We start from the raw sequence: 60238 nt of genomic DNA on the forward strand, positions 1-60238 counted from the left end.
AAACATGGGTTCCTCCTATGCAGAAAGTAAAGTCAAATCAGGCAAATGTGATTAAGGCCCTGTTTTAATACTGGAAAAATGTATCCTTGTTAAATGATAGGCAAATGCAACAAATATAAACCACCTGTCCAATAATGTGATTGCAAGGATAATCATAGTGTTTGAGCACTTTCAAATACTGACTTGGAGTTCAAAGCAGGTCGCTGAGGTATTTGAAATATTAGTGGTTGTCAATAAGTTACTCGTGTCAAGTGTATTAAGAGTATGAGAACACTACACACCCTACACTTCATTTTAATTACAGAATAATTCCACGACAATTATTTTCCGTTATATAAATGTATTGTCCAGTCAGTACAGATAGTGCTTCCAGTTATGTGGGGAAGAAAAGTGCATCTTTGGTACTGCATTTTGTATCGTTACTCCAGTTGGATGATCACATTTTCTGTCAACAGTCTTCTCCAGAAGGTTGTAGATAGGCTAGGAAAACAACCATGTTGATATGACCATGTCCCCCCCCCCCAAAAAAAAATATAGGCATCAAGAAGTACACAGAGCAGGTTGCACTTCCTGATTTATCTTCACATAAATTCTTGGATGACAGTCACACTTTTAGGTAGGAACAGCAGAGACCACGTTTACATGCATACCAATATCCTGTTATTTTTCGGGATACTCAAGTATTCTGTTTTTGAGTTGACGCATATTTAAAACTTATCCCGTTTACAATAACCCGAAAAATCTTGTATCCTGGTTTTGAGAAACCTGTTTTTTTTTTAAAACATTTAACTAGGCAAGTCAGTTAAGAACAAATTCTTATTTACAATGACGGCCTACAACGACCAAATCCTAACCCAGACGACGCTGGGCCAATTGTGCGCCGCCCTATGGGACTCCCAATCACGGCCGGTTGTGACACCGCTTAGAATCAAACCAGGGTCTGTAGTGACACCTCTAGCATGGAGATGCTGCACCACTCGGGAGCCTGGGATATGCTGATCTTAGAAAAGATACTGTGGCATGTAAACATCTTATCCCGTTTAGGCCTACTGTTGTTTTTCGAGGTCTGCGCAGACTCAGTTTCGCATATCATGAGTGTTGTGATGTTTTCCTCTTGATTCTCAAACAAATCACTTCAAAAAGTTGGCTACATGCGCAGTTCCATCCACATAATAATGAGTTTTTCTGATACTCTGTAGGCTACTGGACTGTATAGCCTACTGGCTTAGGATACTATCACCCCTAATTTAGATATGTTTCTGCTTATAATTTCCAACATTTGGAAGACCATTTGTTTGTCAACTATAGTTCGATACAGTGCATTCGGAAAGTATTCAGACCTCTTCCCCTTTGTTACATTACGGCCTTATTCTAAAACGGATTCAATTATTTTTCTCCCCTCAATCTACACACACACAATACCCCATAATGACAAAGTGAAAACATGTTTTTAGATATTTTAGCAAATTTATACAAAAAGAAAAACTGAAATACCTTATTTACATAAGTATTCAGACCCTTTGCTATGAAACTGAAATTGAGCTCAGGTGCATCCTGTTTCCATTGATCATCCTTGAAATGTTTCTACAACTTGATTGGAGTCCACCTGGGGAAGGCTACTAAGAAATGTCTGCAGCATTGAAAGTCCCCAAGAACACCGTAACCTCCATCTTTCTTAAATGGAAGAAGTTTGGAACCACCAAGACCCTTAGAGCTGGCCACTCAGCCAAACTGAGCAATCAGGGGAGAAAGAGAAATCAGTGATGTGACCAAGAACCCAATTGCCACTGACAGAGCTACTCTCTGGAGGTGGGAGAGCCTTCCAGAAGGACAACCATTTCTGCAGCACTCCACCAATCAGACCTTTATGGTAGAGTGGCCAGACAGAAGCCACTGCTCAGTAAAAAGGCACCTAAAGGACTCTCAGACCATGAGAAACAATATTCTCTGGTTTGATGAACTTGGACTGGGAGACTAGTCAGGATAGAGTGAAAGATGAACGAAGCAAAGTACAGAGAGAGCCTTGATGAAAACCTGCAATAGAGTGCTCAGGACCTCAGACTGGGGCGAAGGTTCACCTTCCAACAGGACAACCACCCTACGCACACAGCCAAGACAGCGTAAGAGTGGCTTCGGGACAAGTCTCAATGTCCTTGAGTGGCCCGGACTTGAACCCAATCTAACATCACTGGAGAACCTGAAAATAGCTGTGCAGCGACGCTCCCCATCTGACCTGACAGAGCTTGAGAGGGTCTGCAGAGCAGAATGGGAGAAACTCCCCAAATACAGGTGTGCCACGCTTGTAGCGTCATATCCAAGAAGACTCGATGCTGTAGTCAATACAAAAGGTGCTTCAGCAAAGTACTGAGTACAGGGTCTGAATACTGTACAATGTGATAGCCGTTTTTTATTTTTATTTGTAATCAATTTTCCCCTCAAAAAATGTTTTTGCTTTGTCATTATGGGGTATTGTGTGTAGAATAATGAGGGGATAAAAATATTTTTGTTCAATTTGTGAATAATGTTACAAAATGTGGAAAAAGTCAAGGGGTCTGAATACTTTCCGAATGCACTGTACATGCAGCTTCTCTTTTGTCATAACTTGATGCCCTAGAAGACTAAATAAAGTAATGCTTACCAGATGAATGCATTAGTAATCTAGTTACTAGTAAAGTTGTCTGTTTTGTTTTGGGACCTGGGAGAAAACACAATAACTTCAAATCAGTGGAAAAATTGATCCTGTGGAAAATGTCCAAATGTCATCAATTTCACTGGTTAAGGTTAAATGAAAAGCTGAGAAAACCATGGAAAACACTTCTGCTGAGACTTCAGTTCGTCTCAGGTGCATATTTTGTGTGGTTGAACGACTGTCTGTTGCATAACAGTGTCAAATATAACATGTTACACGCGTATTCACATTTTCTCAAGAGATGCTGAAAGAAAAAAAATCCTATTTCTCCACTCCTGTTCCCGAGACAAAATTAACATTTGTTGTATCATTTTAGTCAGAAATGCATTATTCTGCAGGAGTTAATATTATATTATTCTACATGTGAGAGGTTATAGGCCGACAGTCAGTGTCCACATTTCAGTTACTATTCCATTTAACCCATATGAATTTAAATTAGGAATATTCTATTTAGTCACATGGATACTTGTGAGCGGGATGTCAAAGGTGCATGTAAACAGCTTATCCCGAATAAGACCTTAAGCAGGATATGAGCTACTATCCCAAATGCATGTAAATGTGGTCATTGTTCAACAGAATTGCAGTTTGTCTACATGAACAAGGTGAGATTACATTACCTACAGAGTACTTGTCAAAAAACTGTATTGCTAATTCAACACTGATTTAACCTTATTTGTACCTATATAATACCAAGAAAAAAATGCCTCAATGCCTAGGTCAGAAGAGAATCTCGATGGTGTGCATCAGTGAAAGTAGAGATACCAGGCTAGCTTTGCATTGAATCAAGTACAGTACATCTTTACTAATAACACTACTTGTGCTTTTAAATCTATTTGTAAAAGGTTGCACATTGGGTAATGCGCATAACTCACATTACTGTACTTGGCAAGGTTCTTCACTGAGCTCATTAAGTTTTGTCATTGAGTACCCTTGGTGATAAACCCTCCGCAGCAACATTTCTGTAGGATTACCAAATAATTATGTAAACTGTTAATGTAATACAATACATAAAACAACAGAAGTAAATCTATTATTAATTGTTAATACTGACAAACGAAAACAATAATTTGGCAACTACATTTAAGTACAAGCCCAGATTCAATTCAACTACTTTTTAAAAGTTCAAGATAACCTCTATAATAGGTTGACTGAATCATAACCCAACAAAACATTTAGATAAATGGTGTAAACGTCGACTCAACAATTCTCACAGCGACGAAGAAAACAAAATGAGACTGCTCCTATCCACCACCTTGATAATAACAATTTACCGCTGCAACAGGTAGATCCATGGTTCTACTCTTAACCGCTGTAATAATGTGCTTGAGCAAACATTGTTCCAAAAGAGCTAGCTTCCTTTTCCGTCCTTGTCCCGTCGCCCTCTACAATCCTGTCATGGCGTTGCGCTATTTGTCGATGAGCTTGGCCAAGCTCTGTCGCAGGTCATTCAGGTCGTAGATCTTGACATCCAGGACGTCAATGACCCTCTGAACCTCACTCTCTGCCCTATCCCGCTCCTCCAGAGAGGAAGCCAGAGTCTGCTCGGCTCTCTCCACCCGTTGCTCAAGTTCTGCATTCCGTGTCTCCAGATCCTAAAAGGTCCACAAGGTGACAGAGGACTTCGGATCAATTCACGTTAAAGATCTCAATTGCATACTCCTCGCATACTCTCTACTCGTCTCCTTATCAACACTCATTGGATGAGAATGCCAGAGGTCCCTCCACTCTGACCATCTCCAATGGATTTTGAGGAGGCCGCCAGTAGAGAGGATGCGAGGAGTATGTAATTGAGATTCTCCCACTGTCATATCTTTAGATTTTCCCCCTGCATTTTTTCAGACCCTTTGAAAACTCTCAGAGACCCCCAAGCGGTGCCCGACCCCCTGGCTGAGAATCACTAGTCTTCAGTATAGTTTGGAAAAGCCAAAAATGCATGTTCTGCCCCAATTCCTAAAACTCACCTGAAGTCTCTGAACCGCCTCTTCCCTCTCTTTCTCTAAATCATGAATATCTGAATTCTTGCTCTGTAGATTGTGGATTTCCTAAAAAAGACAAAGTATATTGAAAGCAGGTGCTTCCACACGTGTGGTTCTTGAGCAATTCCCAAGCAATTAACATCCCTTCATGTATAAAAATGCTGAGTAGGCCCAGTTGAACATTATTTTGGCTACCACAGGACTACAATGCCTCCACCCACAGGGCACGAATGGTTTTATGAGCATGAAAACAATGTAAACCATATGACATGGCAGTCTCAGTCACCATATCTCAACCCAATTGAACACTTATGGGAGAGTTTGGAGCGGCGCCTGAGACAGTTTTCCACCACCATCAACAAAATTATGGAATTTCTTGTAAAAGAATGGTGTCACATCCCTCCAATAGTTCCAGTCAAAAGTTTGGACACACATACTCATTCAAGGGTTTCTTTATTTTTACTATTTTCTATAGTATAGACATCAAAATTATGAAATAACACATTTGGAATCATGTATTCAAAAAAGTGTTAAACAAATCAAAATATATTTTATATTCTTCAAAGTAGCCACCGTTTGCCCTGATGACAGCTTTGCATTCTCTCAACCAGCTTCACCTGGAATGCTTTTCCAACAGGCTTGAAGGAGTTCCCATATATGCTGAACACTTGTTGGCTGCTTTTTCTTCACTCTGCGGTCCAACTCATCCCAAACCATCTAATTTGGGTTGTGGTCGGGTGATTGTGGAGGCCAGGTCATCTGATGCAGCAATCCATCACTCTCCTTCTCTATCAAATAGCCCTACATAGCCTGGAGGTGTGTTGGGTCATTCATCCTGTTGAAAAACAGATGATAGTCCCACTAAGCCCAAACCAGTTGGGATGGCGTATCGCTGCAGAATGCTGGGGTTAGCCATGCTGGTTAAGTGTGCCTTGAATTCTAAATAAAATCACAGACAGTGTCACCAGCAAAGCACCATCACACCTCCTCCATGCTTCACGGTGGGAACCATACATATGGATATCATCCGTTCACCTACTCTGCATCTCACAAGGACACGGAGGTTGGAACCAAAAATCTCAAATTTGAACTTCAGACCAAAAGGACAGATTTTCACCAGTCTAAATGTCCATTGCTCATGTTTCTTGGCCCAAGCAAGTATCTTCTTTAGTAGTGGTTTCTTTGCAGAAATTCGACCATGAAGGCCTGATACACGCCGTCTCCTCTGAACAGTTGATGTTGAGATGTGTCTGTTACTTGAACTTTGTGAAGCATTTATTTGAGCTGCAATCTGAGGTGCAGTTAACTCTAATTAACTTATCCTCTGCAGCAGAGGTAACTCTGGGTCTTCCTTTCCTGTGGCGGTCCTCATGAGAGCCAGTTTCATCATAGCGTTTGGTGGTTTTTGCGACGGCACTTGAAGAAACTTTCAGTCCTTGACATTTTCTGGATTGACTGACCTTCATGTCTTAAAGTAATGATGGACTGTCATTTCTCTTTGCTTATTTGAGCTGTTCTTGTTATAATATGGACTTGGTCTTTTACCAAATAGGGATATCTTTTGTATACCACCCCTACCTTGTCACAACACAACTGATTGTCTCAAATGCATTAAGGAATGAAATTCCGCAAATTAACTTAAGGCACACCTGTTATTTGAAATGCATTCCAGGTGACTACCTCATGAAGCTGGTTAAGAGAATGCCAAGAGTGTGCAAGCTGTCATCAAGGCAAAGGGTGGCTACTTTGAAGAACCTCAAATAAGATATTTTGATTTGTTTAACACTTTTTTGGTTACTACATAATTCCATATGTGTTATTTCATAGTTTTGATGTCTTCACTATTATTCTACAATGTAGAAAATAGTAAAAATAAATAAAAACCCTTGAATGAGTAGGTGTCCCCAAACATTTGACTGGTACTGTACATAAAGCAACACATCTACCAAGGAAAATTCCACTTCCACATGGGAAGTGCTCGAAAAATCAGTTTTCTGAGATTCTCAAGTGAAAACCTCAGCTTGTACCTCACTAGTTTCTTTCAACGGTGCTATCTAGACAGCCTAGAAGACTGGCATCTTGAGGCTAGAAGTACCTGGCTGCCTGGAAAGTTTGTCTGAGCCCCGGGTCTTACCTCGTCTTTAGCTTTGAGCAAGGCTTCCAACTCCTCTAACGTCTGGGTCAGCTCATCCCTAGTCTCAGATTCACTGGGACCAGGCCGCCCGCTCTGAGCCTCCAGCTCTGCCACCTGCCAACACACAACACCGGAGAGAATAACAAGTAAGGTCTTTTTAAATCCTAGTGTACATGCTATTACAGGATTAGTTTTTTCCATGTATATTTTTATGTTGGCACGTGGAGGGCACAGATTCGCATCACTTCGTTAGTCAGTATGTGTTACACCTGTGTTGGTTTGTCATCTCGTTTCTGGGAAGGTGTTTCACCTGGGCTGGCCTAGGTAATATTTAAGAGTGGCTTGCCCAGTGCTCCAGTTGTCTTGAGAGATGTGGAAGGTTAACACCTTTAGTTGGCTCTCATTTGATTTCTAAAAGAACAATCCTTTATCTGATCTTAACGTTTTTTGTTTTGCTCCACTTTTTGGTTTGCATTCTGTCTTTAATTTTGTTTGCCTGTTCTTGGGCAAATTTAGTGAAAGCTCATGGTGGGTGTCTTTAGGTCCCAGTTGTTGTTGCTAGTCAACTTTCAGTAAACACCCCCATGAGAGTCTTTCAGAACCCCTCCGAAAACCCCACCTGTTTCGTTTTGGTTGTTGTCAGTGACTCTTTGTCAGTTCCCATATCTGTTTGAGCGACAATTTTTTTTCTTGCTGGGGAATGTAACAAAATGGGGGCTTGTCTGGGATCTTGTTTCCCATGTGTATGGTAGTCGCTCTAATCACCTACTCAGAAGCTCTGCTGTGCCCAGATATTTGAATGTTCAAAATACACTTTTGTCATAGTTTGTCACTGACATCCACTTTGAGACTGTTGGAATCATTTTGAAAGTTGCATAAACACACAGGCTTATAAAATTTTAAAAAACTGGGACTTTAAGCATTCGTGGAAAACCCTACATGGGAGATGCTAGATAAATGTAAAAAGGTGAATCTGCTCGTCATTGCAAAGCATTATGACATCAAAGTTGCACATGAAGATTCGAAAGTGGTAGTCAAAGGGTTAGTCTACAGTATATTGATTTGATGGGAGGAGGAAATTCTTCGGGATAGGGAGGATGATGAAAAGGGTCCTACGGGTGGTAGAGTACACCCCATAGACATGCAACTGCACTGCGAGAGGTAGAACTAAAGGCAAAATGAAAACAACAGAAATGAGAGTTTGAGCACAAGGAAAGACAAGATGGGTGTGCAGCCAAACAACAAGAACATAAACATGCAGCCAAAGAACATGAACATGCCATTCAACCGAGATATGTAGATCTGGAAACACTCGATCCAGTCAGGCCATCCAGGCACCCTCAACAGAGTTTGGTCTTGGTCAGAACAGCCTGCTTGTACACATCACTGACAATCTGAAATGGTCCACCAACACACACAGGGTGGTGAAAAAGGCAACCTCAGGAGGCTGAAGAAATTAGTCTTGGCCCCTAAGACCCTCACAAACTTTTACAGATGCACAATTGAGAGCATCCTGTCGGGCTGTATCACCGCCTGGTACGGCAACTGCACCGCTCGTAACCGCAGGGCTCTCCAGAGGGTGGTGGCCCAACATCACCGGGGGCACACTGCCTGCCCTCCCCAACACATACAGCACCAGATGTCACAGGAAGGCCAAAAAGATCATCAAGGACATCAACCCCGCGAGCCACGGCCTGTTCACCCCGCTACCATCCAGAAGGTAAGGTCAGTACAGGTGCAGCAAAGCTGGGACCAAGAGACTTAAAAACAGCTTCTATCTCAAAGCCATCAGACAGTTAAATAGCCATCACTAGCCGGCTACCACCAGGTTACACAACCCTGCAACTTAGAGGCTGCTGCCCTATGTACATAGATATTTGGTCACTGCTCCTCCAAAGTGTTCTTGTGGGAAAAGCCCAGAAAGAGTACACTGCTTTATCTCTTGATCGGAGTTCAGATTATTACACTGTTAAAGCTGCTGTCCTTCGGGTTTATGAGTTGGTCCCAGAGGCATACAGACAACAGTTCTGTAAATTACGAAACATTTACATTACATTTTAGTCATTTAGCAGACGCTAAATAATACCCAATAATCCTCAGCAAGCAAACAATTGCCGCATTGGAACTGAGTGATCCAGATTGTCCCGGAACAAAGCGTAGTAGATACAGCTCCTACAGCGCTGGAACCATTCATTTACTTCTCCAGACAAAGAGGGCTCCATTGGGAAAACTCTGGGACTAACTTCGTTAGCTTAATGGCTAACGTTAGCAGCTTAGCGGCTCTTTCAAGTAGACTTTAACCTGTCATTTAAGCGGGAATCCCGGAACAAGAAATAGCGGTCCTAGCTGTTAAAAGCTAACTGCGTCACGAAATCCATGCAAAAACAAGTTTGGTATTTATGTTTAACAAAGATTGGTTATGTTTTACAAACTGAGTGTTTCCAGCCTATTTGTGTTGGTCCTTTGCCCAAAGCAAAGAGTGATAATCAGTTTCTCTTGACCATCATGTGCGCTGCTATTTGTTTCCTTGAGGCTATTCCACTGAGGGAAATCATGAGAGAAAAGTTACAACGGATATTACAGGAATTTCCCCTTGAAATCAGACATCTCTGTGGTAAGGACAACTTGGTTGCTGATTATCTTCCAAGGGTGGGCAGTCAATTTATTATGACTGCAAGTTTTTCCATATTGGAGATGAGTTTTGTTTTGGTTGTGCTCCTTTCAAGGGGATGAGAGTTACAGAAATGTATGTCTTGTCCTTTCCTGTTTCTTAAAACGTGAGAGTTTTAGGCAACTATAGAAAGAAAAAGAAAATATATAAAAAAAGATTGTAAAATAATATCTCGATACACAGTTGAAGTCGGAAGATTACATACACTCAGATTGGAGTCATTAAAACCTGTTTTTCAACCGCTCCACAAATGTCTTGTTAACAAACAATAGTTTTGGCAAGTCAGTTAGGACATCTACTTTGTGCATGACACAAGTCATTTTTCCAACAATTGTTTACAGACAGATCATTTCACTTATAATTCACTGTATCACAATTCCAGTGGGTCAGAAGTTTACATACACTAAATTGACTGTGCCTTTAAACAGATTGGAAAATTCCAGAAAATGATGTCATGGCTTTAGAAGCTTTTGATAGGCTAATTGACATAATTTGATGTGTACCTGTGGATGTTTTTCTAGAAATGCCTTCAAACTCAGTGCCTCTTTGCTTGACATCATGGGAAAATCAAAAGAAATTAGCCAAGACCTCAGAAAAAAAATTGGTTCATCCTTGGGAGCAATTTCCAAACGCCTGAAGGTACCACGTTCATCTGTACAAACAACAGTATGCAAGTACAAACACCATGGGACCACGCAGCCGTCATACTGCTCAGGAAGGAGACGTGTTCTGTCTCCTAAAGATGAACGTACTTTGGTGCGGAAAGTGCAAATCAATCCCAGAATAACAGCAAAGGACCTTGTGAAGATACTGGAGTAAACAGATACAGAAGTATCAATATCCACAGTAAAACGAGTCCTATATCGACATAACCTGAAAGACCGCTCAGAAACGAAAAAGCAACTGCTCCAAAACCGCCATAAAAAAGTCAGACTACGGTTTGTAACTGCACATGGGGACAAAGATCATACTTTTTGGAGAAATGTCCTCTGTTCTGATGAAAGAACAATAGAACTGTTTGGCCATAATGACCATCGTTATGTTTGGAGGAAAAAGGAGGAGGCTTGCAAGCCGAAGAACACCATCCCAACCGTGAAGCCCAGGGGTAGCAGCATCATGTTGTGGGGGTGCTTTGCTGCAGGAGGGACTGGTGCACTTCCCAAAATAGATGGCATCATGAGGAGGGAAAATTATGTGGATATATTGAAGCAACATCTCAAGACACTTGCTGGGCCAAGGCTTTTCCATGTACAGTATATTTCGAGGTTGGACGTTAGCACGTGGGGCGCACAGATTGGCGTCACCTCGTTAGTCAATATGTTTTACACCCGTGCTAGTTTGTCATCTCGTTTGTTCGAAGGTATTTCACCTGGGCTGGCCAGTAGTGGCCACTCGCCTCCCGAGTGGCGCAGCGGTCTAAGGCACTGCATTACATTGCTAGAGGCATCACTACAGACCCTGGTTCGATCTCGGGTTGTATCACAACCGGCTGTGATCGGGCGGCGCACAATTGGCCCAGCGTCATCCGGGTTAGGGGAGGGTTTGGCCGGGGGCTTTACTTGGCTCATTGCGCTCTAGCGACTCCTTGTGGCGGGCCGGGTGCCTGCAGGCTGACATCAGTTGTCAGTTTAATGGTGTTTCCGCTAACACATGTGCGGCTGGCTTCCGGGTTAAGCGAGTGGGTGTTAAGAAGCGCAGGACTAAAAACAAACAAAATATAACTATTGTAAAATAGATTGTGTCCATAAAATATATATAGTATGTATAATCTGGAAGTAGAAGCCTAAGTGTTATTGTTTATTAGTTAACTCCAATTAGGGGAGGGGTGGTAGGGTTTGTGGAAAATAATAAAGGAAAATATATATACAAAATGTATTAAATAAAAACACCTGTTTTGGTTGTTGTCAGTGACCCTTCTTGGTTTTCTTGGTGGGGAACATAATGCAATGACAGTGGATGGTTGAATATCAGCTCATCTCGGCGGTCAGCTATGAAGTGTTAAAGAACCACAATAACGCAGAATACATCACTATGGAGACCAGGTAGCCTAGTGGTTAGAGCGTTGAGCCAGTAACCGAAAGGATGCTGGATCAAATCCCCGAGCTGACAAGGTATAAAGCTGTCGTTCTGCCCCTGAGCTAACCCACTGTTCCCTGGGCGCGGAAGACGTGGATGTCGATTAAGGCAGCCCCCTGCACCTCTATGATTCAGAGGGGATGGGTTAAATGCAGAAGACATTTCAGTTGTACAACTGACTAGGTATCCCCCTTTCCTTTCCTTTTATTAATTGCCGGAGGGATTTAGACGGATTTATTTTACCTACTTTTACAAATAAATTGTGACTCAAAGGTTTGAATTCCACATATGCTCATGTGGGGAGTGACAGTGATTAAAAGAGAGAAACTATTTACCCCTTGAAATCAAAAAGTTTTTTACTTTTCGCCAATTATCTTCACTTTAACACCAGACAGGAACATGGTTAGAATTGTATAACAAAACAGACTTGTTTATTGAAAACTGAAGTTTGCATGGGTTTGTGCGCAGCCTTCGCAATTACCATCTCTCCCTTTACATCTCCTCCGCATCTTCAGAGTGAATTTCAAAGTGGCCCTTTAAGATTCCATGTCATGCCATCCAGCGGAGCTTGAGAAAGCTGTTCTAAGGGTATCTAGCATTCCGATAGGACCCAACCCCATCCTGTCAAATCCATGTGACAGCAAGTCCCCGGGGGAATGATTGCTCACAACTTCCCTTTCACACCACCGCTGACAACATGGACAACAGTATTACTGATGAGACCTGAAGCCAATCTAACCCCAACATACAAATACAGGAAAATAGTCCTTTCTGAAATTCTCATTTCATCTCTAAAACAGTTATCAAATTGCCTTGCAGGAAAATGAATAGGAGCCCAAGTCGAATACAATATGGTGAAATTAGCTGAAAAGAGCTTGTATGAACAATGTTAGCATTTTGAGAGAACCAACAAATGGGATTTTAAAACAGTGTGTGGTCTACTATCCCTTGGTATAGTTTGTCTTTAAAAAGGACTTCCTCGCTTCGCTCCTACCGCATCTCAGCTACTGTCTACAGAAGTGGAAGGCAAGACATGAGAGAGTAGGCTGGGGGACCAGAGCATCTCTGCAGTGTCAGAGATACCCCCGAAAATAAACCGACCCCTTAAGTAAAGCGTGTCTACCGCTTGGAGAGCCTGGAGAGGAAAGGGCTTACTTTGAATGGTGGCTTGGTAGAAAATCCTAGCCAATGTCTTGCCTGCTCTCCCTCTGGGTGATTTGTCATTTCCTCCCTAACTAGGGCAGGGGGAAATAGGGTGTCCTGTCCTCAAACTGCTTTACCGCCTCGCCAAGCCCTGGAGACATGGTCTACTTCCAACCACCTGGTTGACTTTGTTGCAGAAGTGGATAACCTTAGCTTTTTTTTGGACTGAGATGGATGTTGTTCCCCTCAGTGCCTGGAGCTAAAATAGGACTGTTGACAGTCAATTTCTTCCAGAAGATGTTACTGTGGTACTTTAATCTGCCACATGAAAGAACCTCATTAAACTTGACCAAGGACACATCTCTTTTTCCAATTAAGTTTAAGTTCTGCAAAACACATTTCTCCCTCTGATTATCGAGGCACGTCAACAATGATGCAGAAAATTTTTTATCAAACCGGTGGTACCTGCAGCACGGAATGTGCTGCATTTACCAAATGTCAGCACGGCCTTTGACATAACCCAGGTTTAACTACCATGTGACCACTGATCTTCAGTAGATCTTCATATGCTGTTGCTTTGAGAATGGTCTCTCATGGGCACGATCCCACTTTGACCACCAAAGTGGCAAAGTCTAAGGGTTACTCCCTCTTTAAACCTAATAATCTACCATTATGGATCCAGACCAGTTAGCTGGGATGCAGACAACCGGAATAGCAGTGGTCTGTCACCATAGCTCTTACCTGATCTCGGAGCCTGACAGTCTCCTCCTGATACTCAGCCAGCTGTTTCTTCCACTCCTCCACGCCAGTGTTAGCCTCGTGAAGCGCCGCCACTAGCTTAGCGTTGCTATCCTGCAGGGTGAACAGCTCTGCCTCCAGGTTAATCTCACATATGGACCTGGAGGGAAAAACAAACATCTGAAGATAAGTGCACCATGATTAGACAAACCAGAGGTCATAGTCAGGTGCAAAGTGCTGCTCCCCAAGTGATATACATTACAGCTATTAAGGGGTTATAGAATCCCTTTCATGCCAGAATGTGGGACCATTAGAGTCATTATATTGAATGGACAAGAGCTTTCAAATAATTTGAGGGAGATGGGAAAATTACACCAGTCTTCTAAGACCAGCATCTTCTAAAGTACTGAGGCCTCAGGCAAAAAAAACACCCTCCATGCCGCTTCTAACTGTCTGCCAACTACCAACCAACTCACCATAGCAACAGGCACTAAAGAAAACATACGACCCTCATTACATGCAAGAAAAGAACAAGGAGGGGTTGTCAGAGAACATGGGTTTTAAAAATGTATTTTGTGCGCTTGGGTGGGATGGAAGGCAGACTGTTGTCTGAATGGCTCTGTTGTAGAGCCTCATTCATGACCATGTTTTAACTACACGTGACTCAGCCTCATACAGGTCAGTGGCCACCTGTCATTGGGTTCAACCTCCCACTCACAACAACCTCCACAATAGGAGAAACCACACCGCCTAGAGCCATGGCTTGATTTTGCTAGTACATTTCCTCAGCTAAAACACGTCCCATACACTCTATATAGGAGTTATTATCTAATGCTTTGCTTTAAGGACTTATCTGCTTTCCTCTCGCCATGCATGTTCCTCCCTAACGTAATGGTGAGTTAAATCGTGTGCGACAGTCTCCGGGTCCCATCATCCTATTAAGTGAGCTCAGCGTCCGTGTGGCGTTCCATGTTCTAAAAAGGCTTCACCTCTGCCATTGTGATCACATTTATGCTTTCGCACCACAAGCCCACTGAACCTCTATCATCATTTGGCACGTTAGCGCAAACTCTGCCCCAGAAATCAGATGACGGGGAACACACACTATGCCTGGCGACACGCGATAGCTTCTCAGTGACTCACTAGGTAACCCAACAGTTGCATGACAACACCAGATAGTGGGAGACAATAGGCTACATTTACATTTTACATCTAAAATGTCACACTATGCTACCACAATTAAAATAAAATGTCACAATCTGGTGGCAGCTAATTTGAAAGGTTATTTGAAGACACCAATGTGACTTCACACCGATGGGGTGGCACATTATTACCATTTGGAGAAAAATAGTGTGCACTGTATGCTTTACATTTTATACATGGTCTACAGTATTTTAATTTAACCTTCATTTAACCAGGAAGTCACACTGAGGTCAGAATACCTCTTTCCCAAGGGAGACCTAGCCACTGTAAACAATGACCATGGTGGCACAATGGAAGACTTTTTTGGATCTCATTGTGTAACTACAAGGTGTGTGTTTGGCGAACTGCAGTGTGTGTGTGTGTGTGTGGGGGGGCTGTTCCTTAACATTACCCTTCAGACAGCATCTTCTTAATGCGCTCCTTTTCCGACGTCATCTGCTCCATGTCGGCGCTCTTGCTGCGGAACAGCTTGTCCTCGGGTCCGTTGACAGTCAGCAGCGGCGGCGAGTGGCGGTCCTCTGATAAGTCCTGGGGGACCACAGGGACATGATTAGTGATGGGACGGATATCATGGAAATGAGTTACCCGGACACCTCCAATCCTACTGTATGTCCAACTCTTCCTCGTTGTCGGAGCTCAATGAAGCTGACCACAACTACTCTACATTATGAAGGGAAGGGGTGGCCAACCAGCCTCCTGCAGAGCTACTGGGTATGCAGATTTTTGCTCAAGCCCTACTCTAACACACCTGATTCTACTAATTAGCTGCTCAGTAAGACTTTGATACGCTTAATTAGGTGTGTTACAACATGAGGTGTTCCAAAAGCCTGCATACCCCAGTGGCTCTCCAGGAGGTGAGTTGGCCAAACCTGACATAACTCTAGGACGGCCTAACAGGCCTAAGGATTGGTTTAGACAAACCAGGGCTCACTTCAATATGTTTTTAATACAAATGTGAGCTCTTGGTTAAAATCGTGGATGAATAAGTGATGTGTCTTTCTGAACTAACAGACCACACATAGGGATCTCTCTGATATCTCTGTCTGTATCTGAATTTGGTGTGCTTGTTACGGGAAGTAAAGGGATACTTCGGGATTTTGGCAATGAGGCCTTTTATCAACTTCCCTGGTCAGATGAACTCGTGGATACCATTTTTATGTCTGTGTGCAGTTTGAAAGAAGTTGCTATCTAGCGCAATTGCTAACTAACATTAGTGCAATGACTGGAAGTCTATGGGTATATATGTTAGCATGGTAGCAGATACCCATAGACTTCGTCATTGCGCTAATGCTAGTTTGCATTGGCTCGCGAAACTACCTCTAACTTCCTTCATACTTGACACAGAGACATACAAATGGTATCCACGAGTTCATCCGACTCAAGCGAAGTAGATAAAACACGAAATATCCCTTTAAGAAAACATGAACGCTTAAAATAAAGACTGAGCATATCCTACAGTGTTCCCATTAAATTAGAATAATTTGTTTTGATCTGAAAAGGGAGCGGAATGACTATTCATTTCACACTGCATATTTCTATTTGTCATAGCTATTCCCCTGCCAGTTAGAGCATTGACATTCAGGGGCTGTACAATGAGACAGAAACAGGGCAGCTCAGCATTAGTGATGTGAATAGATATTTATTGTTCGAGGCACATTCAAACAGATTTTTTAAATTCTGTATTAGTATTGTACCGTTTCTGTTACCTGACAAAGATAAATGGTTGAAACATTAGCCCTCGTTAGTACAATAAAATGACAGGAAGAAGATGACAAGCTGTTGCTATACATTCAGACACCTCATCCAAAACAACAGGTTGCCAAAAGTAATTAGGTCATTTATTAACCACCATACTGATGTAGGATCTTAATTTGAGCCACTTTGCTAAATAATCCTACAGCAACAGGAAATGTGAATTATTATGGGGCTTATAATTACTGGACATTTTTGTAGGTGTTGATACGTTTCCATAAGGGAAAATCAAGTCTGACATTTCAAAGTGAAAATTACAAACTTCAGAAGCCTTGCAGGAAATTCTCCTGCAACAGGGTGATCAAATTAAGATCCTACATCTGTATCCGCAACACAGGTTCAAAGTTGAACAAGCAACCATGTGGAGCCACACAGCTGCTAAACGCATTACTTTGTAGAGCATGAAGCAGCATATGGCTCTTTCCTTTTAAAATGATTTAAATTCGAAGGAACATTGCCCGAGTTGCAATGCTTCCTTTCATTTGTATGCCAGTGGATACTGAAAGACAATTCTTTGTATTGTACAGTGCGTTCGGAAAGTATTCAGACCCATTGACTTTTAGCACATTTTGTTAAGTTACAGCCTTATTATAAAACGGATTAGATAAATGTGTTCCCTCAATCTACACACAATACCCTATAATGACAAAGTGAAAACCGGGTTTTATAAATTTTTGAAAATGTATTTAAAATAAAAAACAGAAATGCCTTATTTACATAAGTATTCAGACCCTTTGCTATGAGACTCGAAATTGAGTTCAGGCACATCCTTTTTCCATTGATCATCCTTGAGATGTTTCTACAACTTGATTGTCCACTTGTGGTAAATTCAATTGATTGGACATTATTTGGAAAGGCACACACCTGTCTATTTAAGGTCCCACAGTTGACAGTGTATGTCAGAGCAAAATCCAAGCCATGAGGTCGAAGGGATTGTCCGTAGAGCTCCGAGACAGGATTGTGTCGAGGCACAGATCTGTGGAAGGGTACCAAATAATGTCTGCAGCATTGAAGGTCCCCAAAAACACAGTGGCCTCCATTTTTCATAAATGGAAGAAGTTTGGAACCACCAAGATTCTCCCTAGAGCTGGCCGCTCGGCCAAACTGAGCAATCGGGGGAGAAAGGCCGGATGGTCACTGACAGCGTTCCAGAGTTCCTCTGTGGAGATCGGAGAACCTTCCAGGAGCACTCCACCAATCAGGACTTTATGGTAGATTGGCCAGAAGGAAGCCACTCCTCAGTAAAATGCACAACAGCCCGCTTAGAGTTCGCCAAAAGTTACCTAAAGGACACAGACCATGAGAAACAAGATTCTCTAGTCTAATGAAACCAAGATTGAACTCTTTGGCCTGAATGCCAAGTGTCACGTTTGGAGGAAACCTGGCACCATCCCTACGGTGAAGCATGGTGTTAGCAGCATCATGCTGTTGGAATGTTTTTCAGCTGCAGGGACTGGAAGACTCGTCAGGATCAAGGGAAAGATGAACAGAGCAAAGTACAGAGAGATCCTTGATGAAAACCTACTCCAGAGTGCTTAGGACCTCAGACTGGTGTGAAGATTCACCTTCCACAGGACAGTGACCCTATGCACAGAGCCAAGACAATACAGGAGTGGCTTTGGGACAAGTCTCTGAATGTCCTCGAGTGGCCAAGCCAGAGCCCGGACTTGAACCCGATCGAACGTCTGAAAATCGCTGTGCAGCGACGCTCCCCATCCAACCTGACAGATCTTGAGAGGATCTGCAGGGAAGAATGGGAGAAACTCCCCAAATACAGGTGTGCCAGGCTCGAGGTGTCATACCCAAGAAGACTTGAGGCTATAATCACTGCCAAAGGTGCTTCAACAAAGTACTGAGTAAAGGGTCTGAATACTTATGTAATTGTGATATTTTTATTTTATTTTTTATAAATTAGCAAAAAATTCTAAAAACCAGTTTTTGCTTTGTCATTATGGGGTATTGTGTGTAGATTGTGGGGGGAAAGCAATTTAAGCAATTTTAGAATAATGTAACAAAATGTGGAGGCTTGTTAGCCTTTTTTAATTTCGGTCACGTAAGCCATTTTACTTATTTGCTATAGCCAGGCCAAATAATTTGAGGAATAACTGTTTGTGATTAGGAAACTTATGAGAACCATACAAACTTCAGCAAACAACATCCAGGGGGTGAGCATGCTCTACCACTTCAGGGCAGTTTCGTTGACGCAAAGTAAGACATTCTCGTGTTCCAATTGTTTGTTTTAGTAGCGTGAATCGTTCCTGTTCAATTTACATTACAAATTTACATTACATTTAGCAGACGCTCTTATCCAGAGCGACTTACAGTAGTGAATGCATACATTTCATACATTTTTTTTCTCCGTACTGGTCCCCCGTGGGAATCGAACCCACAACCCTGGCATTGCAAACACCATGCTCTACCAACTGAGCCACACGGGACCGGGTTGAAGTGCGGAATAATTGAAGGAATGAATTCGAGCCTCACGCTTATCGCCTGTGGAAGGCGGGGCTTCCAGTGAGGAAAGGATTTCATTGGCCTTGTCAGGAGTGATTGTAGATCCTTCAACCGAAGTCGTGAGAGTTTGACACCCCATAGTATGTTGTACCAAAGTTGACTGACTGAAAGGGAACTAAACTTGAGCTCGACAAGCGCCGAGTGCATCCGTGATGCATTACACCCCTGCACTCAAATCTTTTATTATTAATTAGTCTCAGAGTCAGCCTGTGTGTATTCCCCCAAGGAAGTTGTTTCTACGACCTAGCTACTCCCTCACTATACTTAAAAAACGTGGATAAAAAATGCACAGGGCCAGCATTCAAAACAGAGCTAGCGCTAGCTAGGTCCAAAAGTGGAGAGCAAGAAATCAAAGCTAAAACAACTCCACACACCAAAGTCAATGACTTGGGAGTACAGTTCTCTAAATTATTCATAATGTGGATCATGTTTAAGTAATAATGGATTACAAATTTCCAACAGTTTTCCCTCATCGTTGACTAGTGCATTCCAATTGGAGCAAGTGCAAACATACGACAGTGCTAAATCCTAATGAGCGGAGTAGCTCATTAGGGTTGTAGTTCAAATGATGATCTCAAGTGGAATCTTTTCCCTAAAAATGTACAGACAGATTGGTTTTTGATCACGGGATGATATGCTTTTTTCCCCCTGTTTCCCGCTCTCCAAAATCGACCCTCATCATACTGTAACTGCATTATTGAGAACAATGCCTCATGGAAACACTAAGGGGTCTTCTAGGAACTCCCAAGTCCCATTGAAAATGCATCATGAAGTAGGCCATCTGGGATGTGATGGGGAGAATGCCTTTGGAATAACGTGCAGGGAGTGTGCTCTCCGTGCCAGTCGGCAGCAGAGGGAAAAGAGGTGTAATAGACATGACACTAACCTGAGAGAGCTGTGAAATGAGCAAGCAGATGGTGCATCAGTGGCAGCGAGGCAGAGGGCACCCACGTGGGGGGAAAAGAGAATGGGTGAGAAGAGAAAGAAGAGAGAGAAGTGCACTTTCATGAACAAAGCTTAAAAAAAAAGCAATAATCAGCAATATTTCAGTGTCATACTGTCTGCTCCAGTGCACACCATTGTATGCAAAACAAGTAAAACAAAGATAGTCGCTGGTTATGCATTATTTCAGTCAGCTATTCCCTTGATATTTTGTAATTACATTGTTTAATGATAATTACATGCTAATTTCCCTTTGGATTCTGTGAGACTCATTGAAATTTGGTTCTAGCTAATTGTGTAGAATTAAGTACCCATTGTTACAACAATTTCTCTAGGAAAATATCATATGTAGTAGAACACAGCGCTACTGAGTTTCACGACCATAAAAGGAAGAGGATGAGATCATTAAAAACTATACATTTTCATTTCAAACAGCTATAAAATATTAAACCAAAGTTATAACCCTGTGCCACTGCAAACCAAGTACATCACCACTGTTTACTTATTTATCGGAGTCTTTGTCAAACCTATTTTCCTTGCTTTATACCTTTCCTTTCCACTTGGTTTCCTTGAGACCCTGAACCAGCTTTATTAATTAATAAGCCCTTGCATCAGAGGCATATTTCGGTACATGCCGGCTCTCTTTGTGGGTTCTTAACGTTGAGGTCATATTAAATATAGACAACCCTCGTACTCGAGCACAACCATCTGCCCTTTTCCTATGGCTGCCATCATGTGTAGCCCCGGTTCACAGGGAAGTTCCGAGCTCCTGTCATGAATGACCATGAAGCGCCTACAGCATGACATGACCGACGCCTCGGATGCAGACTTCACATCTCAGTAGGCTAACGTGGCTTCCTCTCTCCTTATCTCCTTTCCGTCATCTGCTCTGACAAAAAAATGGGAAAGAAGTGGATAGGTGAAAGCTAATTCCCAATAGACATCAAGCATATTGCTTTCACCTATCAGATACGAAGCTGAGGATGAAAGTAATATACTTTAGACTGTCGAGATGCACCCTGACCACAGCTCTGCATCAGTGGGAGTGTACTGTTGCCTTGGAGGCTGTGAAAGAAGTGGGTGTACCCGTGCTAGTTGTCAGTGACCAGGGCGTACAAGGTTAGGAGTGTAGTGAATTAATACAATGGGAGAGGAGAGGTACCAAAAGCTGGAGCGTTCAACGCTTCTTTTGTAGCCGTCCCTCCAGCTGCAAAATAAAATGTTGGTTGATGTTTTGTTCTCTTTTCAACAACCATGCCATCGCAGTTGTTATTATTTAAGTCACTACTAAGCTTTTCAAAACTAAAATGCAGGACCTCCAGACAAAGCTTTTACAGTTATATCATAAGAGGTGGCAACACATCCGCCATCACCATAATGACTTAAGTCAATGACAATAATTCTTTCATGAAGCGGTTTCATATTAGGACCATGGTGTGTATGCTAAACGTCAGCATATATTTCTTACATGAAACTGGACCCCTTGTGTTTAATTCATCGAACACAAATCGATACGTTTGACTTCTCTTATCTACAAGGCAAACAGAAAGCCAAAGCCAGACTGTGTGTGTGTGTGTGTGTGTGTGTGTGTCTGTGTGTGTGTGTGTGTCTGTGTGTGTGTGTGTGGCTGAAAGTACAGGGATGAGTGCACTCTAGATGGAGGAGAGGATGGAGTCAGTGAACTGTACAAAGAAATGCGCTGTGCTCCAGCCAGTTTCCTAGGTGACCCCATTGCAATTACATTATACATTCCCACAGTAGCCAAAGGAATGTTTCCGCCTGGTGTCAACGGACGCGGGGGCATAGTTTGTGGAACTAATGTGATAAAACGGAGTGAAATCAGATCACATCAAAAATAAGCCCAGCTGTAAGATGTGCCTTGTAAAACATGACTCGAGAATATCACAAACCGGGAAAGCTATGAAGAAGAATGTACCGTTGTTTCTGCTGTATTGTTGGAGTTATGTCACATTTATGAATACCCAAACAATGACTTCCCGGGGTATCTACTCTATGCTGCCCATTGTTCATAGTCGTGCATAATAGGAATTCATGCCAGTAGAATGCCGCCTAACGCCTGTTTATCTAAATATGCTAAACAGCGGGGCTATTGTACAGTTACACAAAGGCTCTGGTTGGCTGTAGACAGTATGGAGAACTGCTTCCCCCGTGACTGGCGCTGTTCTGAAAAAAAACATGTTTGCCTTATACTGTTGGCAGCTACTCATGTTCAACGGCTTCTTGTTAGTGGTTTGCAGCGCACACAGCTCTCATTCAATGCATGTTGGTACAAAAAACAAATAACCAAAATGGCCCTAGCACTTATCAAACAATGGAGTCCAATTACTTTGCTGAAATAGCCATTGAAATGAATTGGACGAGCCATCGATTCAGGTTGGCTCTGTAACAACGAGCTGTATAACAATGTGATTTCCAAACGCAATTAGTTTGTATTTACATAGTTTGTGCGGTGTATAAATCGTCTCCCCCGCCCACATTGGCTCAAGCTGTCATTATTTATACAGAAAATCCTTCAAACGTAACCCAGTGATTATATATCCCATATGAATTCCCAAGAAACAAACAACCATAATGCCTTTCAGCACACAACATGGTACAAGAGAATCTTTGGAGGAATAGCCATGGGAAGAAGTTTGGAGTGGGGGTGTTGCGTTTTTTTAGCAGACAGGAGGGATGCAGAAAAAAATGATTGCCCGCACTGAAGACGTCTATATCAGTCCACTAATACAGGACTAGTAAAGGCCCAGTGCGCCACTTTTGTGAAAATGTTTTTACAAAAATGTATTTGAGTGTTTACCAGCTTTTCTAACTGATAATTATCTGTACAAAAAAGTTAATCTGATAATACTTATGGAATATAAAATACTTGCTTGATATAGCTTATGTTTTCTAGGTTCTTAAAATACTTATTTCTATGTGAAAACTGAAATGGTCTATTCATTCCTTTTCCATTTTAGTAGGCGCTCTTATTCAGAGCAACTGAGTGCATAAATTCAAATACTTTTCGTACTGGTCCCCCGTGGGAATCGGAATCAAACCCACAACCCTAGCATTGCAATCCCATCTGGTTTGCGGTTAGTGGGACTACCACTTGTTTTTCAACAGGAGAATGACCCAAAACACACCTCCAGGCTGGACTGCAGAATGAAGGAAAAGCAGCCAACAAGTGCTCAGCACATGTAGGAACTCCTTCAAGATTGTTGGAAAAGCATTCCTCATGAAGTTGGTTGACAGAATGCTTTTTTGGTTACTACATGATTCCATATGTGTTATTTCATAGTTTTGATGTCTTCACTATTATTTATCAATGCACAAAATAGTAAAAAAATATAATAATAATAAATATATATACATACACACGGTCCTGAAGGTAGCACTGCTAAGCCATGTGCATATCTGTCATACACACACACACACACACACAGTCCTGAGGGTAGCACTGCTAAGCCATGTGCTTATTGGTCATGCCTCAGCAGTTAACTTATGGGGCTAATCGAACAGCTGCAATTCCAGGCCTCACCTGTGGGGCGGCGATATTCAGCGCGGGGTTGGTCAGTTCAAATTTCTCCTGTGATTTCTCCCTTGCAAGACGTGCTGCTTCTTTCACTTCCTTGAACTGGTCTGAAAACTATGGAAGAAAAAGTGAAAATGTAAGTATCAGAGTAATTAGTCAACCAGTGTGCATTAGAAATGTGTTTCTTCTGAAGTTGAGACAGTCTATAACACCAGTGGTGACTAACCTGCTGAAGCTGTTGCTCGGTGGCAAAGCCCAGGCCATACACGGTGTTTGCGCGGCTGTCAGCCCACTGGCCAAACTTCTGGGAGGTTTTGGTGAAGGTCATGTTGGGGGTGATGGTGCTGTTGATGATGGCCTGTGATGGATGGCAGAGGCCGTGGCATAAATCAACCGCTTATTTCTAATCAACAAAGCAACAAAGGAAAACTTCACACATCACTGCTTGATTCTGCCACCTTGCCTGGGGCCTACTGATAATAAATTCACAGAGAAAAACAACATTACCAACACATCAGACAAAGGCATTATTGTACAGAATGTACTAAATTGCAGACGTGTCTAAAGTTCACCATTTCCCTTTTAAACCATCAACCCATTCAGTGAGCGAGAGCATTAACATTCTCATTGACTAAGGACATCCACTCACTCTAGTACTGACAAAAACCTAAGCAAAATAATACTATCTGTGCTGACTACCTTTGAAGCACCCTTTGTAGGACAAGTATAGGGAGGCAGGACTAGAAAATGTTACATGCTCATTAGTCAAGAGCAGGCCAGCTCCCCTATAATGTGTGTGTGTTGGGAAGCAGCCAAGGGTACAGCTAACTACTCTCTACCAGACATGACACAGCAGGACCTTACTAATGGTGTTACTCAAAGGGGACTCTGCTGTTCAATCATACTGCATCAAAGGCAATCTGGACAATGAGGACCATGTTGGTAAGAGAGAGCCAGCGGGGTTCACACCTCACCTTGGTGCCCCCCACACTGATGATGCGGTACACACTCCGATTGGCATCGTAGAAGAAGGAGACGGTGACGGCATGCTTGCTGGCAGGAAGCCAGTTCCTCTTGGTGGCCGGGTCTATCTGGAAGACGTGCGCTCTGGCACTGAAGATGGGTTGTTCCCTTCAGGGGAGAAACACACAATGTGATTTAACAACGCAGCCCTGTCACTCACTGCCATTCGCTTCTAAGACAAGGGAGGTGAAATGGAGGACGTATGCATGTTACATTTACATGATTCCATTGCTGCCACTCAAGCTGTGGGAGGGGAGCCCCTTTTTGAGATTCACACTCGGATTCATTTTGAGCCCTGGAAATGTCTCTCTTTCAAATGAGCTACCACAACGCATTAACAACTTAAAGGCCAAACAAACAAAATAGTTCTAAAAAGAAAATGTTCTGCAGAGGCACATATTGCTCAGACATTCATCTTTTAAATGGATGGTATTTCCTTATTTTTATAGCCTGTGGGTATTGTTGTGGGTTTAGGTTAGGAGTGAACTAATGTATCAGGCATAAAATAAATGCCTGAAGCTAGATCTTCTACCTACTGGTAAATAACTACCGGGGGTAGGTTCTCTACTGCACTGTTCAACCAATCCAGTAAATGTGGAGGAGGAGTTAAGATCCAAAAGCGTACGTCAAGCCGCAGGCTCACTTTCCTTTTCCTCTGAAAACCGGGAACATCTGGTTGTTGGGTACTCGACAGAGGCTAGGTTAGAAGGAAAGGCCAGGGTTTTTTCTGCCATTTAAATCCTTGTGTCGTGCCGCCTAAGCATTTAAAAAAAAAGTCCAAACAGTGAAGAAAAAACAGTGGGAGAATATGTAAGGATTGAAAAGCGCTTTCAGTGTAAACTTAAACGTCTAAAACCAGATATAGGAGTATGTAGAAAAGATAATGGACGTACACACTCAGTGGCCAGTTTTTTTTTTCTCCAACAGACAGTGAGTCGCAGGCAAACAGGCATTCAGTTACTGTTTGATTGAATTTTAGAATGGGCAAAACGAGTGACCTAAGTGACTGAGCATGGTTTGATCGTCCGTGCCAGGCGCGCCGGTTCCAGTATCTCAGAATCATCCAGCCTCCTGAGCTTTTCGCGTATGACAGTGTCTAGGGTTTACTGAGAACAGTGCGCAAAACAAAAAAACTTCCAGTCAGTGTAGGTGAAAACAGCTCGTTGAAGTAGAATGGCACAACAGTGGTGTGCAGAACGGCATTTCAGAACGCACAACCTGTTGATAATTATCACGGATCGGCTATTGAAGCAGATGACCACACCGGATTCCACTCCGATCAGCTAAAAACAAGAAGAAGCGGCTGCAGTGGGCATGTGATCACCAACACTGGACAACTGAGTGGAAAAACATTGCCTGGTCCGACGAATACCGGTTCCTGTTGTGTTATGCGTACGTAGCATGAATCCATGGCCCCATCCTGCCTGGTGTCAACGGTACAGGCTCGTGGCGGTGGTGTTGGGATTGTTTTCCTGGCATTGCTAGGTCCTTTGATACCAATTGATCAACGTTTCCATACCCCGAAGAATTCAAGCTGTTAGGGGGCGGTCTGAGCCGGTACTAGATGGGTGTACCTAATATTACTTTTTTAATCATATCATCTTTGAGAACTAACAAATAACCAAAATAAAAGCTAAACAGGGAGAATTAAAAATTCCCAAAACAATGAATTTAGAAGTATAGATTTTGTTATTATGTTTGGTCAAAATAACACAGCATTAGCCATGGCAAAATGCATACAATTGCAGGAAATTTGCTTTAAAACTGAAAACAACTCTTAGCTCCATTGTAGAATTGCAGGAAATTGGCTTAAAAATGCAAACATTTCTCTACACCAAACAAGATGGAGGCAGACCGTGCCACCCTGCCACGCCCACCACCTAAGCCACTTTTGGATCCAGAAAAAACCCTGGAGGCTATCTGTTAAATAAACCTATATCAATGGATAATGATTTGATATTTCCAGAAGCCAACCCATCCTCTAATTCAGGGTTTCTCAAACTCAGTCTTGGGGCCCCCCCTGAGTGCACAATTTGGTTTTTGCCTCAGTGCTACACAGCTGATTAGCACTACACACACACACTACACAGCTCATCAAGCTTTCATTATTTGAATCAGCTGTGTAGTGCTAGGGCAAAGACCAAAATGTGCACCCGGGGGTGGGGGGCCCAGGACCAAGTTTGGGAAACCTTGCTGTAATTGATGTTCGCTAAGCCCTGCCCCAGAATTTTGGCCAACCAATCTGTGCTCCAATGCATAGCAACACATAAAAGCCAGTGAGTAAATAAATATATAGTTTAAATAATTGACCAGTGCACCAGTGATACTGAAGCTCATTCATTTCCAATGGAATGCTGCATTTGCCTTGCAGCATTGCCTTGCAGAGGCAGTTTCAGGGCGTTCTGTGTGTTGCATATGTTGGATTTATCGAAAGTATGCGGAATGCCTCGATTATACCTTCAGCATAATTGCGCAAAATGGTACACAGCAGCATCTACATGTGTGCAACAAAAGTTCAACATTCACCTTTTGCTACCATTTCTGTCAAGCCGTCTACGCATAGTTTGACGCATATGTTCCATGTTTGATAAATCCAAAGTATTCACCACACAGAACGCACTGCAACTGCCTCTGCAACACAACGCTGCAAGGCAAACGCAGCGTTCCATTGGAAATGAACGTACTTCTGGTGTACCAAAATGCAATGACACTGTCGGTGTGATCGAGGCGTAAAGGACATGCTGGTGGCCCTGTCACTTACGACTTATCGAAATCTCCTAAGGAATGTTTGGATGATGCCCGCGGTTTCTTCCCGTCACAATTGTGTGGCCTGTACAGGTTTTACAAAGTCCAACACCTTCAGATCGTTCATTACAAATAAAGAACACACCATCAATATATTAATTGCCTGTGGGTCTAACAATGTAGTGTATCTACTGTCTTGTCCATGCGGCTTGCAATACACTGGTATTCATTTTGCTCCTCCCTTCCTGTAGGCAGAAACTCAAAAAGGATGTACCCATGCTAAGGACTATTCAACGCTGGTCTGACCAATCTGAATCCACGCTTCAAGATTGTTTTGATCACGCGGACTGGGATATGTTCCGGGTAGCTTCCGAGAATAATATTGACAAATATACTGATACGGTGACTGAGTTTATCAGGAAGTGTATAGGAGATGTTGTACCAACTGTGACTATTAAAACCTTCCTAACCAGAAACCGTGGATAGATGGCAGCATTCGCGCAAAACTGAAAGTGCGAACCACTGCATTTAACCATGGCAAGGTGACTGGGAATATAGCAGAATACAAACAGTGTAGTTATTCCTGCCGCAAGGCAATCCAACAGGCAAAACATCAATATAGAGACAAAGTGGAGTCGCAATTCAACGGCTCAGACATGAACGTATGTGGCAGGGTCTACAGACAATCACGGACTACAAAAGGAAAACCAGCTACGTCGCGGACACCGACATCTTGCTTCCGGACAAGCTAAACACCTTCACCCGCTTTGAGGATAACACAGTGCCACCGACGCGGCCCGCTACGAAGGACTCTGGGCTCTCCTTCTCCGATGTGAGTAAGACATTTAAGCGTGTCAACCCTCGCAAGGCTGCCGGCCTAGACTGCATCCCTAGCCGCGTCCTCAGAGTATGCACAGACCAGCTGGCTGGTGTGTTTACGGACATATTCAAACTCTCCCTATCCCAGTCAGCTGTCCCCACATGCTTCAAGATGGCCACCATTGTTCCCGTACCCAAGAAAGCTAAGGTAACTGAACTAAATGACTATCGCCCCCATAACACTCCCTTCTGTCATCATGAAGTGCTTTGAGAGACGAGTCAAGGATCATATCACCTCTACCTTACCTGTCACCCCAGACCCACTTCAATTTGCTTACCGCCCCAATAGATCCACAGACGGTGCAATCGCCATCGCACTGCACACTGTCCTACCCCATCTGGACAAGAGGAATACCTATGTAAGAATGCTGTTCATTGACTATAGCTCAGCATTCAACACCATAGTACCCTTCAAGCTCAGCATTAAGCTCGAGGCCCTGGGTCTGAACCCCGCCCTGTGCAACTGGGTCCTGGACTTCCTTACCGGCTGTCCACAGGTGGTGAAGGTAGGAAACAACACCTCCACTTCACTCATCCTCAACACTGGGGCCCCACAAGGGGGTGTGCTAGGCCCTCTCCTGTACTCCCTGTTCACCACCCATGATTGTGTGGCCAAGCAGGCCTCCAACTCAATCATCAACTTTGCAGACATCACAACAGTAGTAGGCTTGATTACCGACAATGACGAGACAGCCTACAGGGAGGAGGTGAGGGCTCAGAGTGTGATGCCAAGAAAATAACCTCTCACTCAATGTCAATAAAACAAAGGAGATGATCGTGGACTGCAGTGGAGAAGGTGGAAAGCTTAAAGTTCCTCGGCGTACACATAACTGACAAACTGAAATGGTCCACCCACACAGACAGTGTGGTGAAGAAGGCGCAACAGCGCCTAAAAAGCCCTAAACATTTACAGATGCACAATTGAGAGCATCCTGTCGGGCTGTATCACCGCCTGGTACGGCAACTGCACCGCCCGCAACCGCAGGGCTCTCCAGAGGGTGGTGCAGTCTGCCCAACATATCACCAGGGGCACACTTCCTGCCCTCCAGGACACCTACAGCACCCGGTGTCACAGGAAGGCCAAAAAGATCATCAAGGACAACAACCACCCAAGCCACTGCCTGTTCAACCTGCTATCATCCAGAAGGTGAGGTCAGTACAGGTGCATCAAAGCTGGGACCGAGAGACTGAAAAATAGCTTCTCTCTCCAGGCCATCAGACTGTTAAATAGACATCACTAGCACAGAGGCTGCTGTCTATATACATAGACTTTAAATCACTGGCCACTTTAATAAGTGGAACACTAGTCACTTTAACAATGTTTGCATATCTTGCATTACTCATCTCATATGTATATGCTGTATTCTATTCTACTGTATCTTAGTCTATGCCACTCTGACATTGCCCGTCCATATATTTATATATTTTTAATTCCATTCCTTTACTTAGATTTGTGTGTATTAGGTATATGTTGTGAAATTGTTAGATATTACTGCACTGTCGGAGCTAGAAACGCAAGCATTTCGCTACACCTGCAATAACATCTGCTAAACACGTGTATGTGACCAATAACATTTTATTTATTTGGATTTATTACACGTAGGCAACTACGGTTACGCAATAATAAGCATCGCAGTGCCTTCTGAAGAAATGACCTAAAATCACCAGTGGCCAGACATTTTTATGAGGCTAATCATGCTGTGAATGATCTTACGTTCTGTGCCATTGACTGTGTTCTCTCAAACTGCAGATGCAATATAGGATGAGCGCCTTCTCCAGTGCTAAGCCCGATGGAACTTGTACTTAAAATCTCTACACAGTTGAATTATCGATTTGTGATACTCTTCTATATATTCCTTGTTAATATGCATTGACTCCCGATTGGCCAGTCTCTAATGAACTATCTGTTTGCTCCTGTTGCGCTTGTTACACACAGCAGGTCTTAAGTACGTTTCTTCTTAATTTGTTTGTACAGCACTAATAAAAGCATAAAGCCGAAACGTATGTCCAGTACATTTTTTTATTAGCACCTTTCACTTTTTGTATTATATTATTTTTGCATCTCAGCCTGGGTTTTGAGTGCAAGTACTTTTTGAACTCTACAGATATTCTCTCTCCCACGCACCGGCCGCCGTTCATTCTAGCCTGAGCGCTGACCCTCATATTGGCTTTCTAGCTAGCCGTGTTATGAACACAACTCCCATCTGCTGTCGACATCAGGATACAATGAAAGCACTAGCTAGTTAGCTTAAAGTGGTTAATAGCTTTGACTGCATGCTGACAGTGAATTCAGAGACATGCAGTGGCTATCCACACTACAAACAATTTTACCAGGTTTCCGTGAAGCAATTGTAATTACAGTCCACCACAACATACCCCAGAATTTCCTGATTAGCAAGGGATAGTGTGTTTAATTTCATTGAGTATTAAAAACAAAGTTTGAGATCATTGTGAGGGGATTTTGACAGCGGTTCTTTTGAGCAAATGTTGTCCGAGGTTACAACAGTAAAGGGTCAATTGTATCTCTCTTAGAAGAAAATAAAAGCAGAAAGTCAAGGACATCCATTACCAGATGTTGTAGGGAGATTCAAACACATTACAAGATAATGCAACATTACACAACTAGCTGAGTTTATACAATGTTCATCTATGCAATGTAGGGGAGAACCAGGACGAAAGTAACATGCCCCATTTTCTCAGATAACAAAGAAGCTAGAATGATGTAATGAAGTCGGCACGTTATCAATTCGGAGGACAACCTCCCTGCAAAATAACAGCCCAGTCTGACTATGTTTCGCCAAGTTACCAACAAAACTTGGTAACTTGGCGACTAAATGCCAGCATAAGTATCAAGTACCATGCTAGCTAATCTTGGGTGTTAGCCTGGAAGAAGTTACAGGAAAGACAGGTGGGACGGAAGTAACAATGCAATCTGATGATCTGGAATAAAAGAAAATAAACGTTTAAAACAGAGGCCATTGTCTTCTCTAGTTCATAATGCTTTTATAAATGTTTGCAAAATAGCAACATGTGACAATGTTTGAAACTTATATATGACATTAGAATTAAGCCTTAATCAATTGACTTGATGGATCTGCTCCAGGACAGCTGGAGCGCGCCTGATTGGTAGGGCTAACCTGATTGGTAGGGCTAACCTGATTGGTAGGGCTAACCTGATTGGTAGGGCTAACCATGAATAGTCACTGAAAATGGTGAAAAACATCTACTACGTTTCCATTAAAGTGAGATGAGAAAAGTAGGGTTAATATAGCGATTATGTGATCCAATTGAGTTTGATTCATATTGTAAGACAAAATATTGTGGTTGAACAACATTGCAATGTTGACACATGGTTCATTTTCATAAACTTAGAACCTATAATATAAATTATTTCAAATCGACACACGTGAAATCATGGCTGATATTACATTTGTTGAAAGTAACAAGCATTACATACCAAAAACATGGAGATAAGACAGATATTGTGCACTTCTTGCCAGCTGTTACTTCCCTCCCAAGGCTGTGTTACTTTTATAACTGCCGGCAAGAGCGGGAGTAACATTGTGGTAGTTCTGTTCTCTGTCCATTTAATTTAAACTAATTTACCCTACAAATGAAATTACAGTTGCTAATGGTAGAGGACAGGTGTGCCAAGATGGATGGATGTCCTTTGGGTGGTGGACTATTCTTGAAACACACAGAAAACTGTTGAGCGTGAAAAACCCAGCAGCGTTACAGTTCTTGACATAATTCGGTGCACCTGGCACCTACTACCATACCCTGTTCAAAGGCACTACAAACCTTTGTCTTGCCCATTCACCCTCCGAATGGCACACATACCCAATCCATGTCTCAATCGTCTCAAGGCTTAAAAATGATTCTTTAACCAGTCTCCTCCACTTCATCTACACTGATTGAAATGGATTTGTGACATCACTAAGGGATCATAGTGAATCCAGGAGAAAGCTATGTCAAGGAAAGAGCAGGTGTTCTTAATGTTTTGTGGATTCGGAAAGTATTTAGACACTTTCCCTTTTCCACATTTTGTTACTTTACAGCCTTATTCTAAAATTGATTAAATAAAAAAAGTCCTCAATCTACACACAATACCCCATAACGACAAAGTCAAAACATGTTTTTAGAAATGTTTGCTAATTTATTAAAAATAAAAAACAGAAATACTTTATTTATATACACAATTAGTCAAAACTTTTAGAACACCTACTCATTCAAGGGTTTTTATTTTGACTATTTTCTACATTGTAGAATAATAGTGAAGACATCAAAACTATGAAATAACACATATGGAATCATGTAGTAAACAAAAAAAGTGATCAACAAATCAAAATATATTTTAGATTCTTCAGATAGCCACCCTTTGCCTCGATGACAGCTTTGCCCACTCTCGACATTCTCTCAACCAGCTTCATGAGGTAGTCACCTGGAATGCATTTCAATTAACAGGTGTGCCTTCTTAAAAGTTAATTTGTGAAATGTCTTTCCTTCTTAATGCGTTTGAGCCAATCAGTTGTGTTTTGACAAGGGAGGGGTGGTATACAGAATATAGCCATTATTATTATTATGGCAAGAACAGCTCAAATAAGCAAAGAGAAACGACAGTCCATCATTACTTTAAGACATGAATGTCAGTCAACACGGACCATTTCAAGAACTTTGAAAGTTTCTTCAAATGCAGTCGCAAAAACCATCGCTATGATGAAATTGGCTCTCATGAGGACCGCCACAGGAATGGAAGACCAAGAGTTACCTCTGCTGAAGAGGATACGTTCATTAGAGTTACCAGTCTCAGAATGCAGCCCAAATAAATGCTTCACAGAGTTCAAGTAACAGACACATCTGTGTGAATCAGGCCATCATCACCGAATTGCTGCAAAGAAACTACTACTGAAGTACACCAATAAGAAGAAGAGACTTGCTTGGGCCAAGAAAAACAAGCAATGGACATTAGACGGGTGGTAATCTGTCCTTTGGTCTGATGAGTCAAAATTTTTGGGTCCAACCCCATGTCTTTGTGAGACATGGTGTGGGTGAACGGATGATCGCCACATGTGTATTTCCCACCATAAAGCATGGAGGAGGAGGTATTATGGTGTGGTGGTGCTTTGCTGGTGACACTGTCTGATTTATTTAGAATTCTAGGCACACTTAACCAACATGGCTACCACAGCACTCAGCAGCGATACGCCATCCCATCTGGTTTGGGCTTAGTGGGACTACCATTTGTTTTTCAACAAGACAGTGACCCAACACACCTCCAGGCTGTGTAGGGCTATTTTACCAAGAAGTAGAGTGATGGAGTGCTGCATCAGATGACCTGACCTCCACAATCATCCGACCTCAACCAAATTGAGATGGTTTGGGATGAGTTGGTCCGCAGAGTGAAGGAAAAGCAGCCAACAAGTGCTCAGCATCTGTGGGAACTCCTTCAAGACTGTTGGAAAAGCATTCCAGGTGAAGCTGGTTGAGAAAATGCCAAGAGTGTGCAAAGCTGTCATCAAGGGAAAGAAAGGGTGGCTATATAAAATATATTTAGATTTCTTTAACACTTTTTTGGTTACTACATGATTCCATATGTGTTATTTCAGAGATTTGATGTCTTCACTATTATTCTACAATGTAGAAAATAGTAAAAATAACAAAAAAACACTTAAGTAGGTGTTCTAAAACCTTTGACCGGTAGTGGTAGTATACAGACCCTTTGCTATGAGACTCGAAATTGAGCTCAGGCGCATCCTGTTTCCATTGATCATCCTTGAAATGTTTCTACAACTTCATTGGAGTCCACTTGTGGTAAATTCAATTGATTGTAAAAGATTTGGAAAGGCACACACCTGTCTATATAAAGGTCCCACATTTGACAGTGCATGTCAGAGCAAAAACCAAGCCATGAGGTCGAAGGAAATGTCCGTAGAGCTCTAAGACAGGATTCTGTCGAGGCACCGATCTGGGGAAGGGTACCAGAAATGTCTGCAGCATTGAAGGTCCCCAAGAACACAGTGGCCTCCATCATTCTGAAATGGAAGAAGTTTGGAACCACCAAGAGTTCCTAGAGCTGGCTGCCTGGCCTAATTGAGCAATCAGGGGAGAAAGGCCTTGGTCAGGGAGGTGACCAAGAACCCGATGGTCACTCTGACAGAGATGGGAGAACCTTCCAGAAGGACAACAATCTCAGAGCACTTCACCAAATCAGGCCTGTATGGTAGAGTGGCCAGACAGAATCCACTCAGTAAAAAGGCACATGACAGCCCATTTGGAGTTTGCCAAACGGCACCTAAAGGACTCTCAGACCATGAGAAACAAGATTATCTGGTCTGACGAAACCAAGAGTGAACTCTTTGGCCTGAATGCCAAGCGTCACATCTGGAGGAAACCTGGCACCAACCCTACGTAGGGCTGGGCGGTATACTGTATTTTACTATATACCGGTATTGATGCACGGATCGGTTTGGGGTTTTACGCTTTACCTTCTATAATGGCATTTGAATGTTTGGTTTGTTAAATGTGATACTCCGTGTGTAACGTCCATATTTATAGCTTACTCCGCTACTTGAGTCATCCCTCTCCGCTCTCTCTCTCCAAGCCACTTTCCACAGACCTAGTCCCACCCCGTCACTCAAAGAGCTCATTTGTTGTTGCTTGACCTTAATATAAATCGACATGCATTCTATAATTACAATATTTGTTTGTGTTTCTTACATCTGCAAACAGCTAGTTTGTATTTTCTTAGCAAGTTAAGCTAAATCGTGTTAGCCACTAATGCTAATCGCTAGTTAGCTGGCTAACTGGGGTATTGTGTGTAGATTGATTAAGGAAAAAACTATTTAATCCATTTTAGAATAAGGCTGTAACGTAAAAAAAATGTGGAAAAAGTGAAGGGGTCTGAGTTTATAAGGTGTCATAAAATATGGTGTCTCAAGCTCTATCGATCTCTGAGTAATTAGGAAAAAAAACAAGTGTTACTTTCGTCCCGGTTCCCCCTACATTTCAATCACCTAGCTATACTGATTTTAATGAGCACAACACAATGTATGCCAAAAATTATATTTTTACTTTAAGGGAGAAGGAATAACAAGGGAACATTGCAACTGCAATAAGGGAATGGCTCATTGCCTTTTGCCTATCACTTCAATTTTACTGAAACCAGGATATAGGCCAGATAAAGAAGAAAGGTTGTTGTTGGTATTTGCACCAAAAACCCATTTTTATTTCAATTAGGCTACTTCTTATTCATTCCTGACCAGGATAAATAACTGTTTGGGTGATTATCTGCTAAATCAGTCACAACATGGAGACATTCCCAAATTGATCTCATACTCCGCCTTTCATCATATCGTGGGAGGCAGTGTAGCCTAGTGGTTAGAGCGTTGGACTAGTAACCGAAAGGTTGCAAGATCGAATCCCCGAGCTGACAAGGTAAACATCTGTCGTTCTGACCTTGAACAAGGCAGTTAACCCACCTTTCCTAGGCCGTCAATGAAAATAAGAATTTGTTCTTAACCGACTTGCCTAGTTAAATAAAAGGTAAAAAAATATCCCTTTTAGTCTGTTTGAGAAAATGGCACTCTCTCCGGAGTTGAGACTTCAAATAAAATACAATTGTAATTTGTCACATGCGCCGAATACACCTTAACGTGAAATGTTTACTTACAATCCCTTAACCAACAATGCAGTTAAGAAAAATAAGAGTTAAGAAAATATTTACTAAATAAACTAAAGTTTAAAAAAGTTACACACTAAAACAACAATAACCAGGCTATATATACACACATACACACAGTGGGTACTAGTACAGAGTTAATGTGTGGGGGTACAGGTTAGTCCAGGTAATTGAGGTAATATGTACTTGTAGGTAGGGGTAAAGTGACTATGACTAGACAATAAACAGACTTGATGATACGTATAGATTAACATGGATTCAAATCCTCCTGAAGATCAGTCCTGTCGCATAAATGCAGTACATATTCATTCCCATTAGAGGATCAGATCTAGGTTCTACAGGAGCCCAGGAGAGCTTGGTTGTAAAGAAGCCATGTCTCACGCTGTGAAGCCTCATGTCTGAGTGCAAGAGTAGGCAGAGAGAGAGAAAAAGAGAGAGAAAATGGGGCCTTGATCCCTCCCCCTGGCCGGGAGGGAGTGGGTTGGAAGCCAAAAGCGAGGCCTCAGAAGGGAAAGCAAAGAGCCGTGGAGAGGAGTCAGGGGGGGGGGGGGGGGGTGACCGTGACACACATTTCTGGGACACAGGCCTTTGTCTGGCCAGCTGGCACATTCCATGCTGCCCTGCAGGATCAAGGAGGACCCGGGGGGGGGGGGGGGGCCTCACCGAACCGTCAATTCAACGCTCCGCCAACGTTCTACCAACATGCTTCAATGCTCTACTAGCCTCTGCGCAGCCATGTCAAACCACCCTTACAGTGTTGTGCACAGGTATCCTAGAGATGAGGTAAATATGGCAGTGACATTTTCAATTCAACATGGCACTGCTCTGCAAAGGTCTTAATAAAGTCAGGATTGTCCAGATAGATTATTGTAAACCTATTCCAGGTCATATTCAGCCCCCCCCCCCCCCCCCCCCCCCCCGCCTCTCTACACACATGCATACCCATACTCATGCATGAACTGAATTACATTTGTGTACATTATTACATGAAACTGATTCATGGAAAAACAAGCGTGTACTATTGTATAGCGATATGTAACACATTCCAGGAGCGTGTTGGCATTGACTAGCCTATATATACACTGTAGTTGATTACCATGAAACGTACAAGGAGTCATTGAAACAAACAAGTTGGAGGTGTATGATCAGAGGGGACGGTGAGCAGCGGATGGCTAGCGAGGTGAGTGGGACAGCAGCTGCTGGGCTGGCAGCCAGCAGGATGAGAGGGAGGGAACTGAAGGAAAAGACTACTGCTCTCCCCACGTATCTATATTTCATCACCTTTCCCGTGCTGTACGCACGCCCATATATTATAAATTAATCTAAACGTTTCACAACAATGAATTAATCATGGGCGGTGTTGACGACGGATGGGCCCCTTTCTGTATCTGGTCAAATCACTTCTGTGGGAATCAGTGCATTTTTAGGGCCAATGGAAAAATGTGCTGGCATCAGGCCAGTCCATCAGTTTTGAGTCAGTAGTACTTGACAACAGAATGTAAAATTCTAGCCAAACAAACACCCTCTCAGTGAAAAACAAGTGCACAAAAGAAAGTCCATTGTGGTAAAATGATCCTACTCTCAATCAACATTACTCCTCATTACACTGACTTCAAATGTAAGTCAGTGTAAAAAAAAAAGTCTAACTCTGAACCTTTCGCAGTGAAGGCAGGTGATATTGATTGGTTCTTTCTGAAACCAGTAACTGAATTTACAGTGAAACAGCATTAGACATTAGCTTCTTGCTCACGTTCTGAGTTAAACTCTAAAACTCACTTTCCCAGTGACCCGTGGGTGTGTGGGTTCACCCAGAGACAGTGTCATCATTGGCTAATCCCCCTCACTTGGATCTTCATCTCATGCTTAAGCTCCCTCAGTAATTCATCTTCCAAAGTCACTGATCTGTAAAATGGCCCCCCTATGCGGATCAGCTGCCCGAAAATACCCATGAGTTATTCTGTGGTCTATGAAAGCATCAAAATAAGTTATCTGGAAGCAATAGCTCAGAAATATAAAACCAAGCTGTTCCAAACTACACTTGGGTTGGTATACATGATATAAAGGACACATATTCAATGGGGATAACAGATGGCAGAATACCACAGGTAAACTCTGATACTGAAAAATCATTTGAACAACGATATAAGATTGTAAATGACCTACTTCATGCAGAAGTTCTGGGGTGTAAATATCCCCCATATAATACCTCTGATTATTTGAAAAGATCTGATGATATATATAAAAAAATATGTAAAAAAAAAAATATGACTCCACAACTGTGAAATCAATTAGGCTATTTGTAATCTTGTGCCATAATTGCATGTAGGTAATAGAATAATGCGAGTTGTTTCGCAATGTTTTCCGCCGACAACTATATAAATGGCCCCTGAGGTAAAGAGACTAAGTTGTTACCCCTGCTGTAAGCATTACGGGGATGACACTCAGGGGACTATGGTCATTTCCATGTAAAAGGACCCATGAGCACCAACGTGTGAAGTTTATAGGAGCATGACAAAGTGGGTGTCAAATGAAAGCTAAGAGTCTATATTTTGAGAGATTTCGGCATATATACATTTTTGAACCATTTCCAATCTAAAAATTTGGAATAAAGCAAAGGCTTTGATTTATTGTCCAACTGACGGAAAAGGAGTCTTAGAAAACATTTACCAGAAAAAGTCTTAACCTCAAAACAATGTTGAAGTAAAGAATAAAAGACCCCGGCCAACAAATATCAACACTTACAGTGCATTCGGAAAATATTAAGACCGCTTGACATTTTCCAAAAATGTTTACGTCACAGCATTATTCTGAAATGGATTCAATTGTTTTCTCCCCCTTTTTAGCAAATATATATAAAAAATGGAAATATTACAAAAGTATTCAGACCATTTACTTAGTACTTTGTTGAACACCTTTGGCAGTGATTACGGCATCAAGTCTTCTTGGGTATGATGCTACAAGCTTGGCACACCTGTTTTAGGGGAGTTTCTCAAAATTTTTTCTGCAGATCCTCTCAAGCTCTGTCAGGTTGGATGGGGAGCATCGCTGCACAGCTATTTTCAGGTCTCTCCAGAGATGTTCGATCGGGTTCAAGTCCGGGCTCTGGCTGGGCCACTCAAGGACATTCAGAGAGTTGTCCAGAAAACCACTCCTGTGTTGTCTTGGCTGTGAGCTTAGAGTCATTGTCCTCTTGGAAAGGTGAACCTTCACCCCAGTCTGAGGTCCTGAGCGCTCTGGAGCAGGTTTTCATCAAGGATCTCTCTGTACTTTGCTCGGAGTCCTTTATGTGCCTTTTGGCAAACTCCAAGATGGCTGTCATGTGCCATTTACTGAGGAGTGGCTTCCATCTGGCCACTCTACCATAAAGGCCTGATTGGTGAAGTGTTGCAGAGATGGGAGAACATTCCAGAAGGACAACCATCTCCACAGAGGAACTCTGGAGCCCTGTCAAAGTGACCATCGGGTTCTTGGTCACCTCCCTGACAAAGGCCCTTCTCCCCTGATTGCTCAGTTTGGCCGGGCGGCCAGCTCTAGGAAGAGACTTGGTGGTTCCAAACTTCTTCAATTTAAGAATTGAAATGTAAAAAAGAATGATGGAAGCCACTGTGTTTTTGGGGATCTTCAATGCTGCAGACATTTTTTGGTACCCTTTCCCAGATCTGTACCTCTATACAATCCTGTTTCGGAGCTTTACCACAGGTGGACTCCAATCAAGTTGTAGAAACAGCTCAAGGATGATCAATGGAAACAAGATGCACCTGAGCTCAATTTTGAGTATCATAGCAAAGGATCTGAACACTGTCATTATGGGGTATTGTGTGTAGATTGATGAGGGAAAAAATAATTGGGTCAATTTTGGAATAAGGCTGCAACATAACAGAATGTGGAAAAAGTCAAGGGGTCTGAATACTTTCCGAATGTACAGTAGATTTAGTTGACATTTTTTTCTTGCTTCTGTAAGCTTAAGAATGCCTGATGCCTTCAAATTCCTTTACCAAAAACCAACATATCTTTAAGATATTTTCTAATTTCTCTCCCTCATGAGGGTGGATAACAAAAGTTCAGAGAAGTAAGAAGTAAAGGTAAACCTACCAATTAATTCGTGTTTTTACTGATACCAACTTAGTTTAAGAATTCTTAAGTGGTTAAAATGGAAAATTCTGTTAACAAATCGGTAATTTGGTCAGTCTGCCCTGGCCTTGATTTCAATGTCCACAGACATCATTTTTTGGTCCAGACCAGCATTGATTTCAACGTCCCCATACGTCTGAACCGGCCTTCATTTACCCCAAACATAGAGGTCCATGATTGGTTCAGATTTGGCCCGGATCAGACATCTATGTTTTACAAGTTTGGACAGCACAGCACAGTACAGTAGAGCACAGTACAGTAAAGAAAAGTAGAGTATAGTCCTGTACAGTAGAATTGAGTTCAGTACAGTACACAGTAGAGCATACTAGAGTTGAGTACACTAATGTACTGTACTAAACTATACTCTCCTGAACTCTACTGTACTCTATTATGCTGTACTGTGCTCTACTTTGATGTCCAAACTTGTGGAACATAGACGTCTATGTTCAGATTTGGTCCTGTCTGGACCAATATAATTTGGCCGTTTGGTGGCCGAGCTCTTTAAAATAATAGCCAGTGTGTAGAATAATACCAAATACGCAAAGGAGGATATTGCAGATTTCTACCTTCGTGTACCTATTTAGGATACATCACCATGAACTGAATTACACTCATAACCATAAATATGCATTTCTGTGTGGTACAGATCAGGGACCAATGATGAAATTCCGTCACCACAATTCTGTTTCCGAATGTAAATCCATTTCACCTACAGTAGTTCAATAACGAAAATATATAATTTTTTTCAAACTCAAGGTGTCATGTCATAGCTGATACCCCATTCTTTCTGCAGACATCTTGAATCATAATTCGGAGCAGATATTTAACACCGTTTTTGGAAAATGTCGTTACATAAATTGTCCCAAAATTCTGTTACGAAACTTTGCATCTGCACAGTTCTTCCAGTAAATGTGTTTTTGTAAAATGTTCAGTGTACATTGTTAAAAGTAGTCCTTGTGAACAGAGTTATATGGTTTGTTAAGTCTCAGTGCAATTTTGTTACTGTGGAATTGCCCCTATTCCTTTCCAGAAACCTAGATTATTGTTTTTGTATAGAGAATAAAATGTGTGAGAGAAAAACTGATTTTGACTGTAGTTCTCCTTTAAGGGTTTCATTCCTATGACCCCCCTGAGAGTCGAGTGAGCCTCACGTCAACATTCCTGAGCCAGCGAAAGTGTCCAGCCATTTCAGCAACATGACACTGCACAACTAAATACCAAAATAGCATGGTGGAAACGCTAACTCACTACTACTCAACAACAAGTAGACATCTCAGCTCACATATGGTCTTCTATCAAGGTGCTAAGGTGTTACATTCTTTAATCCACACATTCCTTTCCAGGGACCAAATAATGTTCTCATCAAATGGAATTCTCAACAACTTAACAATGTTAACGATAATCTGGAAACTTTTCAAAACCTTCTTAGCATCATCTTCACTTGTATTATGAAGTGCAGGCTCTTAACTTGGTCAGTAGGCTCTTGCATATGTCTGACTGATAAAATGCTGTAGTCAACAAATTAAAGTGAAAGGGAGAGAGAATATTACATGCATAAGCAATAGCAAAGATCCCCAAAACAGCAATTAGCCAGCAAATCCTCAACCTCAGAATTGTCATTGAACAATAAGCTATAGGCCACAAAAGACCATTTCATGGCATATATAATTTGTGTAATTTTACTCAAGCTTGCACAACGCAAAACAAATCCTATTTTTGGGACAACTGGTTAAGGCACAATGTCTTTGACACAATGCAATAATTTATGAGGACAATTTCAGGGTAAATTCATCTCAGTGCAGAAACCAAATCTCCAAAAAGTTCTGGGACACTGTAAAGTCCATGGAGAATAAGAGCACCTCCTCCCAGCTGTCCACTGCACTGAGGCTAGGAAACACTGTCACCACCAATAAATCCACGATAATTGACATTTTCAATAAGCATTTTCCTATGGCTGGCCATGCTTTCCACCAGGCTACCCCCACTACGGTCAACAGCCCTCAGCAACTTGCCCAAGCCTCCCCAATTTCTCCTTCACTCAAATCCAGATAGCCGATGTTCTGAAAGAGCTGAAAAATCTGGACCCCTACAAATCAGCCGGGCTAGACAATCTGGACCATCTCTTTCTAAAATTATCCGCTGCAATTGTTGCAACCCCTATTACTAGCCTGTTCAACCTTTCTTTCGTATCGTCTGAGATCCCCAAAGATTGGAAAGCTGCCGCGGTCATCCCCCTCCTCAAAGGGGGAGACACTCTAGACCCAAACTGTCACAGACCTATATCTATCCTAGCCTGCCTTTCTAAGGTCTTCGAAAGCCAAGTTAACAAAGAGATCACCGACCATTTCGAATCCCACCGTACCTTCTCCACTATGCAATCTGGTTTCCGAGCTGGTCATGGGTGCACCTCACCCACGCTCAAGGTCCTAAACGATATCATAACCGCCATCGATAAGAGATAATACTGTGCAGCTGTATTCATCGACCTGGCCAAGGCTTTTGACTCTGTCAATCACCACATTCTTATCAGCAGACTCAACAGCATTGGTTTCTCAAATGACTGCCTCGCCTGGTTCACCAACTACTTCTCTGATTGAGTTCAGTGTGTCAAATCGGAGGGCCTGTTGTCCGGACCTCTGGCAGTATCTATGGGGGTGCCACAGGGTTCAATTCTCGGGCCGACTCTTTTCTCTGTATACATCAATGATGTCGCTCTTGCAGCTGGTGATTCCCTGATCCCCCTCTATGCAGACGACACCATTCTGTATACTTCTGGCCCTTCTTTGGACACTGTGTTAACTAACCTCCAAACGAGCTTCAATGCCATATAACTCTCCTTCCGTGGCCTCCAACTGCTCTTAAATGCAAGTAAAACTAAATGCATGCTCTTTAACCGATTGCTGCCCAGCATCACTACTCTGGACAGTTCTGACTTATGTGGAATATGTGGACAACTACAAATACCTAGGTGTCTGGTTAGATTGTAAACACTCCTTCCAGACTCACATTAAGCATCTCCAATCCAAAATGAAATCTCGAATCGGCTTCCTATTTCGCAACAAAGCATCCTTCACTCAACTGACTATCCTACTGATCCTTGACTTCGGCGATGTCATTTACAAAATAGCCTCCAACACTCTACTCAGCAAATTGGATGCAGTCTATCACAGTGTCATTAATTTTGTCACCAAAGCTCCATATACTACCCACCACTGCGACCTGTATGCTCTCGTTGGCTGGCCCTCGCTTCATATTCGTCGCCAAACCCACTGGCTCTCAGTCATCTATAAGTCTTGGCTAGGTAAAGCCCAGCCTTGTCTCAGCTCACTGGTCACCATAGCAGCATGCGCTCCAGCAGGTATATTTCACTCGTCACCCCCAAAACCAATTCCTCCTTTGGCCGCCTTTTTTTCCAGTTCTCTGCTGCCAATGACTGGAACGAATTGCAAAAATCACTGAAGCTGGAGACTCATATCTCCCTCTCTATCTTTAAGCACCAGCTGTCAAAGCAGCTCACAGATCACTGCACCTGTACATAGCCCATCTGTAAATAGCCCATCCAACTACCTCATCCCCATACTGGGTTTTTTTTCTCTCCTTTGCACCCCAGTATCTCTACTTGCACATTCATCTTTTGCACATCTATCACTCCAGTGTTAATTGCTAAATTGTATTTATTTCGCCATTATGGCCTATTTATTGCCTTACCTCCTTTATCTTACCTCATTTGCACACACTGTATATTAACTTTTCTATTGGTGTTATTGACTGTATGTTTGTTTATTCCATGTGTAACTCTGTGTTGTTGTATGTGTCGCACTGCTTTGCTTTATCTTGGCCAGGTCGCAGTTGTAAATGAGAACTTGTTCTCAACTGGCCTACCTGGTTAAATAAAGATGAAATAAAAAAGATGAGGCATGAAAAATCCAGTTTGGACTTCATTTTTTATTTTACCTTTATTTAACTAGGCAAGTCAGTTAAGAACAAATTCTTATTTTCAATGACGGCCTAGAAACAGTGGGTTAACTGCCTTGTTCAGGGTCAGAACGACAGATGTTTACCTTGTCAGCTCGGGGATTCGATCTTGCAACCTTTCAGTTACTAGTCCAACGCTCTAACCACTAGGCTACCTGCCGCCCGTACTGTAGGTGTTCTAATTGTTATCCCTGGATTAGAACGTGATAAAAGCATACATGACGTGACAAGATGGGGCAATTGGGAGGGGAAACTTGTAGATGAGGGGCACATTTTTGGGGACAGAGCAAATGGACAATGAATTAGCACAACACATATGACATGTGTCAATAATACCTTTCTCTGTGTGATGGATACATGTTTACAGCTCAGGGAAGGCTCCTTTTCTGTGATGGAAAAAGAAGGTAACACCTCAAATTAGACTTTAAAAAAAAAGTGGAATAAACATCAAAAATCACTGAGGTTTTTTAAGGTCAAATGAAAACAGAATGAGGTTAGACTGGTTTTTCTTCTTTCCCAGCCTTTTGTCTGTGGTGGAGAACTATGGGAACTAAAGACAGCACTAGTTTCTCTGAAGCTGAGCTGACTGCATCCTTACCCAGACATACTTACAATACACTAAACCCCACCCCATTGGTTTCCAAGGCCCCAAGGCCCTTCTTCTTAAATATCATTAGTTAAATAATTCAAAGAGGCAACATAAATCTTTCAACTAATGATTTCACCATCAATGGAGCCTTTAACCCATTCATAGACGCTAACTACCTTTAGCTCCTATTGACAATAGTATCCTCTGGCTGGGGAAGTTTCGTTAACAGCCCCGACGCTCGTTCTGAACGTCAAAACACTTCGCTTGTGGTATGTTTTTGGAAACATAAATAACGTATCGTTCATATCAGCGAGAAATACTAATAAGTAAAAAAAAAAGTTAATTTATTACACCTTTATAGGCTTCCCACACAGCCATATTTCCATGTTACAGCGCTTGTGTACGGACAACAGACAAAGACAGAGGCATAGTCTACCTGTGCTAATTAGCTATCTGCGTCTCCGAAGTGTAAATGTGTGTAAACGGAAGACAGATGGCACAAAAGTGTTGTCACTGAAGAATTCTGTGTGCTGCAACTGTGTTAAAACAGTGCACAGTGAGTGTATATTTTGCATTTGTGAAAATATTTTGATGTGATATGAAAGTAGAGGTCTTTATATTTCTAGATCCGTACCACTATTGAGAATCGATTCACATTTAGATAGATTATTTGGCTGCCAGAGCCAATTCGCCTCTAAAAAGAACATATAAGGCCCTTGAACTATAAAGGAGTGACATAAGGCTCCTTTAGTACATTATTGAGCTATGGAGCCTTGAGCACAGCTTGACTACCAAATTATGGGGTGGCTTCAAAAGCTGTCTGTTACCAAGGTAAACATGAGTAAATATTAACTGGAGAAAAGGGCTAAGAATAAGAGTAAATTCTGAAATGCTAGGCTATTGCACCACACAATACAACCAAAGTCATCAACATTTCTGTGTATGTGAACTGTGGCATTTTAATCAGATTATTTCAACACATCAGTATGATATGTGTTTGACAGTGTGGAACAATGTAGCCATAGTCAAGGTGAACATTCATACAGTAGACTGAGGGCATCAACCATGCTGCTTAAAGGCTGATGGCGCTGAAATTAGGTCAGTTGAAAAAGAAATAAGATTAAACCCTTCTTTCAAATAAGATCATTAAGAAAAGACTTATGAAAAGACTTATGGACAAAACATTTAAGAATTCACAGAGATTTATTTTTTTGTGGGGGGGGTCAATGTATGCATACATTACGCCCATACATTAGGGCGATAACATGGCATATCTTAAAGAATATTTCCAATCAAATTCATACAACAACATGGGTAATTTATACATACCACCCTGAACTCATCCCAAACTTCACTTTTTGTCTTTGCCTTTTCAAGAGATTGTAGAGAAAGCGCAACTTGATTTGAGAAACTATAAAACTGCAGTGCACTCACCCCATATTGTTGAACGCTTTCGGTGTCCTTGCAGAATATAAATTCCAGTCTTATCTCAAGCGATAGGTAATGTCTTGCTCTTTGTCTCCGAATAGATGGTTGTCGAATATCACTGTAAAGTGAATTCCTTTATAATTGTACAGTACGTTGCATTACATTTCTGTAACAGGAATACCGCAAACGTTCAGTGGGGGAAAAAATGTACTTGAAAACATGTGTTTTCCCAATTGTAGTAGTTCTGTTTGAAATAAATTAAAACAGCTTTCCTTTGTCCGTCGAATCCAGTTCTTTGTAGCTTTTCCTTTGTGGTGGCACACTAATCTTGTGATTTAACGCCTCTCAAAAACATGAGGGAACTATGTTCTACAAAAGTATAAATGCGTTCTGCCTCTGCTGAGTGTCAGCGCACGGTAATGAGATCCTTCTGCAATTTGTTGTTCCCCCTGCTCTGCCCATTCCGGTATCCCATTCAAGAATTGTCCTTGCTCAATGAGACAGAGACACTAAGTCTAACACCACCTGCTGGCTGCTATTTGACGAATCAAATTACATTGCCTCTAACCTAACCCACTTTACACCATTTGAAATTTGAAATATAATATTCCAATGGCTTGCAGGTTGTCTTGAAAGCACTCTTCCCACTTGTAATGAGGTTTGATTGACATAATGGGATTAAAATAAGTATATTTCCTGTGATTGATGGCTGAAATGAGGAATACTGTCACGTCCTTCATATGAAGGAGACCAAAGCGCAGCATGCGTATCATTCCACATCTTTATTTATATGTGAAACTATGCAAGACATACAATAAACAAAACGTGACGAAGAGGTGCAACATGCACTAACTCAAAATAATCTCCCACAAAACCAAGTGGGAAAAACAACTACTTAAATATGATCCCCAATTAGAGACAATGATGACCAGCTGCCTCTAATTGGGAATCATACGAAAACCCCAACACAGAAAAAAGAAACTAGAACATAACATAGAAAATATAAACTAGACAAAACCCCCCCAGTCACACCCTGACCTACTCTACCATAGAAAAATACGAGCTCTCTATGGTCAGGACGTGACAAATACATTCACATTATGGGTGTAAATGTACATTGTAATTGCTGTTTGGAATAAAAATGCTCTGTCTATTAACGTAAACCTAAATTATACATTTTTTAATTGCTGTACTTCGTACGTTTTTTTTCCTGTAGTTCCAAAAAGCTCTCCCTGAGCTGTCCTTGAAAGGTCAGTGTAAATGTCTCTGAAGCATTTTATTTTGTCTTCCTTCAATCTCTAAGCTTTTGTGACATGTAGGTGCTCAAAATATGCTTGAAGCAAAAAGGTGTTCATATTATATTGGTGTGTATTTGGCATCATGTTGAAAACCTCCCTAAGGCATTAATACAACATAGAAATACATATTGTAAATCAGGTGCGTCAAACTCATTCCACCAAGGGCGAGTGTCTGAGGGTTTTTCTTTTCAATTAAGACCTAGACAACCAGGTGAGGGGAGTTGCTTCTTCTTCGATGAGGTTTAACGGCAGTTGGCATCCAATAAATGCTGCATTACCGCCACCTACTAGACTGGAGTATAACTCCCTTATACTTGGCTTATTTTTTTTAAATCAACAAAAGCATTTAATACTACAACAAATACCCTACCATCTAATGCTACACTCACATAAAAGTGTAAATACCATACTCCACTATTTAAATCTATTTAGTCCTACAGCCTGAAAGGATGGACCCCCACCACTTAACACACCCTGTAACTCTTCTGATGGCAAGTCTCTTACACCCAAATACCTCTCTGCAGCTGCCACCACAACCTCTATTTTTTACAACTTACGTTCCATCCCTACAGTACAGTTGATAACCATTACTATAAATGCCAAAAATCCAATCTTACTGAAACATATATCACTTGTTGGTATCACTTGTTGGTTTATGCACTTAGTTTTACTAGCATTTAAAAGCAGTTGGAGGCCACGGAAGGAGTGTTGTATGGCGTTGAAGCTCATTTGGAGGTTTGTTAGCACAGTGTCCAAAGAAGAGCCAGATGTATACAGAATGGTATCGTCTGCATAGAGAAGGATCAGAGAATCACCAGCAGCAAGAGCGACATCATTGATATATACAGAGACTACTACTCACACCACTCCTCTCAGAATCCCTCCACCTTGACCCATCTTCCTCCATTTTCTTCACTGCCTCAGCATATGACCACTTCTGCACTACTCTAACCCTGGAAACCGCAACCTGCCTCTCTCGCACGGGACATTTCTGATCCCCTGTCCCATGGGCACCCCAATTAACACATACCACTACTTTCCCCAATGCTACAGTGGCTTGCGAAAGTATTCACCCCCCTTGGCATTTTTCCTATTTTGTTGCCTTAAAACCTGGAATTAAAATTTATTTTGGGGGGGGTTTGTGTAATTTGATTTACACAACATGCCTACCACTTTGAAGATGCAATTTTTTGTGTGTGAAACAAACAAGAAATAAGACAAAAAAAACTGAACTTGAGCATGCATAACTGTTCACTCCCCCCCAAAGTCAATACTCTGTAGAGCCACCTTTTGCAGCAATTACAGCTGCAAGTCTCTTGGGGTATGTCTCTATAAGCTTGGCACATCTTGCCACTGAGATTTTTGCCCATTCTTCAAGGCAAAACTGCTCCAGCTCCTTCAAGTTGGATGGGTTCCGTGTACAGCAATCTTTAAGTCACAACAGATTCTCAATTGGATTGAGGTCTGGCCTTTGACTAGGCCATTCCAAGACATTTAAATGTTTCCCCTTAAATCACTCAAGTGACGTATGCTTAGGGTCATTGTCCTGCTGGAAGGTGAACCTCTGTCCCAGTTAAATTTTTTACCTTTTTATTTTACCTTAATTTAACTAGGCAAGTCAGTTAAGAACAAATTCTTATTTTCAATGACAGCCTAGGAACAGTGGGTTAACTGCCTTGTTCAGGGACAGAACGACAGATTTTTACCTTGTCAGCTCGGGGATTCGATCTTGCAACCTTTCGGTTACTTGTCCAATGCTCTAAACACTAGGCTACCTGCCGCCCCAGTCTCAAATCTCTGGAAGACTGAAACAGGGTTCCCCAAGAATTTCCCTGTTTTTAGCGCCATCCATCATTCCTCCAATTCTGACCAGTTTCCCAGTTCCTGCAGATGAAAAACATACCCACAGCATGCTGCTGCCACCACCATGCTTCACTGTGGGGATGATGTTCTCGGGGTGATGAGAGGTGTTGGGTTTGCGCCAGACATAGCGTTTTCCTTGATGGCCAAAAAGCTCAATTTAGTCTCATCTGACCAGACGTGTTTGCTTTTTATTTCTTTAAGCAATGGCTTTTTTTCTGGCCACTCTTCCGTAAAGCCCAGCTCTGTGGAGTGTACGGCTTAAAGTGGTCCGCTGTGGAGCTTTGCAGCTCCTTCAGGGTTGTCTTTGGTCTCTTTGTTGCCTATCTGATTAATGCCCTCCTTGCCTGGTCAGTCAGTTTTGGTGGGCGGCCCTCTCTTGGCAGGTTTGTTGTGGTGCCATATTCTTTCAATTTTTTAATAATGTATTTAATGGTACTCCGTGGGAGGTTCAAAGTTTCAGATATTTTTTTCTAACCCAACCCTGGTCTGTACTTCTCCACAACTTTTGTCCCTGACCTGTTTGGAGGGCTCCTGCCACTTGCTTGGTGGTGCCCCTTGTTTACTGGGGGTGCAGACTCTGGGGCCTTTCAGAAGAGGTATATATATATATACTGAGATCATGTGACAGATCATGTGACACTTAAATAAAGTCCACCTGTGTGCAATCTAACTAATTATGTGACTTCTTTTTAAACAAGTTATTTTTTATATTTCACTTCACCAATTTGGAGTATTTTGTGTATGTCAATTATATGAAATCCAAATAAAAATCCATTTAAATTACAGGTTGTAATGCAACAAAAATAGGAAAAAACGCCAAGGGGGATGGATACTTTTGCAAGGCACTGTACATATTCATTTGTCTCATGCCCTTCTGCACACTTCACACACCTAGGAACCTCCCTCCTACACACTGCTGCCACATGCCCATACGTTTGACACCGGTAACAACATAATGAAGTTGGCACAAAAGCTCATACAGGATAACTTATATCCTAACACCACTTTGTCAGGCAAAGACTCAACATCAAAACTCAAAAGAACAGACAATGACTCTTCTGTTTCACCATTCACACCACTGTCTGCGTCGCACCAAACAACGAGCATCACAAACACCGGGAATCTTCCCCTTCAGTTGGTCAGCTTTCACATTTACCGCTACCCCTCCTGAGCAAAACAATTCACATCCCTTGCCCCCATTCGTTTAACATGGAGAGCCTGCTACCTCTGACCAGCAGAAACACATTCAATTATCACAAGACCACTTCTGTCCACCCAACTCTGTTTTCACCCACCCTGAAACCTCAGATGGATCAGCCAAAAGGGTCCACTTTTTCCAAAAACTTCACTCCTACTGTCACAGACTCATCTTCATCCTGCCCCTCGGTACAAACCTCGGGCTCAGAGAACTTCACCACACCTACCACCTCCGATACGAAACCCTCATTCACTTCCATTTCTCCTCCTGTCTTCCAACTCACCTCTGCTTACACTTTCAACCATTCTTCTTTGACAAACCATCTCCGTTTTTCCCACCATTTTTAACCGACTCAAGCTCACCCTCTTCCCTCTTCCCTCCCTCTCTCTCTTAGACCGCCATCTCTCTTTTTCCCTCCATTCCTCCTCCGTATTCCAAGTATACGTCTACTTATGATAATACTGCACTTCTCCTGACATACATCTTGTTTTTGCCTTGTCGAGGGACGCCATTTAACCGGCTGTCACAATCTCCGTACAATCAGCACGAACCCCTCGGGATGCAGTGCTCAACAGTGCATCTCACTTGTAAAGCAGCTGCTTCGTCTTGATGTTCTTTTTTATCAATATACCACAACACTTTTCCACTTCAAACAAGCATGCTCTCTTTCTTCCAGATTCCTCGATTTCCTGGAGCGTGACCTTCAAGGGGAGTTGCTTACTAATTAGTGACTTTAATTCAACAATCAAGTACAAGGGTGGAGCGAAAACCCACAGACACGCCGCCCTCCATGGAATGAGTTTGACACGATATAAATCAGAAGTCTTACAATGGGACACCACCACATAACACACCCTGTAACTATTCTGATGTCAAGTCTCGTACACCAAAATAACTCTCTGCAGCTCCTGCCAGAACCTCTATTTTTTACAACTTATGTTCCATATCTGCAGTACAGTTGATAAACATTACTATAAATGCCAAAAATCCAAATCTTACTGAAACATACACTACCGGTCAAAAGTTTTAGAACACATACTCATTCAAGGGTTTTTCTTTATTTTTAGTATTTTCTACATGGTAAAATAATAGTGAAGACATCAAAACTATGAAATAACACATATGGAATCATGTAGTAAACAAAAAAGGGTTAAACAAATCAAAATATATTTTAGATTCTTCAAATAGCCACCCTTTGTCTTGATGACAGCTTTGCACACTCTTGGCATTCTCTCAAACAGCCTCCACTATTCCAGCACCATTTCAAATTCAACAAATCACCTCTGCTTAGTCTAATACAGTGACAAGTAAAAGATACCAAAAACAATTTAGTCCAATCAAAGTACGCTGCCCATGGTTCTGATTTCTGTGTGTGTGCGCACGTTCCTGCAAGTAGAATAACATGTTGACTCACCCTACTTGTAAAGAAAACGCCAATGCCATCTTCCTTTCTTTCATGTTGAGGAAACAGTCTATCACTCTGTCATACCATACCGTACATGCTTTTATTTTTTGTTATCCTAGGCTACCTGGCTAAGATGCTTGCTCGTTAGCCTAACTTCCATTCATGGGCAACGTTAGCTAGTTAACATTAGCCTAGCTACATATTAAATGTCCATCCTCTCAGGCCAGGGGCACAACAATGCATGAATTCATAGTTGGATCAGAATCTCCATTATAATCATTGGTCAGTGAAGAGAATTAAGTTAAACCACAAGTCCAAATCCCTATCTCCATCCATGCTTATTTAGGAAAAGGTCAATTTTAGCTAGCTAGCCACTGGAAGACAACAACACAATGAGATGCATCAATTCAGGTTTCTGTCAATGACATATGCTCTCAATGGGATTTCATAGGAGTTATGCAAAATCCCAGCTGGCTTCCTTTAACTTTAAAAAAAACATTTTTAGGTGAGCCAGGACCATTCACATTTGAGCTCGCTCAGTTTAGCTCAACGCTGATTGGCAAATTTTATATAGTTTTTTGGTCGATGGAGGCCAGAAGGGCGCTGGCTTCCCTTGCCCTCAAATGCTACGGGCGGCAACAATGTCATACTCGTGAAAGAAAATTATAAAACACAAAGGAACGAAAGATTATACTTTTTTTTTTATTGGTCACTTTTTTGGGGAAGCATGGCTTCTCTTGGCATCCATGAATACGCGCCACTGCCCAAAGGACTTCCAGCCAATTTGACAACTGTGGGCAGTGATGCCAACTTAGCAATTTTGTTGTTAGATTTAGCAACTTTTCAGACTACCCTGGCAACTTTTTTTTCCCAAACAGCACCTAGCCAAATTTGACTCAAACACTAAAATACACTCACGTGCCTACAGTCACAACACACGTGCCTGGCTGCAAAAGTGCATTGTGAGTGACGTCAGCAGCAGGCGCTCAGCTCGTGCACAGGCAGCAGCAGGCCAGCAGCAATTTCAGAAAATTGCAAATCATTGTTGGCGGACTGCAGTAGAATGCGTCCGAGACAAACCCAATGAATATAGTTGGTCACAAATGTTTGATCTTGAACAGAACTTACAACATCAATCAACATGTCTCAATCAAAATGAAAATAAACAAACAAATCTAAACTAACAAATGTCAAATCATATTTTTTCGCTGAGATGGCCAGTCAATTTGAATAACGTTATTGTGTATTCTACATAATGACGCAGTTCTACGCAGTGATGTCATCACGCAATGACATTACAACGTCCTTTAGCAACAAATCGACCTGCCTCTGGGAGCTTTTTAAATATGAGGTTAGAAAATGTGGGAGTATTCTTGCCAAGACAAGGAGAGCTGAAGAAAGTGTAATTACAAAGATCACTTCTCTTGTTCAAAAGCCTGTTGAAAGTCTCTCGGAGGAGGACAAATCTGTTATTTTTGAGCTACAAAACAAGTTGGATGATATGTATAAACTCAAAGCAGAGGGAGCCTTTCTCAGATCTAGGAAGAAGTGGCTAGAGGAGGGCGAACAAAATTAATCTTATTTTTTCAGGTTAGAAAAATACCACTCTAAAAATAATACAATTCAACAATTAAATATTAACGTACTCATCACAGATGATCCCAAATGAATCTCTAACTTTAGTTGCAACTTCTACAGGAATTGATATAGTTCTAAGTATTGTGAGGTTTCCCCAACACTTTTTCTGACTCTGGGGGATGCTTGGGGAGGCTGAGTGTGGAACATTGTGATGACCCTATTATAGTTGAGATCATTTATTCTATTGAACACCTTAAAAATAATAAGTATCTTGGGACTGATGGTATATCTGCTGAGTTTCACAAAACTTTTTCTCAACAGTTGGCCCCTTTTCTGTTGGAGGTCTTTTCTGAAAGCATTGTAAATAATTGTTATGTTCCCCAGTTTCTGTGTTGTAGTTTGTGTATTTGTGAGTGTGTTTCAGGTAATGGCTTCCTGAAGTTCTCCAAGCAGCTGATTGGTCGGCCCCATTGCTGATTGGAGAGCTGACCCTGCCCCCTCGTCAGGACGCAGCTGTCTCCAATTACCAACCCCACCTAAAGCTATATAAGCCAGTGTTCTGTTGCTTAGAAGAGAGATGATTGCAGAGAGATATTTGCTGAGAGAGGAGGTTGATGGCAGAGGGTTATTTATTTATATATATATATAACCGTGCGAAGGAATAAATTCCCTTTAAACGGTATTCTCTGCCTTTTTGTCATCCTTACTCACACCTACAGTCCATACCTCTTTCACACCACGAAGAGTTGAGTTGTAGCAGGGTATTGCGTTCCCTCTTTCTAGAGGTGTGCGTAACAATAATGCTCTCCCTCCCAGTTTGACTCGAGGTCTGATTACATTAATCCCTAAGCCCAAGAAAGACTTGCTTCTACTCAATAATTGGCATCCAATCTGTCTGCTCAATAATGACTACAAAATATTAGCCTCTATATTTGCAAAAAGAATGAAGGCAGTATTGGACTCAATTATAGAAGAGACCCAATCTGGCTTCATGAGGAATAGACATATCTAATCATATCCGACTGGTGTTAGACCTTATTGACTATTCTGATTTAATCTTCGAAGATAGTTTTGTCTTCGATACAGTGGAACATGAGTTTCTATTTCTCTCCCTTGAGAAATTTGGTTTGGGGGAATTATTTTGTAGTACTATTAAAACTCTTTATATGAATGGGAATAGTTCAATTAAATTAAAGCATGGCACTTCTCCAAGATTTGATTTGAAAAGAGGAATTAGGCAAGGTTGTCCAATTTCTCCTTACCTCTTCCTGCTTGCAACCCAACTTCTTACAAGTTTTGTTAAATCCAGTGATATAAAAGGGATCTCTATTGTGGACAGAGATATTATCATAAGTCAACTTGCAGATGACACAACCCTCTTTTTGAAAGATGCTGACCAGATTTCTAGAGCAGTCGATGTGATAAATATATTTTCCAAAGCATCTGGTCTTCGCCTAAACCTTAATAAGTGTGAATTGTTTGCTGTTAAAGACTGTGTGATACCCTCTATATGCAATATTCCAGTCACTGTTTCGCTAACTAGCAAGCAACGTAATTTTTCCTTGTTATGTTGTTTATGTTTTACATTTATTTACCCAGGTAGCACTTTAATAAAACACACGACCTCTACAATAACGGCCTGACCAAGACAGAGTAGGCTAACTTGCTATTTTTCAATATTATAGTCTTGATGCGATATGATTTTGACCCCGTTGTCTAGGTCGGGATTGTATGAGTTGTGCCAAGACTGGCAGTAGAAAGACGGCTGCCTTTGTGTTACCAGTGCTACAGAAATGATCTGATGACCCATATGGCATCTTCTGTTTGGTGCTCACACCTACCATGGTGGGCATCTTCCAATAATTTCTAACTAAAAATTCTAGGGCAATAATTGACCAAAATGTAATTTAAAAAGGCATATCTTCTGGAAAACAACAATGAACATTATATTACAATGTTGTGTAATGTTTAAACTTGTGTCCTTTGCAGGGACTTGGCCTACCAGATTGGCTAAATTCAGAATCCTGGGAAAACCAATGGGCTTGCGGGACCACAACATTTTTGGTGGAATGAGTAATATTGATTACCAATGACACTGCCACTTACTGCATTGTTATTAATTTGCCCAGCATGTTCTAATGTTCAGATGATGTTCCATACACATATGATCACATAGGCCTTGGAGCTCTCCAAGAAGCCCCACGTCGTTGTAGCCACTCCAGGAAGACCACATTCGGAGCTCCAACACATTCAGCATCAATAAGATCCAGTTTCTGGTGAATCAAAGATTTAAAAAAAATATTGTTTCTTCCACAAAGGCCATGTTTGAGGATGTCTAGGTGAGGATTTCTCACTGTTAACCAAAACAGCGTGTCATGAACTACCTTTATTTCCTTGGGTGCTCAGCAGACCTCCCTCAGCATTTCCCCTCGTGAACATGTGGCTGTTGAATAACATGGGCTCATATTACAGCTGTGACTTCACACCCTTCCTTTCGCGTTGCAACAGATTTTCACTCGAAAAAGGTGACCAACTAGAGAATATGATTGGAGGGGAAAGTTAAGTATACACACTCACCATGAGCCACAACACCATGAACAGACTTACATTTTTTGCTGTGATAAGGGTTTTAGGCGATTTTTCCCGACATTCCAACTACTATCCTGTCAGAGGATCCTGGAAAGAAAGGCTGAACTGGATAAGATCAGGGGTGAGAAGAAGTTGTTCAGGGAGAAGATGCATGAAACCATTCAGAAGATGCAACATGGGATTCAGAAAAATAAACTGATGAAGCAAAAACACATTCAAAAGAAAAAAAGCAGAGAAGTCCATATAATGCAACACTGTACATTAACGAATTGTGTACATACAGTACATACACCACATACACCATAGCCAAATACATTTACACTCCGTTTTTCACAATTCCTGACATTTAATCCTAGTAAAAATGCTCAAATTTAGGTCAGTTAGGATCACCACTTTATTTTAAGAATGTGAAATGTCAGAATAATAGTAGAGAGAATACTTTATTTCAGCATTTATTTATTTCATCACATTCCCAGTGGGTCAGAAGTTTACATACACTCAATTAGTATTTGGTAGCATTTAACTTAGGTCAAACGTTTCGGGTAGCCTTCCACAAGCTTCTCGCAATAAGTTGGGTGAATTTTGGCCCCTTCCTCCTGACAGAGCTGGTGTAACTGAGTCAGGTTTGTAGGCCTCCTTGCTTTTTCAGTTATGCCCACAAAAATTCTATGGGATTGAGGTCAGGGCTTTGTGATGGCGGCTCCAATACATTTACTTTGTTGTCCTTAAGCCATTTTGCCACAACTTTGGAAGTACGCTTGGGGTCATTGTCCATTTGGAAGACCCATTTGTGACCAAGCTTTAACTTCCTGACTGATGTCTTGAGATGTTGCTTCAATATATCCACATCATTTTCCTCACTCATGATGCCATCTATTTTGTGAAATGCACCAGCCCCTCCTGCAGCAAAGCACCCCCACAACATGATGCTGCCACCCCCGTGCTTCACGGTTGGGATGCTGTTCTTCGGCTTGCAAGCCTCCCCCTTTTTCCTCCAAACATAACAATGGTCATTATGGCCAAAGAGTTCTATTTTTGTTTCATCAGACCAGAGGACATGTCTCCAAAAAGTACAATCTTTGTCCCCATGTGCAGTTGCAAACTGTAGTCTGGCTTTTTTAAAGGCGGTTTTGGAGCAGTGGCTTCTTCCTGGCTGAGCGGCTTTTCAGGTTATGTCGATATAGGACTTGTTTTACTGTGGTTATAGATACTTTTGTACCCGTTTCCTCCAGCGTCTTCACAAGGTCCTTTGCTGTTGTTCTGGGATTGATTTGCACTTCTCGCACCAAAGTACGTTCATCTCTAGGAGACAGAATGCGTCTCCTTCCTGAGCAGTATGACGGCTGCGTGGTCCCATGGTGTTTATACTTGCGTACTATTGTTTGTACAGATGAACATGGTACCTTCAGGCATTTGGAAATTGCTCCCAAGGATGAACCATGCTTGTGGAGGTCTACAAATCTTTTTTTCTGGGGTCTTGGCTGATTCCTTTTGATTTTCCCAAGATGCCAAGTAAAGAGGCACTGAGTTTGAAGGTAGGCCTTGAAATACATCCACAGGTACACCTCCAATTAACTCAAATGATGTCAATTAGCCTACCAAAAGCTTCTAAAGCCATGACATCATTTTCTGGAATTTTACAAGCTGTTTAAAAGGCACAGTCAACTTAGTGTATGTAAACTTCTGACGCACTGGAATTGAGATACAGTGAATTATAAATTAAATAATCTGTCTGTAAACAATTGTTGGAAAAATTACTTCTGTCATGCACAAAGTAGATGTCCTAACCGACTTGCCAAAACTATAGTTTGTTAACAAGAAATTTGTGGAGTGGTTGAAAAACGGATTTTAATGACTCCAACCTAAGTGTATGTAAACTTACGACTTCAACTGTATAACAAGACCAGTTGTCCATTGTGCCGAGTTCAGGTGCAACATGTTTCATAATCTGTAAATGCCAAATAAATGGCAAAATCCCTTTCTCATTGCTCAAAGCCTTTGACATATAAGCAACCTTTGTTTCAGTTTCACAAGAAAGGAATCATCAGGCGAAATGTCTTGATTAATCTTCACTGCAACTAAAATACTAATTCCTGCAAATCCAGTGCAGTTTTTCCATAGTGAGAATCCAAATGCTGGGAAGAAGGCATACATTATCGTATTACCATAAAAAATGTCAGTTCTTATCCATTGATTCCTGCAGTATAGTTTGGTAATATACTTTTAATACATTTCTAGTTAGCAGTGCTGGCCATGTAACAGATGACAAACTTTGATAGCAGGATTGCTGTATTTCATTTCAACATAAGTATAATGTCACCATCTTAGTAAAAAGTATAAGGAGCAACGCTATATTCCCTGCTGGAATTCTTGTATTTCTTGATGTGAAATTTAATCAACATAACCAACATGGAAAAATGCATAACGTTGATCAAAAAAGACAATTTGTAAGCATTTTTTCAACCATGACTAGCTATTTGACAGTAAGATTGTCATACAATGTGTTTTGGATCGACATATTCAAAGTCAGGTGATGACAAAGAAAAAGAAAAATGAATGGACAGAGGACAAAGCAGGTGGTGAGCTAAAATGAATACATTCTCAATTTGGTGCTCTAAGCATCCAAATAACATTCCTAAAAACTGATAGAGGACTCCTCAAATAGACAAGGATTCCTCAATATAAAACAGTCCCATGGACAGTTTATTTAAATGATTGATTTAAAGCAAAAAAACATTTAATCCCCCTTTGTCATCAGATAACAAATTAAACCATATAGTGTGGTTTAAGTCTCATTTCGCTGTTCACAACCTCACCCCTTCAAAAAATGGCAGGCAAATCATGCAAAAAAGGAAATACTGGGGAGCTGATTACATTACAATTCACAGAGGGGTAAGAATGGAGGGTTTGGGAGCCATAGGAATTTGGAGCAAACAGATGGGCGAACTATAGGGAAACCAAAAATTTAAAACACTCATAAAATAGAAGTTACAAATGGAAAGCCATTCTACCAACCTGGTTTAGTGGCAACTCCTAAGAGAATGAAGGTGGCTTAAACCAGTTCGTACATTCAGTAACCATTCAGAAACAATTTGACTCTGGTTTCAATGTCACAACATACTGGTCACATTCAGTGATTCTTTCTATGAAGTTGGTATATGCTGGCTTAGGTTGCTTTCACCTTCATTTCATGTTTGTGCTGCTTTATACCTGCAAATAACCAAAAGGAAGTTACGGGTACTGATTCGGATGTATTCATTCTTTTTATGTGAGAAATCACTGTCACCTTGTATGAAAATCAGTACCAGTGGTAAATTTACAGTTTGTGTGTAACTGGTGTGAAATGGTTTCAAATACTTTGGATTTGACAACTTAATTCTAGTCATGTAGCTAACATTCTGTACGCACGACTGCATTTCACAGTGGAAGAATCACATTCAAATTTGAACGCTTATTGATTCTCCATACTGAATAACCAGATTCGGAGGATGCATCTTCAAGGAGTTCACAAGCCTTATCCTTCTTCCAGCCACCTTCCTAGTCTATTCCTTAACTGTTACACTACATGACCAAAAGTATGTGGACACCTGCACATCGAACATCTCATTCCAAAATCATGGGCAATAATATGGAGTCGGCCCCCCTTTGCTGCTATAACAGCACTAGATGTTGGAACATTGCTGCGGAGACTTGCTTCCATTCAGCCACAAGAGCATTAGTGAGGTCGGGCAACTAGGCCTGGCTAGCATGTTGGCGTTCCAATTCATCCCAAAAGACAAAACATTTCTGCATGGACCTCACTTTGTGCACAGGGGCATTGGCATGCTGAAACAGGAAAGATCATTCCCCAAACTTTTGCCACAAAGTTGGAAGCACAGAATCGTCTAGAATGTCATTGTATGCTGTAGCGTTAAGATTTCCCTTCATTGGAACTAAGGGACCTAGCCCGAACCATGAAAAATAGCCCCAGACAATTATTCCCCCCACCAAACTTTACAGTTGGCACTAAGCATTGGGGCAGGTAGTGTTCTCCTGGCATACACCAAACCCAGATTCGTCCGTCTGACTGCCAGATGATGAAGCGTGATTTATCACTGCAGAGAACGCATTTCCATTGCTCCAGAGTCCAATGGTGGCGAGCTTTACACCCCTCCAACCCGCTTGACATTGCGCATGGTGATCTTCGGCCAAGGAATGCCATTTCATGAAGCTCCCGATGAACAGTTCTTGTGTTGACATTGCTTCCAGAGGCAGTTTGGAACTCGATAGTGAGTGTTGCAACTGAGGACAGGCGATTTTTACGTGCTACGGTCTCATTCTTTGAGCTTGTGTGACCTACCACATCGCGGCTGTGCCATTGTTGCTCCTAGACATTTCCACTTCACAATACCAGCACTTAGAGTTGACCCAGGCAGCTCTAGCAGGGCAGAAATTTGACCAACTAACTTGTTGGAAAAGTGGCATCCTATGACGTTGCCACTTTGAA

At 41.8% G+C, this 60238-nt stretch overlaps 1 protein-coding gene and 1 long non-coding RNA gene across 4 annotated transcripts; both read right to left on the minus strand.

Moving 5' to 3' along the window:
* Positions 1-3022: 3022 nt before the first annotated feature.
* On the minus strand, positions 3023-46311 carry homer3b (homer scaffold protein 3b). Of its 3 annotated transcripts, XM_029706619.1 has the most exons (11): positions 45828-46311; positions 44141-44190; positions 24348-24504; positions 23600-23731; positions 23380-23487; positions 19783-19791; positions 15022-15158; positions 13431-13587; positions 6800-6913; positions 4651-4731; positions 3023-4281 (listed from the first exon to the last, which is right to left on the minus strand). In XM_029706619.1, the coding sequence occupies exons 2-11, from the start codon at positions 44161-44163 to the stop codon at positions 4096-4098; spliced, it is 1104 nt and encodes a 367-aa protein (XP_029562479.1). In that variant the 5' UTR covers positions 44164-44190; positions 45828-46311; the 3' UTR covers positions 3023-4095. The 3 variants fall into 3 exon arrangements, with proteins under 3 accessions (XP_029562479.1, XP_029562481.1, XP_029562480.1); XM_029706621.1 differs by lacking the exon at positions 44141-44190; XM_029706620.1 differs by lacking the exon at positions 19783-19791.
* A 7613-nt stretch (positions 46312-53924) lies between these two features.
* On the minus strand, positions 53925-55888 carry LOC115158992 (uncharacterized). The gene is made up of 3 exons (XR_003868802.1): positions 55771-55888; positions 55548-55606; positions 53925-55436 (listed from the first exon to the last, which is right to left on the minus strand). It is a non-coding gene; the product is annotated as an uncharacterized LOC115158992 (long non-coding RNA).
* Positions 55889-60238: the final 4350 nt, after the last annotated feature.

The sequence above is a fragment of the Salmo trutta genome, chromosome 22 (assembly GCF_901001165.1).
Source record: "Salmo trutta chromosome 22, fSalTru1.1, whole genome shotgun sequence".
Classification (NCBI taxonomy): Eukaryota; Metazoa; Chordata; class Actinopteri; order Salmoniformes; family Salmonidae; genus Salmo; species Salmo trutta.

What these genes read in the sequence shown, in the direction of transcription:
- homer3b (XM_029706619.1), bottom strand. Translation starts at nt 44,163, where the DNA reads ATGTATCCATCACACAGAGAAAG. An exon ending in AAGAAGATGCTGTCTGAAGG is followed by an intron (nt 13,588 to 15,021) that starts GTAATGTTAAGG and finishes TTTTCCCTCCAG; the next exon opens with GTCCATATGTGAGATTAACC. An exon ending in CTGTCAGGCTCCGAGATCAG is followed by an intron (nt 6,914 to 13,430) that starts GTAAGAGCTATG and finishes GTGTGTTGGCAG; the next exon opens with GTGGCAGAGCTGGAGGCTCA.